The sequence below is a fragment of the Benincasa hispida genome, chromosome 3 (assembly GCF_009727055.1).
Source record: "Benincasa hispida cultivar B227 chromosome 3, ASM972705v1, whole genome shotgun sequence".
Classification (NCBI taxonomy): domain Eukaryota; kingdom Viridiplantae; phylum Streptophyta; class Magnoliopsida; order Cucurbitales; family Cucurbitaceae; genus Benincasa; species Benincasa hispida.
In genome coordinates, this window is record NC_052351.1 from 9484422 (window position 1) to 9556510 (window position 72089).

Below are 72089 nucleotides of genomic sequence, written 5' to 3' on the forward strand. Positions count from 1 at the left end.
ATTGGTAACTTTGATACCAAAAGAGTCAATTGAGACACATCATCACCGGTTAAGAAAAAATGAAGATCTTCATGATCACTAATCATAAAAGCAGATACATTCAGCCAAGTCGAGATGAATACTATATGATAGTGACAGGAAATTATTTGGCACTGAATCCGGGTATTCAGAAAGAATAGATTGTTCCAGCTCGATACCATCAAGAATTCGTGATTATTGAATGGGAACAGTTATCCCACTAATTTTATATATTTATTGTGAAACTACTTATACATTATTCCGACGTCTACAATCAAATATTTCAACCGAACGCCTACATATTCTTTCTCATCATCCTTCCATTCGCCCCCAAAACAAACAAATATACATGACATCCAGAAAAAATTCATAAAAAATTTACTAAAATCATACAAAATCTCGAGGAGAATATGTAATCTTGATGAAAAATATCAATATCTCATCTGAGAGTTTAATCCTAATGGAATAAACATGCATAAAGCAGAAGCAAACAGAATCATTAAGCACTCTAATAACACCAAATTTGAGTTACAAGCATGCTTAAACGGTTTTTCAAGGACAAGGGTTTCAGATGTATACCTTTGTAGAATTCCTCTCAATGCGTGTAAAACTCTACAAATTTGAGCTTCAAATCTTGAGTAGACCACCAAGAGAATCTTCTCTACTATTCTCAGTCTTAGATTTGAGTGGTGGAGCCTTGAATTGAGATGGATTTGGAGTGGAAAGGAGAGGGTTTGAGAGAGTATTAAAAAATTTCAGAATTTTCAAAAAAAAAATTCAGCATGCATCATCTTCAATTTCATAAATTGAAGTATTTATTTAACATAAACATGCAAGCACTAAATTCTTCAGCCATTTGACACTTCAAATGGCATTAACGTAATGGGCTAGGTGTTGATTTTGGGATTAATCCACTAAAAAGTCTAAAACTTGGAAAAATCCACTAAAACCTTATTTTCAAACTCAATTTAATTTCATTTTCAATTTTAATTAATTTAAACTAAAATTCAATTTCCAAAATTAAGTTTTATTAATTTGAAAAAAGTTTAATTTTAATAATTAATTAAACAAATTTAGTTAATTAATTAATTAATAATTCAATATAAATATTAAATTAATAAAATACCTAACCCAAACATAAATCTTATTCATGTAATCAATGTTAAATAAATATTTAAATATTTTAAACTCTCCAAATACGTTTAATTTCAAATAAATTTAAACGTTAATTATATCGAATATAATTGTCCAAACCTTAAATTGAAATTGAACACTTCAATATTCAAACTTTAAATTGAAATTTGAACACTTCAAACTGATCAAACCCTAAATTGAATTTGAACACTTCAAATTCACTCAATATTCTAATCCAAGGTTTAATCTTTTACGAGCTAGTAGAGGGACCTTATGGACCTACAGATCACGAGCTCCAACGATCTGAGATTAATCAGTTAAACTCTTTAATCCGAATTAATCAATATTCGTTAACCACCGAGACACACCACTATAACTCGATAATTGCACTCTTCTCACTATAGATATATTTTTGTCCACTTAATTTAATCATAATCAGTAAGTCAACCATTCACAGATTGTTCGTAATAACGGTTGGGTCTAAAGTTGTTTTACTCCCAAAATTACATCTTCCTCTTTAAGTCCCACTGATCCTCTAATGAACAATTGGTGTGTGATCCAATCACTAAACCGAGTCCCTCTCAGGCCAATGAAAGGATGAGGCCTCTTATTCAAGACCTGGAATCAGTACTTAAGAGAACAACCTTTCTACTATCCCTAAATCGGGTAAGGGCGAATTCCATCTTGCATCCTATGTCGCCAGTTATCTACCCGGTCTAACTCCTGAAATGGGAGGCTTATTGAGCCAGCGATGTTGAGTCAACCTTCACCTATGCAAATCTAAGAATAATCCTGAATAAACAAGAATTCATAATTAGCTCAGGATTCAGGTCGAGTTACCTAGGTCATCGATTTGAAACAGTCAGTCTTAAACAATGAATAGTGTTAATAAAGTAAGAGTGACTTATTTCTTGGTCCTGGTCTTATATAAACTTATTGCATAGGGCGTCCCCACTCGCAAGTCTCTAGATAAACGATTTAGTATCATATCTTTTGTGCTATCTACAAAGTGAGTCACATCCGATAGTGTTACCAAAATAAGGTACCCAAGCTTATTCATATAATATAGACTATTTTGGTTATTTACTCGAACTTGATCCATTTTTTATGTCTTTACATAAAGTTCAAGTATTCATGTAATAGTCATGGATCATAGTTTATTGGATTTAGTCCATACAAGTACAATTTACTTATTCAACAACAATTTTATTGAATAAATATCATTAACATCTTATTGATAATAGAAAATGTTTAATATTATAAACTGCGGGTTTTAGGACATAAACCCAACAAATCCCTACTGTAAATCTCGTGTAAATATAATAAATCTCGATCGAGAAGATTGAATTTCCACCAAGATTATGTAAACAACCATGAAAACAATAATTATTGGGCTCAACAACATGCAAATAACCATCCAAACACGTTTTATAAAAAGATAATATTGATATATATACCTTATTTTTCTTGATTTTTTGCAAAGATGTGAGCTATGAGAGTTTCAAGACTTCCAGACACTTGTGAAAATCTTTTAGAACCAATACTCGTAGAACACTCCAATCGTTGGGTTTCTCAAACATTGATATTTTAATAATATAATATTATTATTACAAAGAGCATATTCATAAAATTACTTTTCGATTATGATTACGTACACATGGACAATTGTTTGCTATCAAAATTCTAACTCAATTTCAAGGTTGATCTCACCCGATAAGGCTCGAAATCAACTCTTTTAACGATTTTTCAAAAAATGTGCTATTTTGTAATGTAAAAAATAGAAAGGGCTATTTTGGACAATCTCTCATTTATTTATTCATATATCACATCATCACTTTTCAAAATTACAAATTTAGTTTATAAAATTTTAATTTTTAAAAACTTCACATATCTACTAGATGCAAAATTGAAAGATTGGAGTTTCATTAAACATAAATTTATATTTATATCTAATAGATCAATTAATTATTTAAATTATTTATTTTTTTCAAGCATTTAACACAGAAAGTTCGTGGACCTATAGATACTTTGAAAGATTAGCCTTATTACATACTTTCAAAAGTTTGAAGAACAGACAGACACAAATTTTGCAGTTTAGAGGCTAAACTTGTTTACCCTAAAAATTGATAATACCCATTTGATTCTAACATTTTTCTATAGATTGATCTTTGCATCTAAAGAAGTTTATACACACGTTGTGCATAACCTTTTTCTATCTCTAATATTAAGTTTGTTAGGTTTTATCTCCTAAGACTCATGGTTTGTAAACAATAAACTTACTTTGTTAATCAATATAGATGTTATTGAAGTTTTAATTCAATAAAGTTGTTATTGAATGTATGAATTGCTCATTTCGTTTTAGAAAGAATCTAAATCAAATACACTGAGATCCATGGCTATTACATGAATACTTGGATTTTATGTGGAGACATAAGAGTGGATCAAGTTCGAGTAGACAGCCAAAATGGTCTATAGTATACGGATAAGGCTGGGTATCTTATTCTATGGACAATATCGGATGCGACCCACTTTGTACATGTTACAATTATTGTAAAGTGCTACAAACGATGTGATCCTGATTCGTTCATGTGGAGACATGTGAGTGGGGGTGTCCTATGCAAAGAGTTTTTATAAGACCGAACTAAGAAATAAGTCACTCTTACTTTATAACATTGTGTACTATTTAAGACTGACTATTTCAAAGCGATGACCTAGCTTGACCTTAATCCTAAGTTAACTATGAACTCCTATTTATTTGGGATTAGTTTTAGATTTGCATGAGTGAGGGTTGGCTCAACAACATTGGCTCAATAAGCCCCACGTTTCAGGGGTAAGACCGAGTAAATAATTGGGGACATAGGGTGCAAGACGGAATTCACTCCTACTCGCTTTTAGGGATAGTAGAGAAGTTGTTCCCTTAAGTGCTGACTCTGGGTCTTGAACAAGAGTCCCCACCCTCTCATTTTGGGCTCGCAGGACGGGGAACTCGATTTGGTGATTTTATCACAAACCAATTGTTCATTAAGAAGATCACGTGAGGACTTAAGGAGCAAGATGTAAACCTCGGGGGTTACAAACAACTTTTGACCCAGTCGTATTACGAACAACCTGTAAAGGTTGACTTACTGATTATGGTTACATCGACGTCGGACAGAAATATATCGGGAGTCGCAACTATTGGGCTTTAAGGGAGTGACCCGACAGTTAACGACATGTTGCATTAATTGGGTTTAAAAGAGTTTAGCCAATTAATCTCATATCGTGGAGCCCATGATCTGTAGATCTATTAGGTCCTCTACTAGCTTACAAACGGATTAAATCATTAGAATAACATGCATGAATGAATTTGAAACATTCAAAATCGAATTAAGGTAATCAATAATTATTATACAATATAGTTACACGTTTAGTTATCGAATAGACGAAATTAGAGAATTTAGATCAATATTTAAATATGATTTTAAATATATTAATTACATGAATAAAGATTTCATGTTTGTGGAATGTGGGTTATTAAATAATTAATATTGGATATTAACTTATTTTGATTAATTATTTAAATTTTATTTTTATTTATTATTTTAAATTAGAATTTTGAATTCAATTTTATTTTAATTTAAATTAGAAATTTGATATTCAATTTTATTTTAATTTAATTTTCTAAAAATTTAAATTAAAGAAAATTGAATTTTAATTTAAGAAAATCCATTTTTTAAATCAATTAAAGATTGATAGTGGATTATTCCCACTATAGACACTCAATCCCCACTAACACTTAACTTATTTGGTGTCAAGTTCATATGAAATTTGATTGCATGACTAAGATGATAAAAAACCAAAAAGGCTTCAACTGAACAAGAGAGAGGCAAGGCTGAATTTTCTGAGTTTTTAGGGTTGAGGAAGAGTTCTTCAACCTGAACACCAAAATCAATTTTTCTTCTAAAAATTCCCCTAAATTCAACTTTATCTTGGATCCCACCATCCAATCTAAGGTCCTAGAGGATACTAGGGTAGATCAAGTGGTGGTCTGCAACATTTTGGAGTGAAGATTCAAGCTTGAACTGAAGATTAAAGAGTTCTTCAAAGGTATAACTTCAAAAATTGCTTGTTTAGTTGATAAAATTGATTAAATTAGAGTGCTTAATGATTCTATTTGCTTCCACTAATTGCATGCTAACTCCAACAAAGTCAACACTTGACAAAGGTGTAAAAATTATGCTTTTAACCCTTTTAAATAGAATCCTAGATACTAAAGAAATTTGCTTTTAAAAATTGGCAGGTTTTAATTGATTTTAAAGGTTTTAAGTGGTATAACTTCAAATTTTTGGTTTATAATTTGACTTTTTCTTATGGTTTTTAAAATATTTTAAAACCAAATTAAAGCTCCCTTTTGTGAATTTGAGGAGTACAATGACGCACATCAAGAATACATATATGGAGAAAATATAATATGATAATAATATATAATAAAATAAATAACAAAGAATGGATTTCTCCACTTTCTCCAATCTTTTTAGATTGATCACCAATATGTGTGTATCTTTCAAAACCCACTAAATACAACTATTTATAGACAATTTGGCAAATAGGAAGTGGATAACATGGACACTAATAATGTGTAATCTTGAGACACATGGATAACACATAGAGTAATGGATAAGCGATACATGGCCAATGGACACTAATAATGGGCATCCATATTACATTTAATTTAACATATTTATATTACTCTCATTTAGATGTCCATCATATATGAAATATGTCTTGTTAAAACATAATTAAAAAATACTTACTGAGGAAAAAATCCTAGTGAAGGAAAAAAGTTTACATATTTCATATAATCGGATACTCTTAAAAAGTATATTTATTCCCCCTGATGGAAATGTTACATGAGATCTTTGAGTCGCCGCATTCCAATATTGTGCACTATTTTTCCAAATGTTGCAATAGATAATGCCTTTGCAAATAAGTCTACTAAGTTATCTTTCGAACAAATTTATTGTACAGTGATGTCGCCATTTTCTTCAAGATCATGAGTGTAGAAAAGCTCCGGTGAAATATGTTTTGTTCTCTCTCCTTTACTATATCCTCCTTTGATTTGGGATATGCATGGTGTGTTGTCTTCATATAATATCAATGGAAGATTTTTACTAGAAAACAAACTACATGTTCTACGAATGTGCTGAGTCATTGATCTCAACTATACACATTCTCGACTAGCCTCGTGAATTGCAAGAATTTCAGCATGATTTGAGGAAGTGGATGCTTAATTTCGTTCCAATGTCTTTTGTTGGAAAAGACCTATATGGTACTTCAGGATCAAGAAGTTTTTTCATTATCATCTCAAGGTCAAAATATATCTTTGTGAACGAACTTCCATTGGAATGTTCAATGGATGTGCTTGATAAACAAATATCTCATATGTTGAATGCTCAATTTGCAAGCCAAGGAAAAATTTTGTTTTTCCGAGATCTTTTGTAACGCCCCAGGCCCAGGATTCGGAATCCGGATTCTGCCCCTAATGGCCCCGGCATTCCCCTGCAACCTGGCTATGTCATCCTCCCTTGCCTTGAATGTTTTTTAGAAGTGAAAGTTGTCCCCACAAACCAACACCGGTCCTTTCTCCAAGCTAAGCACGCTTAACTTTGGAGTTCTTATGATTGAGCCACCGAAAAGAAAGGTGCACCTTGTTGGTATAGGTAGTAACTTTCAATTCTTTTAAGCCTTTCTTAACCATACTTTCATGTCCTCAGGATCCCTCTCATTCGGATGTGATATCGGTTCATTCATGTACCCCTCCTGAACTCGGGTCATTACATCTTTCATCTCAAATTCTTCCTTAAAATATTCTATTACCTTTGAAAGTTGTTCAGGAGTCCCGGTTATATTTAAGTCATCAACATATACAGTTATAACAACAAATCCTGACTGCGATTTCTTTATAAAAACACATGGACATATTGGATTGTTTTGATATCCTTCTTTCAACAAATATCTACTCAGGCGATTGTACCACATTCGTCCTAATTGTCTCATTCCATATAGGAACTTTGTAATTTTACTGAATGCAATTGTCGGGAATTTGATTTTTATGTTTTAGGTACCTTAAATATTTTTGGAATTCTCATATAAATATCATTATCAAGAGATCCATATAAATATGATGTGACTACATCCATAAGATGCACATATAGACTTTCATACACAGTCAAATCAATTAAATATCTTAGTGTAATTGTATCCATCACCGGAGACTACGTCTTCTCATAATCAATATAAGGTCTTTGTGAAAAATCTTGTGCAACTAGTCTTGCTTTATATCTTGTGACCTCATTATATTCATTGTTTTCCTTACAAATACTCATTTGTATCCCATGGGTTTAACACCTTCTGATGTTTGAACTACTGGTCCAAAAACTTGATGTTTTAAAAGTGAGTTTAATTTTGCCTTAATTGCTTCTTTCCACTGATGTCAATCTTTTCTATGTCGACATTCTTCAACAAATTTTGGTTTAGAATCCTCATTTCCATATATAATACCAGCAATATTATATGCAAAAATATTGTCAATAACTACATTAATTCGGTTCCATCTTTTTCCTATCGTGACATAGTTTATTGAAATCTCATTATTATTTTTATGTATTTCACCTTTGTCATTAGTCATGTCATGAATTTCTTCATGGGTATTTACATCCTCAACCAAGTCTTCTTGACTATTAATTATTTTTCTTTTTCAATGATTTTATCTTTAGAACCCACTGGTCCACCACGCTTCTGGCGTGTTTTAGACTCATTAGTGATAACTTACTCTATTGGGATATCAATTTTCGATGAAACATTTCCAATTGGTGTGTGTGACTTAGTTACTTTTTTTGCATCTATAAATGCATCTAGGAACTGATTTGCTATATTTTGCAAATGAATCATCTTCTGAACTTCAAGCTCACATTGATTTGTACGGTGATCTAAATGAGACAATAACGATGCATTCCATGTAATTTCTTTTTTCAACTTCTTAATTGATGACAGAACGCAAGCTTACGTATTGAAGTAATAAAATCCCAATTAAAATCAAGTATCGTCCTCAGAGACTAGCGTGAATAGTTTCTTCTAAGCGTAGCTATTGTAGTTCTTTATTGATTTTAGTTAGGCAAACAGAATATTGATTTGTGAACAAAATTAAAGTGCAACTAATAAAAAGAAATAGACAATCAAGAGGAGTTCGATTCCAGGGTGTTGTTTCATTAAGAATGTACAAATGGAAATTGACATACAATTTACTAATAAAGATTGGTTGAGGCTAGAAGTTCTAAATTCAGAAAATTCTTTTTCAAGCTTAATCCATTCTAACCCTAGTTTATCAAGTGTGAATTTCTTCCTATTTCTTAAACTAGTGTTGCATTTAGACCATTCAATTACACCTCTTATTATTCTTGAATCATTCTCATGCAATCTTGAATAACAATCTAAATAACCATGTCCAACAAATTAATCTATTTCTCAAGCAGAAGGATTAGTCCTAGATCAATTAATTAATGACCAGTTAACCAAAAGAATTTAGAAACCTAATCAAGAATTAATCTCATGTAATCAAGAATCCATTCAAGATACCCAATAATCAATAACACCCTAGAATTTAGAGTTTAGTTACATATGATTCTACTAATAATAATCCCTAGACAAAAAGAATTCATCATGGAGAAAGAATGAATTAAACAATTAAAGAAACGATCTCCCTTCACCGTAACTTGATCTCAAACACAATCTTCTTGACCTTCGCCAATGAATTCCAGATTGATCTCCTGCTCGGAATCACTTTCCAGATGAGTGCTCTCTGGCCTAAATTGAAATCTCTCCCAAGAACTCTTTTCTCAGACGGTGCTACTGCTCTTTAAGAAGAATTATCGCAATGTTACAACGCTGTAATTCAGCGTTGCAATGTTGATATTCGAAGCAATCGTAGCGTGCACTGCCATCTGAAGTGTCGCAACGCTGCAAAGCAGCATTGCAACATTGCCCCGTTCTCTGCTCTCGGATCTTCTACGTTGCAACGTAAGCTCAACGCTGACCCTCCAATTTTTCTTCTAAATTTTGTTCTTCAATTTTGGCCTCTAGCTTCCCTCCTAATTCCATAGTTGACCCATAGATACTCGTATTTGGACTTTTGCTCTGGGTTTTTATCATTTTTACACAATTTGCTCCAAATGTTCAGTTTTCTGAAATCACTCAACAAACCACATCAAACCATATAAAACTAGCAATAATAATTCTAGAATTGAAAGTAATTAAAGCATTTTTCAGGTGCTTTTCATTAATCCATCCCCCTAATGTTGGAGATCCATCTCATTAAAATGACAATCAGCAAATCGTGTACTAAATACATCACCCGTCAGGGGTTCAAGATATTTTATAATTGATGGAGAATCATATTCAATATATATTTCTAACCTCCTTTGAGGACCCATCTTAATACGTTGTGGTAGAGCAATTGGAACATATACTAGACATCTAAAAATTTTCAGATGGAAAATATTTGGCTCATGGCCATAAGCTAATTGTAATGGTGAGTATTTATCATAAGATAACGGCCTAATGCGTACAAGTGACGTTGTATGAAAAATAACATGTCCACATACAAATGTAGGAAGTTTAGCTCTCATAAGCAATGGTCTAGCAATAAACTACAAATGTTTTACGAATAATTCTGCTAAATCATTTTGTGTATGAACATGAGCTACAGGATGTTCAACACTTATCCCAATTGACATATAATAATTATCAAAAGCTTGGGATGTAAATTCACTGACATTATCAAAACGAATGGTCTTAATTGTATAATTAAGAAATTGTGCTCTTAATTTAATTATTTGAGTAAGTAATCTTGCAAATGCAAAATTTTGACTTGATAATAAGCACAAATGTGACCATCTGTTGGATGCGTCTATTAATACCATCAAATATCTAAATTGTCCACTTGGTGGGTTAATGGTTCACATATATCACCATGGATTCCTTCTAAAAATGCAGATGATTCAGTCCCCACTTTAACTGGTAATGGTCTAATGATTAATTTGCCTTGAAAGCAAGCATCACATGATAATTCATTAGATTGAAGAATTTTCTAGCTCTTCAATGGATGTCAATTTGAATTCTCAATAATTATTCTCATCATTATAAACTCTGAATGACCTAATTTGTCATGTAAAATTATAAATATGTCTGGATTTATGAACTTCGGGTTCATTATTGCATATGTTTCAATTACTCGTATATGAGTATAATATAATCCATAAGATAAAGTAGGAAACTCTTCTAGTATATGTTTTTCATATGAGACAGTAGATATGATATAAAGATACTCCATATTATTCTTTCTACCAGTCTCAATATGATAACCATCACAATGTATATCTTTAAAACTAAGTAGATTTCTCTTTAATTGACTAGAGAACAATGCATTATCAATTGTAAATTTCATTCCTCTAGGCAAAATAATATTTGTTTTTCCAAACTCTTCAATTAGGTTTGCAAAACCTGATATTGTAATGACTTTTGCTTCCAACACTGTCAGTTTGAAAAAATATTTTCTATTTGTAAATATTGTATATGTAGTTGCATTGTCTGCCAGATATAGATCTTCTTTACTCATTTTTTAGTCACCTAACATATGAAAATAATCCAAGTTTTTTCATTAAAAGAAAATAATTACAATAAGAAAAATAACATTTGGATTATTCGTGGTGGTCTCTAAGAGAAAAAAAATATGGAGATGAATAAAAAAATAACATTAAGTCTAGACATTTTTAAATTAAAAGAAACCCTTGATGTTCCATCAATATTTCATTATCCTGGTATGCAAGATTTGCTTCCACATTTTTCTCTTTTTTGGAGATCAACTAAGTATTTTGACGTACGACAGGTACGTGACTAATGCTCAATCATTTCACATTAGAAGCATTTATTTTCAACATGTTTTGAACTCTTATCTTGTGGAGTTTTTCCTTTGTAATCATCATTTTATGTGGTTCTTTTGAAATTTGAATTATTAGAGACCACCACGAAAATAGTAATTATTTCTTCCTCTGTCACGGTCACAACCTCGACCACAATTATTATTAAAATTCACAACATTCACTTCAGGAAATGGTGTCATCCTGGTTGGTCAAGATTCATGATTTTTCATTAATAATTTTTTTTTTTTTGCCGCAAGAAGACATGAAATTAATTTAGAATATTGTTTAAAACTTTTCTTTCGATATTGCTGTTGCAGGAGCATATACGAGACATGAAATGAAGAAAATGTCTTCTCTACCGTATCAACATCAGTAATCCTCTCTCTGCATAATAACAGTTTCGAACTGATTTTAAATAAGTGGAGTTGCAATCACTTATTGATTTGAAATCTTGTAGCTTCAAGTGCATCCACTCATAACGAGTTTTAGGAAGAATAACTGTTTTTTTTTTTTATAATCATACCTTTCTTTCAAAATTTTCCACAAGATATGAGAGTCTTTTATTATAAAATACTCCATTTTCAATCCTTTGTGGAGATGATAACGAAGGGAAATCATAGCTTTTTCTTTGTCCTGACTGGATGTCGTATTTCCTTCTTTAATACTCTCTCCAAGATTCATAACATCCAGGTGGATTTCGGCATCAAGTGTCCATAAAAAATAATTACTACCGTTAATATCAAGGGCGAAAAATTCTAATTTTGTGAGATTTGTCATGGTAACACTATCTTAAAAAATTGTATTTATATTCAAAATTTGATAGATATTAAATATGCAAAATAACGTTAAATTTACTAATTATAATGAAGATGACAAAATTGGCATACCTTTGGGACCTACTTTGAGCGAGGAAAACACAATAAGCTCGGATAACATGTTGTGAATTTGAGGAGCACAATGAAAACACAAATATGGAGAAAATATAATCTAATAATAATATATAATAAAATAAATAAATATTAAAATAAATAATATATACATATATACATATATAAAATAAATAAAATAATAAATTATGGATTTTTCCACTTTCTTCAATCTTTTTGGATTGATATCTAATATATGTCTTTCAAAACTCACTACATGCCACTATTTATATGCAGACAAGTATGAAGTGAATTACATAGACTGAGACACATGAACAATACATAATGTAATAGATAAGTGACACGGCCTACATCTACATTTCACCTAATTTAATATAATTATAATATTCCCAAAGTAATGTAAAAAATATATATTGTTAAAAAAATAAAAAAAAAAAAAAAAAAAAAAAAAAAAAAAAACCTTCATCGTAAAGCTCGGAAATAGTTTTTTTTAATTAATTTTATTTTGTCTTGTCTGACACGTGAATGATTAGAAATTTTGAAGTGAATGAAATTACAATTTTTGTATGGATGCTTACAAGAAAGGGAAAGAAAATATAATAACAAAAAAGTTTACTAACATGGTCTTCCAATCAATGATTTATTACTATATATTTAATATGCCAAAGCTAAGTTAACAATTCATCTTTAAATTCTGTGAAATGCTACAATTTTAGTACGAAAATTTATTTAGTTAAAAAGAATTCATGAAAATATTCAACCAGAAGAGAGTATATAATGAAAATGGTTCATTTTTTTTCTAAAAAATTTTCAAGCTAACATATGTGAGATATGAATATTTCAACTCCTAAATTCAAGAGAACGAATATAATATGTACTATTGAAATTTGAACTATACTCGAGACTTCAAACTTAATAATTAAAAATATGAATATCACCATAAAAATCCTTGTTCAACTAAAATAATGTTTTTTTTTTCTTTTTTTCTTTTTTTCTTTTTTTTCCTTCGTTAGAAGGATAGTTTTATATTTAAATTACGAGGAAGCAATGAGGAAAAGTTGAGTTTAAGTAATCTTTACTTCCAAGTATTACATACTAGAAAAACAAATGTTGCGGTTGGCAACTAAAAAAAAGTAATGACACGTCCTTTCCATTTTGTTCAATAAATCTAATGAACTATTTTAATGGTCAAGTTAATTAAGGTTTCTTTAGAATAATTAATGATTGCACCAATAGAATTGCGCCCATTTAATTTTTATAACTATAAAATTATATGGTTAAAGTGAGTATAATTTATCTGCTATAAAATATATGTTGTCAATTTTGATGTCAAATGTTTAAACTCTCTATTTATGTTGAACTAAAAAAGGTATTTATTTATTTAGTATAAAAATTTCATAAAATATTATTGAACTTTTAATTTAAATTGTTGTCGCTAATTTCATCGAGTTAGAACCATTCCTAGTATTTGAAAGTATAGAGCTTAAATAGAAATATTGTAAAAATTTTATAAATGTAAATATAAAAAGAATCAACCACATAAGGAAATAACTAAATTAGCCTAAAATTTTACTTATTTTACAACTCAAATAATATAAATATCATAACAATATGGAAATTGTCAAATAACCTCTTCAAGTTTTCACTTTTCAAAACTAGCATTTTTTTAAAACTTGTTAGAATGGTTTTTTCAATACTAGATCAGCCACCAAAATTTAATTAAAAAATCATTTTTTTTCTAAACTTATATGGGCTACATCTCGGCCATTAATTCTGTTGATCTTTTCAAATACTATATATTAATCTTCCCAAATCTTAAATATTATATCGAATGTTTACGTAATTTCTGTTAACAATTATATTGAATTTCAAATTATCTAAATGGTTTTCAAATAATTGACTTGTGATTTTTACCATTTGAGAAAAAAAAACAAAAATTTCAAAATATTAAGGTAAAATATGATAAATATATAGAATCTCAGTGCAAAATTGACTGAGAATTCACCGAGAAAACTCAAATATATAAAATCTCAATGTTAACCTGCCCAAGATTAATATTGAGATTTTATATATTTTCAATATCTTACTTTTTTTTTTTTCAAAATTTAACTTTTCCTAAATTTTAAAAATTAAAATGCAATTACTTGAAATCCAATAATTGGTATATTCATTTGAAAGTTTGTAAATTCATATAATTGTAGAAACATAAATTGAGTTAAATATTTGAGAAATTATGTTATAATCTTTGGTAAAGATAAGTTAATTACGAGAAAAATTGAAAATTTATAAGATTTGGTATAAAATTTGGGAGGATTACGTAATATTTGAAAAAAATTAACCGAATCTAAGTGGTTAATGGCCGAGTGTATCCCATCAATCGACAAAATAGAAAATTTTGTTTTTTTTAGAATTTTGTTTGTCGGGTCAAAAAATTTTTGCTTTATACTTGAGAACTAAATCTAGGTGGTGGATCTTGTTTGAGATAGATTAAGAAAAATGGAACAATTTTCAAATAGCGTGCTGATTTTGTAGAGTGAAAATTGAATAGACTATTCCTAAAAAATTTCCACAAAAAACTAAAGGATGAAAAATAAGAATTAAGAATAGCATAATGGTGAAGTGGATAAAAGGAACTCTCAATAGCATTTTTTTTTTTTTTTTTTTTTTTTAACAAACGATTGGATTTACAATTGTTAGATGTAGATGTTGCAATTTCAATTATCTTAAATTAAACCCTAAAACCAATTATGAACCTGAGAATAGCTAGCCTTTAAAATATCTAATTATTCGTGCCAATCTTTCACACATTCACAATCTAAAGTTTTCCCTAAATAATAATAATAACAAAATAGGTTCAATTTATGATGACCACTTACTTAGGGAGTTTAGTAACATTTGGTTTTTATTTTTGTTTTTGAAAATTAAACATATTTCATCCACATTTCTTATAATGATTTGCATATTTATTAAGTACAATGGTTAAATTCTTAACCAAATTCCAAAACAAACTCAAAGCTTATTTTTTTTTAATTTTCAAATTTTGCTTTTGATTTTTTAAACCATTGGTTTGGTGAAAAATAGTGAAAAATAGATAACAAATGAAGACTTTTGAAAAAAAAAAAAAAAAAAAAAAAAAAAAAAAAAAAAAAAAAAAAAAAAAAAAAAAAAAAAAGTTACCAAATGGGTCTTAGAAATAAATTTGTAAATGTTGACTCGGACACTCGAGAAATAAACAAAATAATAATAAATAAGGAAATAAATAAGGAAAAAGAATGAATAGAATATATAATGAATGAAATGAAATAGCTATGTTGAGTGCAATAGGTCCGTCCGTAGCATTTATCCTGATTCCTATGCAGCAAACTTGCACGCTTGAAATGAATTTATACCAAAAAGTTGGAAATTATCTTCTTTCTAGACTCCATTCCACATCACATTATCCTTCACTTTTGCCACAGCAATTATTGAGACTTTGGGCAGCAGCTCACAGCCATAGTATCTACCCCCCATTTTTTCTTCTTTTTTTTCCTACCACCCAGATTCCTCAATTTCCCCACATAAATCCCACTTAGTAATTAAGACATTTACTGCCCCATCATTCTTATGCCATATGCTAATTCATTGTTTGGGTAAAAATATTGTCCATTTACATGATAACATAGGATTCCAATTTTGTGGTGTGATACCTAATCCAGATTAAACCCATCATCAAATCTAATGTAGTCCAACAACCAAGTAGCCAACTAGGTGGCCACATGTAACTATTCAAGTGTCTTTATGAAGAAATTGAGTGTTTGAAACAAATTCTGATTACTCTTCTCCTATGAATCAATGTTAACCACAAATTTATAGCTCAAATCAATCAAATCCAACCCAACCAAATTAGGTCACAGCCATTGTCATAATGTCATCTATCATACAGTCTTTGTTAGGAATGATGTGAAGTATGAGGTTACCAAATAGCCATTTTTAAAATTCAAATGTTGTTATCAAACTCTAATTAATTTTAGGGCAAATAGTAAAACTATCATTAAAGTATGATAATAGTTGTAATTATATCCTTCAATAGTAATAATTAGACCTTTGAATTTTTAGAGTATTAAAATTAGATCCCTCAAACTTACAATAATAGTAGAAATTAAACCTCTAAATGATAAAAATTGAATCCTCAATTGTTAATTTTAATATTTGTACGAGTTTGAGAATTCAATTTTTATCCAGGAAAGTTTGAGGGTTACCACCATACTCTGAGTGGTTTTTGTAATATGCTCTTAATTCTGTTACAATATAAATTAAACCTGCAACATGAGAAGATGCCTAAACGTAATCCCAAAAGATAATGGGTGTAGGAACTTTGAAGGTTTGCCATTGTCCATAAGAAAAATTGTATGTACTAGACATCAAAATTTCCTTTGAACTCCTAGTTGAAGGTCATGGATTAAGGGAATAATAAAAGCGGTCCCCAAGGCCAAGATTGTCACTAGATGCTTGGCCGTGACTTAGATTGACATGCTTTTATTAATAAGAAAACTCAGCATAGAGGACAAAAGAATTGAAAAAGTTAGAGGAAATGAGGCAGGTTTCTGATAAAGAACTGTAACAATGAACCCATGAGTTCTGGAACTGAAAGCACAAACGTCACAAAATCCAACCCCACATTACCCCAAAAGTATCCAAAAAAGGATTTGTAGATCAGATGTAGATGGCATAGCAGAATCTGGTTCAAAAGCAAAAAAATTTCTTACAACAATCAGAATATCACATGCATAATTCAGTACCAGTTTCCAAATAACAATTTGGTGAAATGAACAATGAAGTAGGTTTCTCAATAAAGCACTCTACAAAAACCCATCAGTTTGAAAGTGAGAGCCTAATAGAAGAACAAAGCTAACAATGCTCACAAAACCATGGGCCCAGGCCATCAAGCCAAGCCTAACCCATAAAAATCCCAATTCCCTCAAGTTCCAAAGCACTTTTTTTTCTCACATAATTAGAATTACAAACACAATTCAAACAATCTAAGCCAATGGAAATTCAAGAGCCCTTTTAAACTGGATATGAGAATTTGAAGAAGAAAAAGGTTTGTCTCCATCAACAGGCATTCCATATTTAATAGGAAAATGGAGCACAACCCATCCGGATTTATGAAGAAAGTGAACTTATGCAGTACGACAAAATCAATAAGCTCTTATATCTATATACACACAAGATTACCATTAACATTCAAGTACCAGCAGTAGGCAAAGCCGCCATGAATGAATTATATGAAGATTCAAGATCAAAGTGAAGCTGACGAGCCTGCTGCTCTGTTAACTCATCCGCCGCGCCCATTTTCGAAAGTCGTCCAAGCCACTCCTTCATCTTCGTCTTGCCTTCAAAATCCGGCGGCAGAATGGTCAATTTGTTCAGTGAAGCAGAGAGATCCGAGAGCAGGGGATGCACCTGATCAACCGCCACCATATTCAGTTTCAACGAATCCATAGCCGTAATGAAGTTCTGCACACACTCCGCAACAATGGCCGCGGATGTGGTTGCGGAGGCAGCGGCGGCCGCCCTGTGCTCCACCGTGGCAGGCACCCCAGTTATCACAAGACGGTTAATCGCCGCCGGACAGTCCATTTTGTAAGTGTCTGCAAATCGTTCAATGCTCGGGACTGTGTCTTTGAGCGTCGAGGCCAGGGTTTTGAAATGTGCGATGAGTTTGAAGCATTCAGTCTCGTAATCGGAGGAGGAGATAATGTCACGGATGTAAGCCTTTTCGAGCTTTTCGGTGGCCTTGATAATGGCGTATAGCTCTGCGAAATTGTCGTACATTTCTCTCTCGCGCTTGTCGTTCCAAAGCTTGACCTCCATAGAAGCAATCTTCGGGTGCGAATGGTGAAGAGAAATTGGGGGTTTTATGATCTGTGGAGGATTGGAGAAGAGAACGGGACACGCGCAAAGAGAAAGACCTTCTTCACTGAAGAAAACACAGAGATAGAGTAAACATAAATCCAGAAAGGTTGAATTTCACAGATCAACACTGCAAACCCACAAAACAAAACCACAATCCATTCAGTCTAGAGTCGTGAAGAAGGAAAAAGAAAACACGGGTTCTTAATTGGGGGAAAAACACATTCGAAAACACAATAAACCCTTCTTAATATCAACCAAATTCAATCGAATCTGATCTATGAAAAGAGAAGACAAATCCTTTCGTAGAACAAGAGACAAACAACAACCAAAAACTTATTATTCATGATTTTCCTCCGATTTCTCGGCGGCCAAACAGGATGATCAGTAACAACAAAAGGGGAAAAGTAAAACAATCGCGAGATCAAATGGAAACAATCAAGAAGAACAATCTGAGTAGAAGGGGAAAAAAAAAGGAAAGGGAAGATGTTAACCCTGATGAGAGAAAGAGAGGCGATTCGTGAATGGTGAGAGACAAAGGTCGTGTCGGGGGAGAGGATGAAGAAATCTGGAGAGAGAGGGGAAAGATTGCGTGTGGGCTCGCACATATTATTATTGCTGCTTACGGCATCTGCGTGTGGCAGTTGCAAAGCAAAATACCAACAAAAAATAAAAGAAAAGGAAAAGAAATTCATCTTCTGTTACGGTGGGGCGGCGGCACAGTGAAGTTGATGTAGTCTCCGTTCTTTAGTTACATGATTACAGTTGGGCCTTTTTAGTTGATCGGCCCCATCATGAGGTTGGAGATACGAACTTCCATGGGCTTGACAAAAATCTATCTCGGCCCACTGTCTAGGGTTATGGAGAAATTTGTTTTTACTTTTTTTAGTAGGAGATAGCAATTTTTCAAACTTTCGTTTTAGAAAATAGCAATATGTGTTAGATCTATGAAGTACAGACACGGATACAAATATGAATACGATGATACTAATTTTTAAAATATTAAGATACTAATATGTTGAAGATCCGCTTTTTTCCTTATAAAATCTAGGATATAGATACATTTGACAAAAAGATACTAAATGTAATCCACTAAATCTACCAAAAATTATAAAATATCAAGTTGATGACAATAGCACAAAATATAAAACATTGAATACAATACAAAAAGTAATCTCGGAGATATTGAAGTATAATAGTCAATAGAATGAAACAAAAAATGGACTTGGACTTAATCGAAGAAAAATAAGATTAGAGGGAGAGGGAGAAGTTTAAAGATATTCATGTGGGTTATATTTGAGGAGACTTTTTAGATACTCAAACATGTTGATGAAGACTATATGTGATTTTAGGATTTGATCTTTTATTATTTTTTCCCTTTTAATTTTGGACCGGAGGGGAAAATTGACTTGGATTTAATCGGAGAAGAAAAATAAGATTAGAGAGAGAAGTTTTAAGATATTCAAGTGGGTTATATTTGGGGGCTTCGTAAAGACTCAAACGTGAAGATGAAAACTAGATGATTATAGGGTTTGATCTTTTATTGTTTCTTTCCCTTTTAGTTTTGGACCGAAGAGCTTTTTTCAATAGGCTGTTTTGGTTGGAGTTGGAAAAGATTTGATTAATTGCTTATCTTTTTGTCAAATCGTGTGTCATATAGATATCTGAGAAGTATTTAAGAGTATTGATATTTTAGTTTATGTTAGAAAAATAGCAAAACGACTTTGAATTTAATTGGTCACTAATTATTGGATTACAAAAATACTCAAATACTATCTACAATTAGTTTATTCCAAAAATACTTTTTTTTAACAACATTTTATTGGTATTTAAAATATATTCTATTTAAAGAAAATAGGATTTGATTCAACCTTCTAAAAACTAATGTATGATCCAACTTCCTAAAAAACTAAAACATGACATGAATTTTACAATAAATGATTGACCTATTCTTAAAGATTAAAACACAAAAACCCCACTAAAACTCCAAAATTAAAGAAATCCTCCATTGCAAATTAAGATTAATTGGCAAGAAAAAAATTACAATGTGAACCTTAGGGTCTTGATTTTCCTCTGCCATGCCTGAGACTGTGCTTTGCAACACAACAAAAGTCGATGAAAAGGTGAGAACTGGTACATAAGTTGGAGAATTGGATGGTTACGAGAGAAAAAGGGAAAGAAACTCAGACAATCAGTAGCAATTCGACAATGGCTTGAAGATGGAGCTAGAGACATAGATTGGGAGATATGAGATTTTTAAAATCGAAACGAGATAAAAAAAAATGGAACAAGATGAAGATATGAGTTTTTCTTTTTTTTAAGGTGAGATTCGATTTTTAGATGAAGATGTGTGATTTTAACCTTTTTCTTTAACAAGATTTAAAAAGATTTTTAGATTCAAAATATTGGAGGTTGCTTCAAATATTTGAATATCAATATTCAATTACATCGAAATTAAATATAATGTTGAGGCATTTTAGGATAAAAGAAGTCATCATCAGGTGCAAATGAGTTATTTTGCAAAGATTATGAATTCGAATGGAATGTAAAAAGATGTCATGTAGTCCAATTTTTCTTTTCTCTAATAAACATTATTAAAATTGTGTTACACTCTAATTGATATGATTGTTTGAAAATCGTGTCATGTTCATTGGTTAATTAAATTGCCATTTTAATATGTTGTTGAAGAAAAATTAGTCCACAACAAAAGAAATAAGCAAATAATGACAACTTACTGCATAGTTGATAATTCTGTAAATTAAGGGACTGAAATTGCTGAGAATAAAAAATTAATTATTCGTTAATTATTTATCTTCTTCTTCATCTTCCGAATTCGAATGTACAATCTCTATTTCACCTCATCAAGCCTATTGGATTTTATGTCCTAAAACTCGTTGTTTGTAAACAATAAACTTATTCTGTTATCAATAAAGATATTATTGAAATTTTATTTTATTTATAAAGTTGTTATTGAATGTATGAATTGCTCATTTCATTTTAGAAAGAACCTGAATCCAATAAACTAAAGATCCATGGTTGTTATATGAATACTTGAACTTTATGTGACGATATGAAAATGGATCAAGTTCGAGTAAATAGCTAAAATGGTCTATAGTATATGAATGAGGTTGGGTGCCTTATTCTGGTAACACTATCGGATGTGACCCATTCTGTAGTTGGTACAATTTGTTGTAAAGTTCTACAAACGAAGTGATCCTGATTCGTTCATGTAGTGATATGAGGAGTGGGGGTGTTCTATGCAATGGGTTTGTATAAGATCGGACCAAAAAATAAGTCAATCTTACTCTATAACACTGATTACTAATTAAGACTGACTATTTCAAAGCGATGATCTAGGTAACCTGACTTTAATCCTGAGTTAACTACGAACTCTTGTTTATTCGGGATTATCCTTAGATTTGCATGAGTGAGGGTTGACTCAACAATGCCGACTCAATAAGCCTCCAATTTCAGGGGTAAGATCGAGTAAATAGCTGGGGACATAGGGTGCAAGACGGAATTCACTCCTACCCGCTTTTAGAGATAGTAGAGAGGTTGTTCCCTTAAGTGTTGACTCCGAGCCTTGAACAAGAGGCCCCACCCTCTCATTGGCCCAAGAGGGACTCGGTTTAATGATTAGATAACAAACAAATTGTCTATTAGAGGATCAATGAGACTTAAGGAGCAAGATGTAATCTCGGAAGTAAAACAACTTTTGACCTAACTGTTATTACGAACAACCTGAGAAAGGTCAACTTACTAATCATGGTTATATCGAGTGGACACAATATATCGACTGTGAGGGGAGTGCAACTACTGAACCTTAGTGGAGTGACTCGATAGTTAATGAATGATGGTTAATTAGGTCAAAGAGTTTTGTCGATTAATCTCAGATCATTGGAGCCCATGATTTGTAGGTCCATGAGGTCCCCTACTAACTCATATCAGACTAAACCTTAGAACAATATGATGAACAAATTTAAAGTGTTCAAATTCGATTTTTGGAGCAAAGCATTAACTATATACGATATATTTAACCTAATGTTTAATCGTGAGTTGAATATAAAAAGAGAGAAAATAGGAGATATTTAAATAAGATTTAAATATCAAGATTATGAATACAGATTCATATTATTTGGGATTAGTATTGGATTTAATATTAAATTAAATTAATTAAATTATTTAATTAACTATTTAATATTAAAATTAATTATTAGAATTAATTTTGAAATTAAATGAAATTGGTCAAAATCATATTAACCATCAAAATTGTTGACTAGGTAAAAAATGCAATAAAAGTCACTTTTGATTTTGAAAGTCAAAAAGTCAAAATTGTCGACTTTGGACTTTGAGAGTCAAACTTTGACTTTCGACCAAGTTATTGAAAAGATCCAACCATTGTGAGTGAGAAATGCCAACATTTGCATTGCTAAATGTTGGCTTCAATTGAAGATACTTGCCCTACTAATTTCACTTTGATTTAGTGGATTTTTTAGTGTCAAATTCTCATCAAACTCAAAGTTGAATGTTTTGCATGAAATGACTTTTAAAATGAAGAGTTCAATGAATTTGAAAAACTCTTGGCCAAGTGGGATTTTATGAGATTATTTGATAATCTCAACCCTTATTTTCTCTCAAAGACTTAGCCTTTTCCTCTCCGAATTAGTCACTCACCGGATCCCACCATCCCGTTCTAAGGCTGGAGAATAGTCGAGAAGACTCTCGTGATGGTTTACGAACCGTTCATGAGGAGATTTGAGCTGATTTGGAGAAGACTTGAGTTTACAAAGGTTGTATTTCTTCTGTCCCTTCGTAGTTTATTTAATTGCATGTTTATTCTTTGAAATTAACCTAATTAGAGTACTTTACATCCATTATTTCTTTCATTGTGCATGTGTTCGTTCCATCAAAACCTCCATCATGCTATGTCCCGCCAATGACTAGCATTTGAATATTCATCATTTGATTGGAATCTTACCATTTTGAATAGGATAAAAGAGAGTTACTGACTAAATGAGAGAGACGATAAGGGAGAAAGAGACCAGATATGAGAAAAAGGAGAGGGACAACAATACCTATCTATAGTGGAGTACAAGGAACGACAAAGGGGAAATCGAGGCTGGCGAACAAGAAAACCAATGATAGATTGCAATTCGACGGTACTGTTATGCAACCAATGATAAACTATTGGTTGGGCGACGAGATCGATGGTGAGTAGCTGAACGCGTAGACGAGTGGCTGAGCAACACGTGAACAACATTGGCGTGCGACTGAGTCGAGTCAAGACGCCGGTGCGGTGGAGGAGATAGGCGGCTGGAGAACTAACAAAGAAGGAGAATGAGATGAGAATGGGGGAGGGTTTAGTGCAGGCTTCCCAAGAATTTAAGTGAGAATATACAAAATTAAAAAAAAAAAAAAAAAAAACAAAAACAAAAAAAAAAACAAAACAAAACAAATCTGTTAATGAAAAATTCTAATTACATTAAACTTAAATATGCTGAGGGACAATTTAGGATAAACAAAAAGTAGAAGCACGTGCATCTTAGACGTTTGCCATAATTCAAAATCCAAATTCATTTTACCAAAATCCCAAATAAAAGTCCAAATATTCCTGCAATTTGGAGGAAGTTAGGAACTTAGGATTGAGTGCCTCTCGTTTTAAAATTAGTATTTAGTCCTTATGTTTAATAAAATCTCATAAATAGTTAGAACGAATAATGATTAAATTATAAATATCTATCTAAAATATAAAAGGATGTGCAAGAGAAACTTTTGATTTTTCCTTTTACCCTTTCTAGTGGATGATTGTGAGGATATATGTGGTAATTCCACATGTAAATCACTAGATAAATGTTTTTACAACTTTAAAAAAATCACATTTTATCTCTAACCCATTATTTACCATGATCGAAATAAAATCTTGATTTTAACCTACCTTTCACGTTTAAAGCATCATCAAGATAAAATCTTGATTTTTCTTCCTATATATTTCAAAATAACAATACTGTTGTATTTTTTTTAATTTAAAAGGAATATATTTCAAACTAATAACATTATCACGTTTTTTTAAAGAATAACATTACCGCATTTTAAAAAAGAGAAAAAAAAACATCATCACTATAAAATAAAAATAAATTTCGGTTTTTGATTTTTTCCTTTCGATATTTGATTTAAGATTCAAGTTTATCATTATCACATTCTAAAAAGGAAAAAAAGCATCATCACGATAAACAAAAAAAAAAGAAAAAGAAAAATAGTCTTGATTTTTTCAAAGATTTGATTTAAGATAAGACGAATTTAATTTTAAATCTAAATTTGCGTTATAGGACTGAGTTATGCTTTCAAATTTTCTAAAATATCTTTTTATTTTAAATTTTTTAATTTTTATCTTTTTTTATTTTTTTATGTAGCTCCGATTTGTTTATATTGTCCAATATTTGTTTTTCAACGATAAACATCCCCAATTTTATTTTACTTCCAATCACCTATTTTTCTTCGTTCTCTTTAAAGCTTTTAGGTTTTTGTTCTAACCTTGGACAGGTTATCTCTACCCATTTCTTTTATCTATTTCAAGAATTTGAAATCTAATTTGTCTTCTAAGCTAAATTAAATTCCCAATTCTCTATTAGATTTTTCTTTTATAATTTCATCAAACAACTTTTCTTAAGTTGATCTCTTGTTTTTCTTAAGTTGATCTCTTTAAAGCTTTTACTTTATATATATATAAGATAATTTTTTTCAACAAATTTTACTTTTTAGGTACTTTCTTCAACGTTCATTTTTTTCAAATTGTCTATCAATTTCCTTTAGCAGTTTCCATAAGCTCTTCAATGCTTTTGGTTTTTTTGTATAGGATTATTTTTATAGCCATTTTTATTTTATAGATTTTTTCTTTCTTTCTAATTTTTTATCCTTCTTTCAAAGTGAATATAAATGGTTAGAAATTTAGTTTTTTTTTTCTTTGAGCGTGATTGCCTAAAAATAGGAGGAATTTTTTTAATTAAATGATTTAAAGTGATAATGTGTGTATATATATATATACTATCACTTTAATATATATATATATACTATCTATTTATATTAAAGTATACTCCTAATATTTTAAGGTTCTTATCTATCTTTCTCTCTCTCTTTCTTTTTGGATAATAGGTTAGTCCATTTGTTGCTTTTTTGTTTTTTTTTTTGGACTTTTTCCCATTAGTTTTATATACATCATGAGTTTTCTTTGATTGGTTGCTCAACTAATTATTGCCAACATAAGAGGGGAGAGACATATGAATTCTCTCCATATTTATTTTTTATTTAGTGTAAATATATTTATTATTCTCTTTACATATAGAGATTTTGTTATTTTTCATTTCATGTAAATATTTTTGTTATTTTTATGCCACATACAACGATTTTGTATTTTATTAACTCATCGATGTTCTCTTTGACTAGGGTGTTCAAATGACTCGACAATCCAAACCATTTGGACTACCCAATCAAAATTATAAGGATTGGGTTGGATTAGTTTTAATTTTGGGTTGGGTTGGATTGGCTTTTTTATTTTATTTTTTTTTGGATTGCACTTTTAAAAATTCGGGTTGACACAACTCAACCCAAATTTCTAATATTATTAAATATATATATATATATATATTATAACTCATATATATCTTTATGATGTTTGTAATAGATATCTTGGATTTTGATATTTAACATTTGTGTTTTATGAAATTTTAATGATTAGTATGTATACAAATTTAATTATTGTACGTTAGTAAAAAAAATGTAATAAAAAGAAAAGAAAAGAAATAAATAACCTAACAACGCAACCCTTAAAATTTGGGTTGGGTTGGGTTGGGATGAGTTGGAGACCTTATTCGGGTCATTCGGGTTGGTCCAAAAAATTCCCCAAATCCAACCCAACTTGATCCATGTACACCTTTATCTTTGTTTATCGATATATATTATGGAAGTTCGATTCAATAAAATTGTTATTGAATACATGAATTGCCTATTTTATTTTAGAAATAATCAAAATCCAATAAACTAAGGTTCATGGCTATTACATGAATACTTGAACTTTATGTGGCATAAGAGTGGATCGGATTTGAGTAAAAAGTCAAAATGGTTTATAGTATATGAATAAGGCTAGGTGCATTATTCTAGGGACACTATCGGATGCGGCTTACTTTGTTGATGTTACAAATGTTGTAAAGTGCTACAAACGAAGTAATCATGATTTATTTATAGAGACATGAGGAATGAGGGCATTCTATGTAAAGAGTTTACATAAGATCGGATCAAGAAATAAGTCATTCTTACTTTATAACGATGTTTACTGTTTAAAACTGACTATTTCGAAGCAATGACCTAGGTAACTTGACATTTGAGCTAACTATGAACTCCTATTTATTCGGGATTGTCCTTAGTTTTGCATGGGTGAGGGTTGACTCAACAACACCAACTCAATAAGCCTCACATTTTAGGGATAATACTGGATAGATAGTTGGAAACATAGGGTGCAAGATGAAATTCACTCATACCCGCTTTTAGGGATAGTAGAAACGTTGTCCCCTTAAGTGCTGACTTTGAGTCTTGAACAAACACTCTCATTGGCCCGATAGGGACTCGGTTTGGTGATTGGAACTCAAACTAATTGTTCATTAGAGGATTAGTGGGACTTAAAGAACAATAGGTAATCTCGGGGGTAAAACAGTTATTAATCCAACCATTATTACGAAATCCTGTAAAGGGTTAACTTACTAATGAGGGTTATATCGAGTGGTCACAATATATCTACAGTGAGGGGAGTGCAATTACTTGGGCTTTAGTGGAGTGACCTGGTAGTTAACGAATAGTGGTTAATTAGGTTAAAGAGTTTAGTTGGTTAATCTCAGATCGCTAACGCTCATGATCTGTAGGTCAATTAGGTCCCCTACTAGGTCACAAATGGATTAAACCTTAGAATACTGTGATGAGAAAATTTGAAATGTTCAAATCCAAAATAAGGGAATTAGTAATTATATATGATATAATTACACGTTTAATTATCGAATTAAACGAAATTGGAGAATTGAATAATATTTAAATGTGATTTAAATATTAATTACGTGAATAGTGATTTAGGTTTGTGGAACTGGTGTTTTAATAATTTAATATTGGATATTTAATTATTTTAATTAATTAAATTATTTAATTTTATTTAAAAGTAATAATTTGAATTAATTTTATTTAAAATTAAAAAATTAAATTATATGAAAATTAAAATAATAAAAATTAATTTTGATTTAATTTGAGTTTTAGAATTTTAAATTAAATTTTGAAACAGTAATTTTAAATTAAAATTTGATTTTAATTTAGGAAATTGGAAAAATCAAAATTAAGTGGATTTTTCCCACTCTCACTCATAGTTCCACTAAAATTATTCAAGTAGGAGCTATCTTATTGTTGTACAATCTGATCGCATGAGGTTCTTATACAAAACTCAGTATTTTGAGCTGAGATAAAGACCTGCAAGATTGAAATTTTCTGAGATTGAAAGGTTGATGAAGTGTTCTTCATATAGTTCTCAAAACCATCTTTTCTCCTAAAAAAACTCTTCCTCAATTTAGCTCATTTTGATTCCCACAAATTAATTTAAGACCCAAGAAAATAGTAGGGAAAATCTGTTGGTGGTCTCTACACATTTGGACAGGAAATTGGAGCTAAATTTGTGGATCAAAGAAAATCTTCAAAGGTATTTATGAAACCCTATTGGTATTCTACGAATAAGCATATTTTTATACTAAAATTGATGAATTAGAGTGCTTAATGATTCTGAATTCTTCCGCTGATTGCTTGCTAACTCCAACAAAATCTTTATCATAAATAGAAAATATTTTTTTTTTCGATATTTAATTTAAGAATTCTTTTTGGTGGGAAAGACATTATGTGATAGTTTTCAGCACATTTTTACTCATTCAATACACATTTTTATTTTATTACGTTTAGACTCTTATTTCAACCTACATAACTTTATTTTCCATTAAACACGTACAACACACGTAGTTTCAACTAGTAAACTATAGGGAGTAAATTATAACTTTTCTCCAACTATTAGGGACCAAATTTAGAATCTAACCAACAATCAATTGATTCTAATGTTAAACTTATGATTTTGACGGGAAAGCTCTAAAGTTTAGCGATACTGTTGAGCTCGTCGAGGTTACTGCTTTCTTAGATGAAATTATTACAGGCGAAGAAGTATGGATTTATCCTTTTTGTAGATTGTAACGGTTTTATGGAACTTACTTGAAAAGGTTGGGATTGTTTCATCAAGCATTTTTTTCTATGACATTCAAGCTTTTAATCAACAAAATATTATTTTATGCTTCTCTTTTTTTCCACGGATCTGTAATACCATTGTTCACATTTTGGCATGTTATGCACGACAAGCCAAAATCTTTAATGTATGGCTTGAAGATAACCCCATAAATTGATGCCATTACCTCTTGTGATTTGACATCTCATTAGTTTTATTCTTTTTTTATATTACTAAAAAAAATAGGAGTAGGGAGATTTGACATCTAGTTAGTTTTGTTCTTTTTTATATTACTGAAAAAAAAAAAAAAAAAAGGAGCAGGGAGGTTTAAATGGAGTAGAAGAATATCAAGAAAAACATAAAAGGTTAAAAGTTATTTTTGTGAAGTCCTTTGATTATATATTAAACATAGAAGCTACCGTTCCACTTACAAAATATTCTTATGATAGGATTTGTTCCTGGTCAGAAATATAATAAAATCGCCTTTCATATTCTCCGAACATGGATTTCTACATTTTTAAGAAAGCAACAAGTTAATTTTTAAATTTTATTTTTCATTATTTAATAACGTAGTCTATATAATTTTAATTTTGTAATAATTTAATATTTGAACTATGGTATGTAACAATGTAGTTTTTGTAGTTTAAAATTTGTAGTAATTTAGTTCATGTCGTGAAAATTAGAATTAAAATTTAATGAGATTTCTCACATGATTAGATTTATAATTTTATTAGGTATCAATATGTTTGTAAACTATTAAAACTACGTCAATATATAGTTGTCTAAAAGAAGTCTACATTGGTAAATAATAAAACCTAACATTTAAGCCCATTTGGTAACTATTTGATTTTTTGTTTTTGAAAATTAAACCTATTTCATCACATTTCTTACAATGATTTACATTTTCTTAAGTATAATGGTTGAATTATTTGCTAAATTCCAAAGACAAAAACAACTTTTTGAAAACTATTTTTTTAGTTCTCAAAATTTAGCTTTGTTTTTTTAAACCATCAGTGAAAAGTAGATAACACAATAAGAAATTTGAAGACAGAAGTAGTGTTTATAGCTAAATTTTCTAGAACAAAAATAAAAAATAAAATGGTTATCATGCCTTAGTTTTATGAAATTCTTTAACCATAAGATTGAAAATGCAATGCTTAAAATCACAAAGACTAAATTAGTATATACTAAAGTTTGAATATGAGTGTTACAAAATTAAAAGTACTAAATGAAATAGTTATAAATTAAAATTAAATTTGTCAAAGAGTAATTTATTAGGAACAATGGCAAATATAACAACCAAATTCAAAATAAATATAATAAAATATAAAAGAATTTGTAGATAATAATAAAATTTAGAGCTTTCGAAATTGATAGACTATATGGAATTTAGGGTTAAATGCTATCCATTGCAATTAACTCAACATAATTTCACTCCTCATATCATTTTTTTTAGTTAGTTTGAACAAATTTCCAGCAATTTTCCACAAATAAATTCCCACCCTCTTTCCTCTCACTTTCAGCATGTTCCTATCGGCTTCTCCTCACTGATCTGAAGGGTTTTAGGGTTCAGATATTCTTATTATTCAAGAGGCAGCCATTAAAGCAAGTGCCCTCTGCTTCGGTGTTTTGAGTTCATCGTACACAATCCAACTTTGCTTTCTCTCTAACCTCAGACCTAAAACTTTCAGACAATTGTTTATCCTCTCAATGCCTTTGTGCAATTTAAGTCGGGAAGCACTTCAGAGCTTTTGATTGTGGGAGGATTGGTCGAATTAGGACCGTTAGGTTTCTTTCATGTCGATTTCCCAAGATTTATATCCATCACAAGATGACCTTCTCTACGAAGAAGAGCTCCTTCGAAATCCTTTTAGTTTGAAGTTGTGGTGGCGCTACCTCATAGCACGAGCAGAAGCACCATTCAAGAAGCGATTCATTATCTACGAGCGGGCTCTCAAGGCCCTCCCCGGAAGCTATAAGTTATGGTATGCATATCTGCGCGAACGCCTCGATCTGGTACGAAATCTTCCCATTACTCATTCTCAATACGAAACTCTTAACAACACGTTTGAACGAGCGCTTGTGACTATGCATAAAATGCCAAGAATATGGATAATGTACCTACAGACTTTGACTAACCAGAAATTAGTGACCCGAACGCGTCGGACGTTCGACCGAGCCCTTTGTGCTCTTCCAGTTACACAGCACGATCGCATTTGGGAGCCATACCTTGTTTTTGTTAGCCAAAAGGGTATTCCAATTGAGACCTCACTTAGAGTTTATCGAAGGTATTTAAAATACGACCCTACACACATTGAAGACTTGATTGAATTTTTGGTTAATTCAAATCTGTGGCAAGAAGCTGCAGAGAATTTGGCTTCCGTGTTGAATGACGATCAATTTTATTCTATAAAGGGGAAGACCAAGCATCGGTTGTGGTTGGAGCTGTGTGATTTGCTTACTAGACATGCTACTGAAGTTTCAGGGTTGAATGTTGATGCCATAATAAGGGGCGGCATTAGGAAGTTCACCGATGAAGTAGGGCGCTTGTGGACATCACTCGCAGAATATTACATCAGAAGGAATTTACACGAGAAGGCAAGAGATATATTTGAAGAAGGGATGACTACTGTTGTTACTGTAAGAGATTTTAGTGTGATATTTGATTCGTACTCTCAATTCGAGGAGAGTATGCTAGCTCATAAAATGGAAAATATAGATTTGAGTGATGAGGAAGATGAAGTACAGGTAAATGGCCTGGAGGAGGAGGAGGAAGAGGACATCCGATTAGATATTGATTTATCAGTTTCTAAGTTTGAGAAGAAAATACTTCAAGGGTTTTGGCTGTATGATGATAATGACATTGATCTGAGACTAGCTAGGTTAGACCATCTTATGGACAGAAGACCAGAATTAGCTAATAGTGTTCTTCTACGACAAAATCCTCATAATGTTGAACAATGGCATCGGAGGATTAAATTATTTGAGGGCAATCCCACAAGACAAATATTGACGTATACCGAGGCTGTGAGAACAGTGGATCCCATGAAAGCAGTAGGTAAGCCTCATACCTTATGGGTTGCTTTTGCTAAGTTGTATGAAGCACACAAAGATCTTCCAAATGCAAGAGTTATTTTTGACAAAGCTGTACAAGTTAACTATAAGACAGTGGATAACTTGGCTAGCATTTGGTGTGAATGGGCGGAAATGGAATTGAGACATAAAAACTTCAAAGGGGCTTTGGAGCTGATGCGTCGTGCTACAGCAGAGCCATCTGTTGAAGTCAAACGAAAAGGTAACTCCATAAAGCTTTCTCATTAGTAATTGCACTCGTGTTTAATTATGTTGCTGATTATCTCATTTAGAGTTAACAGTACTCTTGGTTTTTCTTGTGTTAAAGCATCTTACTTGGGGTTTAGTCGCAAGTATTTTGGTTGTATAGCAGACATGGAACTAAATTAGAGGTTATTTAGTAGGATATTTTGAACAGTAAATTAAATAGTTTGTTTCTCAACAGAAGAATACTGATTTCAACAAACCTATATTTGTCATTGTGAATCTAAAATGAACTCAAGGTATATGGAGCAACAGTAATAGTTACATTGGTTTATGCTTATAATTGCAGTGGCTGCTGATGGGAATGAACCAGTCCAGATGAAGGTGCACAAGTCCCTAAGACTTTGGACCTTTTATGTGGATCTGGAAGAAAGTCTTGGAACCTTGGAGTCTACCCGTGCAGTTTATGAGCGAATACTGGACTTAAGAATCGCTACCCCACAAATAATAATCAACTATGCCTTGCTTCTTGAGGTATGCTAAATTTGGCTTGTGTCGTTTTATATTACCTTTATTCCGTGGATGGATTAAGATTTACTCATGATTTTGACATGTTCAGGAACATAAGTACTTTGAAGATGCATTCAAGGTATATGAAAGGGGCGTGAAGATTTTCAAATATCCTCATGTCAAAGATATATGGGTCACATATCTATCCAAGTTTGTGAAAAGATATGGGAAGACAAAATTGGAGCGGGCAAGAGAACTATTTGAGCATGCGGTTGAAACAGTATGTAAAATTGATCTCTTCTCCATCTCTTGCATTTCTTTGAATTAATAGAATTGGTTCTTATGGAAAAAAAGGCTTCTTGTAATTATGCTGAAATGCAATTATCTAAAACTATCTGATAGCAATCGAGTCTTCCATGAAAATTGGATATCTATGAAGCTATTTTACTTTGGCTTAGTTTGAAGAAAGCACAAGAGTTTCAAGATGCATACGAAGTTGTAGTAACAGTTCTGGAAGGACGGATGCCTGTAGTTTATATTTGAAACAAAATAGTGGAGGTGCTTTTTTTTAATAAATAATTTTTACAGTGGGAAAGTTAAACGGTCTACTATCAATCAATTTTTTGTATGAAATCAAAATTCCCCAATTCCCAAATACCGCATCAGTTCTGCTTTCGTCTATGCACCAAACCCTACGAAGCGAGGAAGAAGAAGAAGAAGAGAACATAGGGATCTCTAACCTCTTATATGAGGAATATTGTCGTAAAAGAGTTGAAAACAAGAAGAGAATGGAAGCCCTAATTTTCCCTTGCCTTCTCAATCTCTCATCAACTCTTCCCATTTCAAGTCCTTCCATAGTAAGCCCACAAAGCCTCACATGACTCAGAAACAACTTATGGTGGTGAGGAGGTCCAGTCGCATAGTGAAACAGCCAGCCCCTGCTTACGCTGAAGTTCTTGTTGATTGCATGGTGATTCCTAGAAGGATCTCCAGAGCAAGAGAATTTTCAGACCAGTTTTATGCTTTGGATGAAGCAAGAAAGAATGCCTTTGAAAGAGCTCAGGAATTACAGCAGGATTGGAGCCAAATTATCCCATCTGTATAAAGTCGATGGTCCAGTCTCATGTTAGTAGTTGTTTCCGGCTGGGCCTTTCTGCTCATTTCTGCAAGACGCACCTTCCAAAGAATGATGGAGTAATGATGTTAATAGATGAAGATGGTGATATGAGTATCCAAAAATAAATTTGGCACGAAAAACAGGATTTAGTGGGGTGATGGAAGGTTTTCTCAATTGCTCATAAGTTAGCAGATGGAGATGCTGTGGTTTTTTGATGCATTAAACCTACAGCCTGCAAGGTACTTTAGGGCGGATGGTTCCAAAGAAGATAGTGATTCTAATAGTAGCTAAATGATTTACTTTCTTATTCCAAATCAGTTCATTTCAGGTGAGAATTGACGAGGTCTGGGGAAGTGCACATAATGCAACAAGTTTTCTCAGAATTGGTTTTGGAGTAAAAGGCAACCTGTGCCTTGTACAATCTTGTGTCAGCTGAATATGACTATTATATTGGGGGTGGGGGGTGGTGTGTATTCAAGTATCCCCTCTCCCTAACATTTCTTCTCTCTTTTTTTAAATCCTTTTCTTTGTTTTAGCTTAGACTGCTTGTTAACTGATAGATTTTGCTGATTTTTGGAGAGCCTTTAGGGTTTCTAGTGGGATGAGCCACTGTGTAAGCTATTGTATTGTACTAGAATTTCTACTGGGATCCCTATGTTAGCTGATAGATTTTGCTGATTTTGATTGGGAGAGCCTTGAGGATGAGTCCCTGTGTAAGCCAATGTACTAGAGTTTCCAAAACAAGTCTGATTTCTTAATTAATAATTTGTTCTGTTTCTCTCTAAAAAAAAGAAAAAAAAGAAATAGTGGAGTGTTTTTTAGAAAGAAAAAAAAAATTAAAAAAGGAAATCAAAGTTAAAACACAAATTTAAATTACCTCTCTTTTAGTAGATATATATTCTTTTTTCCATTCCAAGTGGTTGTCATATTCTCCTGTGCTTCTGCATATATTTTAGATTAATAATTTTCTTTGTTTCTGTTTATGGAGATAACGAAAATGGTTGTTAGAATTTATGTTTGGGTAGTTCTTAAGTTGACCATTCAGGATCTTAAAATCCAGCGATTCCCCACCTTTATTCCCTTCAAGGGCTTGATATAGACTTTTGAGTAGTTCTTGTTTCATTATAACATTCTTTTTCATTAAGTAGATTCAAGGTCTTGCCTTTGTTTCCGAGTTGAATGATATTGAAATTCTTCCTTATCACATTTACCGAATACAATGGTTATGATGATGCTAATGGTTTTATATTTTGATTGTGCATTCAGGCACCTGCTGATTCTGTTAGGCCTTTGTATCTTCAATACGCGAAGCTTGAGGAAGACCATGGTTTGGCAAAGCGAGCTATGAAGGTCTATGATCAGGCAACTAAAGCTGTTCCGAACAATGAGAAATTGAGCATGTATGAAATATACATTGCCCGTGCAGCCGAGATATTTGGTGTTCCTAAAACTAGAGAAATCTATGAACAAGCAATAGAATCTGGTCTTCCCGATCAAGATGTGAAGACTATGTGCTTGAAGTATGCTGAGCTGGAGAAGAGTTTGGGAGAAATTGATCGTTCTCGTGGAATATATGTATTTGCTTCACAGTTTGCAGATCCTAGATCAGATTTGAACTTTTGGAATAAGTGGCACGAGTTTGAGGTGCAACATGGAAATGAAGATACTTTTAGAGAGATGCTTCGTATCAAAAGGAGTGTTTCTGCTAGCTATAGCCAGGTATGTTCTTATTCAACACTTCTAGTGTATCCTCCCATTATTTAGTGGAACTTTTGTTAATGAAGACAAGAAATCAGTCCTCCTTTATGGAATCAAACCAAAGAAATTTGAAAGAAGAGGGGGAAGCAAAGGATAGGGAAGAGATAGTTAATGAAAGTGCAGGAGGAAACTGAATTTTTAACAGAGGGACTAAATTGTTACCATTTAAAATTTTTGGGACATGATTGTTACTTTTTGAATGTTCAATGACTAAAATGTTACTTTGATGAGATTTTTAGCCACGTTTTTACTTCTTGCATGAACACATGGTTAATTATTTTATGTAAATGTTTGGAATACTTATCTTACACATTCTTACCTTCTTTATGTTCGTCAGACACATTTTATTCTTCCCGAGTATCTAATGCAAAAGGATCAGACACTGAACCTCGATGAGGCGAAAGACAAATTGAAGCAGGCTGGGGTTACAGAAGACGAAATGGCTGCTCTAGAGAGGCAGTTGGCCCCTGCAATTGAAGACACGGCCAAAGATAACAGCCGTAAAGTTGGTTTTGTGAGTGCTGGAGTGGAATCACAGGCTGATGGAGGATTAAAGGTTACTGCTCATCAAGAAGACATTGAATTGCCAGATGAAAGCGACTCGGAAGAAGACGAGAACGTCGAAATTGCTCAGAAAGAAGTCCCATCTGCAGTTTTCGGAGGTCTTGCTCGAAAGAAGGAAGATTCCGATGAGGTGGATGGAGAAAAGGATGATGACAGCCACCTAGGTGCGCTTGAGAGAATAAAAAGGCAAAAGAAAGCCTAACAGTGTTTTGTAATGTAAATTAGAGTTGTTTTAAAATCAATGAGTTTTTGAAGGAAATAGTAAAAACACCCCGTCCGCATTTCTTGGGGTTTTATGGTAGAAAATAGCATCTTTTTAGATTATGAGTTATAGTTAATCGATTATTGCTGTGGGTTGCTAATTGTTTAGAAAATTGAGATTGATTTATTTCATTTCTGTTTAATTTGATTAATTTTCTCGTACTGTTGTAGTTGGATCAACATGCGTTTTAAAAGAAGACAGATAAACCCATAAATGAAGTCGCATTAATACTTGAAACTTTGGATCAACTAGATGTTGCTTTATGAATAGCGTTTTAATCAGGATTGATGTAGCATGACTCTGATTTGAACACTTCTAACTTATCTTAATTCATTATTTTGTATAAATATCAAAAGATTTTAGGTAAAAAAAAATCCACGTTTGGAACTATATGATTTTCATTGTCATAGGCTAATTATCAATTATCAATTAATAAAACAGAACTAAAAGTCTATATTAGTATTTTTTTAAAAAAACTATATCAATAATCTTTTGAACTTTACTTTCTTTTCCAGGCACCATCTAGACAAAGATTTAAATATATTCATTTCAATTTTTTTTTTCTAAGCGAAATAAAAAAAATTTAAAATCCTTGAAGTTTCTTGAATCCAAATGGGGCGGTAACGTTTCTAATTAAATTTGTACCATCATTGGAAACAAGACCGGTAAGAGAAGTAAAAGTAACTAACAAAGTACATTTTATTACTGCCAAATTTGGAGGGCCTACGACAAAACCAGAACCCGACCAGATAAAACTAAACTTCATCCACAACTTAATCAGCAATCATGTCTTCACCTGGGTCCATTGACGATCCATGTGCATCATGGTGTTAGTAGTATCTTTCCAATATGCTTGCTACTCTCCATTAGCTGGTGAGCTTCTGCTGCACCAGACAATGGAAGATACTTGAAGATCACAGGCTTCACCTTGCCTCCTGCAATGGCTGGCCAAACTATCTTCTCAACTTCACTTACAATGACAGCTTTGTTTTCAGGAGATCGGTTTCGCAAGCCAGCCGCTGCATTCACGATGCATGATATTTTGTCATTGAAAGATTATGCACCGAAAAAGATGGGGGATATGAGAAAAAGACCAATGCTTTGAAAATGGAGAAATTATTTCCTTGTAATGACCAGATGTGAAGCATTCAAAGTAAAAAAGATTATCATTAGGTCTCTCGTGTGCAGTGTCGAAATTGGACCAAATGTGGAAACTTTCAAATTCAAGGGGATTTTTTTTTTGGGTCATGTATCAATTTCATTTTAATATAACCTCAAAAGTTAAACATTAAAAAAAGATTATCAGTGTGGTCACAGAAGTTGATGGCTCGGTGAAGGGGAAATTGGTAAGAATGTGTATAGATAATCAATGAAACTTGAAATATTCTGAGAACAAATCTGATAGGAATGCTATTAGAATAGAAATAGGGACATTAGTAGGCATTAAGGATATGCCGGTATCTAGCTAAGGGGTTTAATAGGGAAATTTTGTTACAAATACAGTGAGTGAGATTCAAGGAGGTAGACAATATTCTAGTGAGTGATAGACTTAAGAGTCTCTCTCAAAAGAAGGAGGGTCAAAGTAACGGAGACACTTGGTTTATTTTATAGTCAAGTTATCTTATATCTTTTAGTACATTTAGGATAAGGAGTTGGTTATTATAGTCCTAAATTATTATAGTTGGGTTATAATAGTTTGTGCTTGGAGTGTAGATTATTTTAGTTCAGGTTATAATAATATGTGTTTGAGGTGTAAACTATTTTAGTTTAAGAATGAAATAGTAAACACTAGAGCAAATAATAAAAAAACGATGAATGTAAAAATAGTAAAAATTGTAGTAAATGGGGGTTTTGAAATAGTGTTAACGGTAGTTAATTGGGGAATACAAAATAATATTTACTGTAGCAAGAAGTGGTTATTATCTCTTAAGATAATCCTGCTCCAAGCACACACTTGGTCTATCAAAATCTTGATTCCTCATTCCACACAACCACTACTAAGGCGCATTTAGAGAGAAATATCTTTCTAATATCCTAAAATGTGCTTGACTACGTATCAAAAAGAATTTCTAAAAGTTTGAAAAAAAGTCTTTTAGAGAAACATGTATTTATCAATGTTTTTCTAAAATTAATGGTATGATTGGTCTTTCACTCAATAGCACTTAACCCGCTCTTAAGTTTTTTCAGGTATACTTCCATTTGAAGCATATAATACATGCTTGCATCGTATGGGAAACACTTCCCTGCACACGGATGCTTATTTAAGTAGTATCAGAAGCACACACATGTACAAAAAGGATAATGATATATTGATTGGTATAACATTCTCGATATGTATTTGACATTTGCATACTTTTAACTCATTTGAACTCTAAATTTCTAATCAGTATGCATCAAAAAAAAAAAAAAATGTAATGAATAGAATGAGTTTCTGATTTGGGTGGAATGAATTAAAGCTTCTTTGAATAGACGTTCAGACTGCAATTTATATCAACAAACCTCATTTAAAATGATCTTACCCTGCACAGTGAGGCGTTTCGCAAACAAACTGCGAAAATCTAGCTGCGTTACTGCTCCCCCCATGGTTCCAATAATAAAAAGCCTACCATCTAAGTTTAAGCTTTCAAGATTCCGCTGAAAGTAAGGAGCTCCAATACTATCAAGAATAACATCCACACCTGTCACGGTATAGAATATCACATAAATTTTCAGTGCTACAATCTTAGAAAGGAACAAGCATTTTCAGGAAATGGAACCTTGAAACATTGAAGAGTTATAGATATGCTAAAGACTAACCTTTTCCATCTGTTTCTTCTTTCACTCGTGCAACAAAATCTTCAGTTTTATAATTGATGCAAACATCTGCTCCAAGGTCTTTGCAGACAGCTAATTTCTCTTCACTACCTGGCGAAGATTCAGAAACATCAGAACAAATTCATGAACCCATAAAAGACCAAAGTAATCGCTAGACCTGCAGTAATGAATACTCTCGCTCCTTGGTATTTAGCTATCTGAATGGAAAAAGTACCAATTCCACTTGAGCCTCCATGAACCTGAAATTTGAATACTCTTTCACTCATGATGGTAATCAACGAGTAAAATTCTTCTCTCTTTCTCTCTCTCATTTTCCTTTTCAGTCTTTTTCTAGCTCACCCGAGTAGAGTAATACCAACATGAAGTTTTCCAAAATCATACCAACAATGTCTCTCCTCTCGATAGTCGACTTGCCATAAACACAGTCGACCAAACGGTGCACGCCACCTCCGGAAGACTAGCAGCATCCTTCAAGGAAACACCAGGTGGAATGGGAAGTACTTGCCCAGCTGGGACAGCCACTTTCTCAGCATATCCGCCTCCAGAAAGAAGAGCACATACCTGTGCTTGCAGCAGTATGTTAAATGATCAGATGCTAATTATTTCAATTCCCAAAAGCATATAGTATATGATAAATTGTTGCTTACCCATAAAAGATCACTAAAGAACGTTTAGAATATTCAAACAAGAAGAGTAAAATCATCTCTGATGATAAAAGGGTTGTGATCACAGCATTGAGCATTCATTTCCATAAGAAACAGGCTTTGCAAACTTACACATAGCTTATTAAAAATTGTTAGATGCCTTGAATCTGTTTGTTGGTGCTTCGAACAACCAAGTTTATGACCCTAGGGTTTAGAGTAGTGCGCTATATGAACTCTCAAACCCTAGAGACGCCGTTTTGATGTAATTTTTGAAAACATTCTCTCAAATAGTATTATTCTCTCTCTACTCGTGGATGTAGCTAACACACTGTTAGTGAACCACGTATATTTGTATGTCGATCTTCTCTATCTCTACGTTCCTTTTTGTGTTATTTAATTGTCGTTTTAACAATAATAATCGCATGTAATATCTCTCGCACCCCATTAAAACATAAAAAGCCTTTAAAAGATATTAAAAATGTTGATATAAGATTAAATTCATCGTTATTTTTCAAGTTTCAACTCAAACTTTTGCTTTTAGTACTAATTTATCGATAAATCAGAGCAAAAAGTCATGTGATAAAATGTAAAGTTTACACGGTAACCCATCAGCTTTTAGATCAAATCACCGCGCTGAAAAGACTTGAAGAAAAGAAAAGAAAAAAGAACAGAACTCAAAGTAATTCGATGAACCAGAAGTGAAGTTCCATGAATTCCATAAATGACCTGATCGCCGATTTTCCAGCGGGAGACTTTTTTGCCGACAGCTTCGATGATCCCAGAGCATTCGAGGCCGAGGTAGGGACTGGCACCCTTAGGCGGGGGATAGAAGCCTTTCCTCTGTATCGTGTCGGCCCGGTTCAAGGCAGTGGCTTCCACCTTGATCAGAACCTCATCCTCCTTGATTATTGGGTCCTCAACCTCCTGCAATTGAAGAACTTCGGCCTCGCCGGGCTCGCTAATCACAACAGCCTTCATTGTTTGTTTGTCCGCTCTGTCCAGACTGTCCCAAGCAATTCAAAAGAAGATATTATTACACATTTTTTTTTTTAAAATTTTATTAAGTAAATTACATGTTTGTCCCTCGGTTATGGTTGTGTGATTTTTTTTGGACTCGCGTGTCAAATTAGAGAAATTATTTCAAACCGTTAGAAAAATATTTATAAGATATTGTAAAATTGTGTCCTATATTTTATTTCATTTTTTATATTTAAAAATAACTCATCAAATAATTAATAAGAATTCTTTTTATTGAAACTCTAAATTTGTTTAATGTTAAATTTATGAAATTAAGTATTACAATTTTATATATTATAATAAATAAAAATTAATATCAGTGTATTGATAAAAGTTAACTAATTAAAATAGTTGTTTTTAAATATAGAAAATTGAACTAAAATATTTACAAAATATAGCAAAATTTTAGAACTATCAATGATAGACGCTGATATAGATATTGATAGACACTCATTGATAGTTTTAAAATTTTGCTATATCATTTGAAATAATTTCTTTAATTAAAAATCAATAATAACTTGAAAATTGAGTAATATATATAGTTAAACTAACCCATTAATATATTTAATGAAAGTCGTATTAATTATAATTTAATATTTAATTATTTTTTTAATTAATTTAGTTCAACATTAATAATTTTAATTTTAATATATTTTAATAAATAGAGAAGAAATTGAAGAAATGGGTGTAGAAAATAACAGATGACGAGGAAATGAAAAATAACAAATTTAAAAAAGAAATTAAGAAAACAATAAAGAAAAAGAGGAGGAGAAACCAAATGATGTAACAAAAGCTTCTATTTTTTTTTCTTCTTCTTTTCAAGGGGATAGAAAAGGCCTCCCTTATTAAGTGAAATGGGAAAATTCTTTTCCTAAAAATAAATTTCATTATTTTCAAACAAACATGAGCAAATCTTCAATGCCCTCAAACCAAATGGGCTGTTAGTGGGTAGCTTTATTAGGACATCATAACCTTTGACCAATTTATAAAATAAATCCTAAGCAATGGAGATTTAATTGAAAAAAAAAAGAAAAGAAAAGAAAAAAACCTATATTTGACTCTCAGTATTAATTTAGATCCTAAATTTTCAATTTTGATTAAATTAAACCATAAAATTAAATAATTGATGTAATTTTTATCTGCATTTCAATTTCAGTTAATTCACCTATTAAATTTAACATAAAACCATTTAAAAATCTCTATATATTCATTAATTTCAACCAACTAAGTTTTACACAAAAATGAATTGAAAAAACATACAAATTAAATAAGTATTTACAAATTTACCAAATATCATAACTTGCTCTAATGTCGTTTTTCTCTAAAATTTTGTCAATTTCATATCATACTTATGTTTTATAATTTATTGAATGCATAATAAAACTTTTTTTTAAACGATATTTGGAGCAAAAATTTTTAAAAGTTAAAATTGAAGATTACAAGTGTAACACAGATATAAGTTTGATGTGTAATTAAATAAAATTAATTTTTTTAGATTAAAATTGATACAAATTGATATGTTTAGGGTAAAAAATATTGCAAAAAAGGTAAGAAGTAAAACATATATTTATGCATTAAATAATAGAAAAATCAGTTGTTAACTCTACTTGGCCATTGTTTATATGAGAAAAGCTTGCAAACTGGGGGAAATTTCTAGTATTATGAATCCACTAATATTTACATATTTACAAAGATAAATGTATAGTGTAAAAAAAGAGAGAAATTTTTCTTAAAGGAGATTGTAACTATCCTTTGGAGCCAAGCCATATGGAACAACATGGTTGTGTCTCGTTACAAACTTTACTTATTTTAAACTTAGTACTTTGCTAGTTGCGTTCGAATCTTCTCACTAGTTTTGAACTTTTTCTGAAACTTCTTAAACTGAATTATGAACTAACCTTCACGGTTCAAATTAGTCTTCTCCCTCATCCCATCGCCTTACCGGTGCAGTCCTCCGCCCACCGATCGGAGATGTAAAAGTAACTACAAAGTCACAAAACAATATACAATTTATTACTGCCAAATTTGGAAGGCCTATGTTAGGTATCCAGTTGAATAACCTTGCAAATGACAAGAAAACACACCCACACAACACAATATATTGCCAAAGCACTGTCCATCATGGAATCGGCAGTATCTTTCCAATATGCTTTCTGCTCTCCATTAGCTTGCGGGCTTCTGCTGCTCCTGACAATGGAGGATACTTAAAGATCACAAGCTTTACCTTGCCTGCTGCAATGACTGGCCAAACTATCTTCTCAACCTCACTTACAAATGACTGTTTTGTTTTCAGGAGACCGGTTTTGCAAGCCAGCTGCTGCGTACATGATACATGTGGTGGGTATATAAGTAAGTATAATTATCTTCATTGGTACAAGACCTTTTAAGTGAAACCAAAAGCAAGACCATGAGGATTTATGTCCAAAGTGGACAACATCGTACTATTGTGGATGGTTGCATCGGAAGGAAAACACTTCCGTGTATACGGATGCTTATTTAAGTAGTATCTTAATCATGTTAGAAGCACAGACATGGTATAAAATCTTAGAAGCACAGACATAGTACAACAAAGATAATGATATATTGATTGCTATAACATCTTCAATATATGTATTTGACATTTGTATACTTTTAACTAATTTGAACTCCTAAAATTTCTAAACGGTAGAATGAGTTTCTGATTTGGGTGGAATGAATCAGATCATCTTTGAATGGACGTTCAGACTGCAATTTATATCAACAAACCTCATTTAAAATGATCATACCCTGCACAGTAAGGCGTTTCGCAAACAAACTTTGAAAATCTAGCAGCGGGACAGCTAATTTCTCTTCACTACCTGGCGACGAAGATTCAAAAACATCAGGACAAACTCAGGAACCAATAAAAGACCAAAGTAATTGCTTGCCCCTTGGTATTTAGCTATCTGAATGGCAAAAGTACCAATTCCACTTGAGCGTCCATGAACCTGAAATTTGAATACCTTTTCATTCATGATGGCAATACATAAATGAATTCAATTGTGATTATAACTAACTCCAAGTTTGTCAACATATCTCCTAGAGTAACATTCTTCCCTTTGTCTCATCACCCTTTTCAGTCTTCTTGTATCTCCCCCAGTAAATTAATACTAATCCATACCAACAATGTCTCTCCTCTCGATAATCGACTTGTCATAAACACAGCCGACCAAACGGTGCAAGCCACCTCCGGAAGACTAGCAGCATCCTTCAATGAAACACCAGGTGGAATGGGGAAGTAATTGCCCAGCTGGGGTAGCCATATCCGCCTCCAGCAAGAATAGCACATGCCTGTGCTGCAGATGCTAGTAATGTAATTTCCTTAATGCATATAGTATATTAGGAATTGTTCCCTACCCGAAAAAGATCATTAAAGAACGTTAAATCATCTTTGATAAAAGGGTTTTGAACATTTACAGAAGAAACAGGCTTTACAAAATTACACAAAGCTTATTCAAAACAATTCCCATGCATTATGCAATACCTCTCGCCCCACTAAAAAATAGTATCCTTAACAAGATATTAAAAGTGTTGATATCTCAACTTAAACTTTGGCCTTACAGTAATAATTTAACAATGAATCAAGCAAGAAGTTTTGTGATAAAAGGTCCAAAATAATTCGAGAACAGTGCAAGAAGATGAGTATCCTCTATTCTATTTCTATTTGTGGAACTTCTTTGTATCTAATTTGTTATTGGTTAATTTAATTTCTTTTTTAAAAAGATATATTTTTTTTGAAAAAAAAATACAAGGAAATTAGCAAGATTTGAAAGACTATAAATATTATGAACAAGTTGAGAGATACACTTCACTAGTCATCTCTCAATGATTGCATATTTACTAAAGAAGCTACCCACAAAATCTCCATTATAATAATCTTCCATTATAATAATCTTCACATCAGTTGGTTTTCATTAATTTGATTTAATCCCTAAACAATGAGATTCAATGAAGATAGAAGAATCGATGGAATCAATCGATCTCAAACTCATCTCGATCACCTTTGTTTTTAATAAGATAATAGAGAAATGTTGATTATTGATTGATTGTCGTAATGATATTGACATGATGTTCCTCACCACTTAATCGAATCCTCTTGTGTCAATAGTCTATAACCATGCAACATCCCAAATAAATGACATCACTGATTTTTGAGGAGGAACTTGCTCGACAATGATTGGCACTGATAGAACCTAACGTGAAGAGGATCCATCACCATAGCTCTCTTTAAACTTGTCCACATATAAAAGAGACTTAGAGGTGACTCTACTTTTAGTTTTATATATTTTTAAACTCTATAATATCTAATAAATCAGGACTTTTTTTTTTTTTTTTTTTTGACATAAATCTGATTATATGTCAACACAAGCATAGTTTATCTAGATATATATCTTTAACCAAGTCAAAAGTCTGAGTTTCTACCCTATCCACACATGTTAATTTTGTATGCACGTAACATAGTTTAATGGATAAGACATACAAGACTAAAATAAATTCTTACCCATAAAGATTAAGAATTAGTTCAGATTGACTATAGAATCTTTTTTAAAAGTTATTTTTGTTTAAACTCTTTTGATAAAAAAAAATAGTTTAAAATAACACTTGGATAGTATTTTCAATTTGGGGGGGGGGGGGGGGGGTGGACCCTATTTGACTTAAACTTGTTTGGTTATATCAATTTGGGTCTTTAGCTTTCAATTTTTTTAAGAAAAAAGTATAGTGAGGATATAATATTCAATTTATAAATAGCATTGACGGAAAATTTTTAACCAATTGAGTAATATGATGAATACGTTGGTCGAATATTTGGTTGAAGACATGAAGTAAATTGAAAAAAAAAATCGAAGCAAAAAGACATGCTGTTGGGGCATTTGTCCTATGTGTGTAGATCTTGACTCGGAGTAGAGCATAAACCTAAAAGAATTGAAGAAGACCATTTGGGAACAAGAAAATGACATCGCAAATTAAATTTGATCTCGATGAAAAAAATACATCAATGAAAAGTTAGTTCGATGAATAGAAAATTTAATGAATTGATTTTTTTATTTATTAAAATTTATAGTATAGATAAACGATCGTGGGCCAAAAGACAAAACTCATCCAATTTTTAAAATGAAAGGTAAGAAAAAGCCATACATATATATATATCTATATCTATATATATACATATTTCAAATCATAAGAATAGAGAGATTTAAAACACAGGACATTTCCAATTCTATGCCATTATACTTTAAACCTAAATAAGAAATTTTTATACTGACGACTTTTTTACAAGCACCTTTTATGATTAATGACCCGCCTCTAAAAAACGTATGAAATCTGATCTTTTGTTAATGTTATAGACACTATCACAAACATATCGCATTAGGAATGACTATGTCTATCGTAGGCTCAACGCGATGGTCATATCTATCACGATTAAAAAAAAAAATTCTTGGAAAAACACTGAGAAAAATGGGGAAAACACAACAAATTGTACACATTTAATATAAGGTATCGCATTGGAGATGGTCATGTGTAGTCCTATCACGATGACTATCTCTATCATGATACAAGTTCACCCAAAAACACAATAAAGAAATATGAGGAAAAGACGACTGAAAATTTTTATCCCAATTGTGATGGACATCGCGTTAGGATTCCGATAAACAAATTCGACAATACGTTATGCAGAATGTTAGATTTCATACGTTTGTAAAAGTCGGATCATTAATCATAAAAATCTTTGTGAATTGATCATTCGTAATTTTTTTTTTTAAAAAAAGAATCTCTACAAATAATAATAATAAAAAATGATGGGAAAATCAGTTGTTAATTTAACTGTCTTTTTTTTTTTTTTTTTTTTTATTCTAACGTTCGTAACCTCTGATTGGGTGAGAGGCAAGCGTCGAAAAACGAGAAGCGAAGCTGGTTTAATTTTGCAGACAAGCTTCAGAGCCGGCGGTCAAGTAGGTGAAGTCGGAGCTGCTATCGCTGCGAAGAGTTGATTTCTAGTTCCATTGTGTTCACTATCTTATTTTGTTGTTAGGAGCAGACATGGGCCAGTCTCAACTTTGCTGGACTGCGAATGCTTTCGTTTTTCTGCTACTTTTACCTGGAATCCTCGGCTGGGGAAAGGAAGGTCACTATGTAATTTGCAAGATAGCGGAGGTAAGCATATTCGAGTCATTTTAAGCATCAATTGCGTTTAATTTTGTCCAGCTTTTCGGTGTAATGAAAGGTTAATACGGAAGGATTATAATTGATGGGATTTGGATCTTGAGTTCTTGAAAGTGTTCCTCTCGTAGTTGTGATACCATAGGCCAGGATTCAATTTTAAACAAACATGGCAAAGGAGAGAGGGGTCCTGTGAGATTTGGTTTGCTATTAGAAAAACATTTGGACCCATTTGGATTTTTTGCATAAAAACTGAAAAAATTGAGCATCTCAGTAAGCTAGAACTTTCTTGCGGTCAGTTATTTTGCAGCTGATTATGACATATCACTCTATGATTATGATTTCAACCATTATATCCTGTACAAATTTTGTTGAAGCCAAAATCTGATATCACTTCCTTTGGTTTAGGGATATTTCACTGAAGATACTCTATCCACGGTCAAAGAATTGCTTCCAGCTTCTGCTGAGGGTGATCTTGCGGCTGTATGCTCCTGGCCTGATGAAATTCAACGAAAAGCTCATTATCGCTGGAGTAGCGCCTTACACTACGTTGACACGCCCGATTTCTTTTGTAATTATAATTGCTCGAGTAAGCTTAAGCTTTATGGTATTTTCAATTTCTCTTGTAGTCTATCATGCCGTATAACTCTTTGATGTAATGCTTGTTGTCATTGTGTTCATGAGCTTTAAAATCAAATTCATTGTTGAACCAGAAGAACACGTCTGAGACTGAGAAATTTCATAGTTCATGTCCTCTAATGTTATATGGTTAATGTCACCATGATCTATCTGATTTGGATATATAGTACTGTAAAATCAATGTCTTCCTACTCTAAGATTTTGACTGAAACAAACTCATTCTGCAATTCGGTTGAGTTTAATGAAAGTGTGTCATTTTGGATATGTCATATATGACTGTTATTAAATTCAACTGGGTTTTGATTCCATTCGTTCAACAAGGTACCAATATTTAGCTCTAATAACTAATTTTCAATACTTGAAACTTGAAAGTTATATTTTGATGATGTTTGCTTGTGTAACAGTATTCTCTGCTTCTTGATAGGAGACTGTCATGACACTCATGGACATAAGGGTAGATGTGTGACTGCAGCAATTTACAACTATACTATGCAACTCGAATCAGCTTACAAAGAGATGACTTCAGAAATTAGATGTAAGCATCTTAGATGACTAATCTTGTGTCTATACACTTTTTGAACAAATGTCATTTTTATTCACATGATATTTTCAGATAACTTAACAGAGGCTCTTATGTTCTTGTCCCATTTTATCGGAGATGTCCATCAGGTTTGCTTCTACAGATTTACACTAAAAGGCAGAGATAAATGAAAAATGTGAAGTGCTAGATTCATGAAATTGGTGTAACTGCAAAATTTAGTGCTCTGAATGTTGTTGAAAGTTCATTTTCATCAATGGGCTGTTCATGCCCCTCATCCTTTTTAAATAAGATTTCTTAAGCAGGTTTGTGTATTGATTACATGCATACATTATAGCCTCCATTAATGGACTTTCACCTTTTCCTTTTACAGCACTAAAATTCCATAATATAATGCTTTTTGAAATTCTTCAATGGTGCTGGTTGCTTGTGCCTGGATATTGTTCTTTGCACCCTTAAATAGATGCAAAATTTACCCCTAACCACATATTACTAATAATAATGTCTCCTTTATTTTATTTTTCGAAAAAGAGTGGGATAATCAATGATTTTATCTCTTTGCATCTGACTTTACCGTTATTCAATGGCAGCCTCTGCATGTCGGTTTTGTTGGAGATCTAGGAGGTAATTCAATAACAGTCCGTTGGTACCGTAGAAAGACTAATCTCCATCATGTAAGTGTCACCTAGAGATTTCAAATCCCTCCCACACCACGAGTACCCTGCCAAGCTTGGAAATCCCATGACATTCTGCAGAATGTTGTGGTTTTTTATTCATCTGGTATTGGAATAGTTTTGTCTATAAAAAATAAATAGTTTTGCTTTAGGTCTGGGATAACATGATCATCGAGTCTGCCTTGAAGACATTCTACCATTCAAACCTTACGCTAATGATTCAAGCGATTCAAAACAACATTTCGGTATTATATGCCTCCTCTTTCTACTTTTATGTCCTTGTGTACCATTTACGATAGGAGTGGAACAGCTTGTTTTTTGTAGTTTTTACTTGTAGTTATTTTTCCTTATGGCATCATCTTTTTAAATTTCTGAAGGACGAATGGTATAATGATGTCTCAGCTTGGAGAAATTGCACACTGAACCACACAGCTTGTCCTAACCCGTGAGTGTTTATATTCTTCTCCCTTATCCATGTCTGGTGAGATGCTAATGTTAAATCATATATTTGAATTGTTCCTCTGCTATGATTCGAACATCTCTGATCAGTATACGAAAGTGAGATGATGCTTGTGATAAAGATGGACTTGCCTTGTTATGTCTTCAAGACTCCAAGCAGTGGAGTATAACATGTTGCTCAAGACTTATGATGTCCTTTTCTGAATTTGGAAGGGGAGAAAAACATTTAGAGGATGAATAGTAACCTTCATTTGCCTACCATAAAGTTCTAGGCATAACAAAAATTTATTGTGGTGCCTCTTAATTTTCAGGTATGCTTCTGAAAGTATTAGCTTGGCATGTAAATATGCATACAAGAACGCCACTCCAGGAAGCACACTAGAAGGTATGGTCACAATCACGTTAACTTTTCAATGCTGTGGTAATAAGTAGGTGGGATCTGATCTTTTTAATGGGGATTGGTGGAGGTGGGTATGAGCATAATGCAGAATTTGAGACCTTGATATCCTGGTGATAAGAAAGAAAGAAAAGGGTGTAGCCCTATGGGAATTGGTTCTATATGTCAAAATCGGTTAGGTGGTACTTGGTTTGTTGTTGCACTTGCAATCCTTCCTTGCCATAAAAAGATACACATTTGCCTGTCATAAAGATCAGATGAGTTGATTGTGTTAAATCTTCCAGTTTCTATATTCTGCTCGAGAAATTTTAAAACCCATCTCTCTATCCGTAGGAATGTCTCCAATACAAGTACATTCGTAAATCTTCCTTTCTGTTCTTTCAATATGATGCAAAAATCTGAACTCTTAATCTGTTAATAGTTGCTCCTGCTCAAAAGACATTCCAGAAATTCAACTCTTCAGTTTTTTCTTCATTGTCGAGGCATATGAACATGCTAGAATAGTTCGTTTTTTTCTCTGTGCTCTTTACACCTTGGATCTATAGAATTTAGAGTCAGTGGTGCACAAATAAGCAAAAAAATTCCTGTTTGTTGCAGACAGTTATTTTCTTAGCCGGTTGCCAGTCGTCGAGAAGAGGTTAGCACAAAGTGGCATAAGATTGGCTTCTACCCTCAACCGTATCTTTGCTTCTGAAGTGAAAGTGGCTGAAGTTTGAAGACAATGAGCGGGAGAAATCAGATCAACTTCAATAAGATATTAAAATGGTTGAAGAACATGAATTGATTTATGGTATTTGCTATTACTCCAAAAGAACCCTAAATGAGGAGAGTCAGTTGTAACTAGAGCAGTCACTGTAAAAGAACATGATATTCAGGAATGATATGATTGTTGCTTTACTGCTTTTAGAGATCAAAAAGCTCAAGATTGCAATTAAGGCAAATTTCTCATATGTTAAGAATCTGTCCTTAAATTTTAAACAATATCTGTCTACAGGCCAAGTAGAGCATCGTTGAGTTCAACAATATGAAATTGTTTGAGGCCGATACAACTTGACTACTTCAAAAGCATCTTGAATTTGTATCTTACATTGAATAGTGCAAAATTGTTAACCACATTGTTTCCTCGTTATTTCTTGTCGGGTGCTCATTTACTTTTGTGCATTGCAGCTTCTACTTAAAACAAGAGTGCAAGTATGGTTCATTTTGAAGCTCTAAGAGTGTTGTCACTTCAAGACAAACCCATACCATCACACATTCAATCTAGAAACCCAGTTTTATGAGAGATTCATAGGAGATAACAAAGTGTCAAACTCAAAGATCTGAGTCTAACATCCTGGACAGCGCACTCTATGGCGATTATGATTTTCAAGCAGTCTTAATGGAATTAATTGCTTTTGAATTTGAAAATTGAAGGTCAAAAGACCAGTCCACCAATAATCAAATTTTAGTCTATTTAATGTAGTTAAAACAGTGGTGTGTAATTGTAAAGATGGCATCTTTGAATTGCTACTTTGCAAGAAGCTGACATATGCGCATTATTCTTGCATTATCAAACGTTGGGAAAGAAGAATACTCATTTAACACGCAAGTTCTTGTTGATTTTTTGAATTTTATATCTTCTCGAAGAGCCAAGTTAACCCAATTTACCCATAATTATGAGACCAACAAATGCCAAGTTTTCTTTATGTTACATGCTTTTCAGTATTTTCCCACTTCGCCTTTCTTCCAATTTTAATTCACTACATTTTTAATGAAAAATGTCTAATAAGAGTCTTCTGAGCTATTAGACTAAGTATTTTCTCACTTCATCTTTCCTCCAATTTTAATTCGCTAATAAGAGTTTTTTTTAGATCAACAAATTTATTAGACATCAAATCTAAATTTATATGTCTAGCCACTTTTTAGTAGATAACATTCTATAAATTGAAAGTACAAATATTTGTTAAACACTTAAATTTTATTAATATATATAATTTTGAAATTTAAGATTTAAATTGAAATCAAGATGTAGAAAATTAAAAATTTAAGATTTTGAAACTTAAAATTCATATAAAAACTAGACCCGAAATTTAGAGATTAAAAGAAAAGGAGATTGTATTTTCTATGTTCTGTCAATAAATTCTTAGCAATAGCATGGAAATAGGACGCAGGACAATGACAGAACACATCTTAAACATTCTCCTGGTCAACGACCACGACCTACAAAGTCAAACTACCCTCGTGTCTCGTGTGTAAAGTATTACGTATATGAGAAATAAATTCAAACAAAGATTAAATTTTGTTTTGCCATTTGTAAGTTTGTTTGTATTTGTATTTGTATTTTTCTTTTTCTTTTTTGTGTTTCTATTTAAAAATCCTAGAAAAAAGTGTATAGTTTGAATTCTATATCCTTATAGTTTGTGATATTTGTTCTACTGACTTTTTGGATGTCTTAGAAAAAAGAAGAAAAAGAAAATATATTAACGCTTCCATCAATGCATAATTTTGTTTGAAGTAAAAAAAAAAAAAAAAAACCCTAAAAACTTTCAAATCCATCCAACATATCTTTTGAACTTTTAATTTTTGTATCACACTATTTTATTTTGTTTAAATAAAAATTTTCAAAAATAGAAAAATAAGAAAAATTATTTATACAAAATAGTAAAATTTTAATGTTTTTGATAGAAAATTATAGAAGTCTATAAATATCAAAACTGAATAGACGCCGATAGAAGTTTATTAATAAGTGTGAAAATTTTTCTTATTTTTAAATAGCTGAATTAATTCTTAAGAAACTATGAGAAATAAGAGTAACTTATTACAAATTTACTAAACACATTTGAAGTCCTATTTTAAAGAAAATGAACGGTTTTGACAACATGAAACCGTGAAAGAAGCAGCCGGAGGTGCCAGGTGGCGGCTGCCGGTCTTTTTGTTAAGTATACTTTCCAGGAAAGTCCTTAAACTTGTCTTCCCATTCACCCAAATTTCAATTTATAGAACAATAATGTAAAAAAATGAAGGAATATTCGGAGACAAAGCAAATCAATTTATTAAAAAAAAAAAAAAAAAAAAAAAAAAAAAAAAAATTTTCCCCCCACAAGAATTGCTTACTTGCACCCCAAGTACTCGGAATTTTGACCTTCGGTTCCTATCCCTCCTTGTCTTTTGCATCCATTTAACACATGGCCTTGAATACTTTCCTTTACATATATGAAGAGTAAAAAAAAAAAAAACCCAAATCAGTTTCTTCTTGAAAAGGATCTCCACGTTTCTGGGATTTGCTCGCCGCCTTGCTCAAGCTCCCATCACAACACCATCAGAAGTAAAAGGAGAAAAAAAAGTGATCTTGTTTGTGTTCTTCCTGCCTTTGCTTTCCTGTTTATTTTATTTGCATTTAACTGAGTAACCCATTATTTTTTTTTCTCGATACTTTTTTCACCATTGATTGTCCTGTTCTTCCACGGTTTACAGATTACATGTTATTTTTTGCCCCTTCTTTTTTGTGTCGTTATAGAATGATTTCATTATGGAAATGTATAAGTATGAAAGGGTTACGTTTCTTTTGTAGATCTGTTGTAATGTGGTTGCATGTGTTTGTCATAATGCTTCTCACATTTTTGTCCTTTTCTTTTCTTTTCTTTATGTCCTTCCAATGTCAAGGGTTGTTATTGCTGCCCATAAGTTTCTCTCGTGGGTTTAGAAATTTGTAGAACATCTAACGAGTAGAAATCAATTTTAATGGGGAAGTAGTTTGAATACAGGATCTTGACAAGGGTCCAAATCTATGTTTTTAATGATGTTTGAAGATGCTTCCATTGCATATACAGATTTCATTGGATGCATATATGTTTCATTATTGTCCAGGGAATAGCGATGGCCTCAAGAAAATCTTTCCCCTTTTCCCTAGACGTATAGTATTAATAAATAAGAAATGCTCTTTAGTTGGTTGCGGTCTATTACTTCTGCTGCTAGAGATTTGATTGCCCTTGCTGAATAAAATAGTCAATTCTTTAATTGTATACGTGTATATCATTATTGTAATCCTAATGTCTAAGATTAAAGATTCCATAAATCATCCTTAAATGCACAAGTGTCAGTTCTCTAACATGTAGTGACGCTAAGAATTATACATTTATGAAGTAGAAAAACAAGACATTTAAAATGGTTAAAATCACTTCCCGTGCCTTTGATCATTCAAAATCAATTTTAGTTTTATCAAAATCACGATTAAAAATGTAAAATCAAACATTAAACTGATTTTATACGTATTTGAGAGGTTGATGTTGAATATTTCAAAAGCATTTTAAAACTACTCCCAAACATGCTACCTACCAAGAGAAAGAGGGAGTTAAATTGGTCTTTGCGCTAATGGTGGTTACAATCGTTAGGAGTTTTGTTTCCCAAAGGAAAAATAAATGTAAGCAGTTCGTTACTGATGATGCTTGAAATGATGGGAGTTTTTGTTGTCTTTTTCCTTGGTTATTTAGACATGTAAGAAACTGCCCTTTGTATCTGCCACCATTTGATGAGCAGAGTAAAGTTGTCTTTTGTTTTCTTGTCATGTCGTGGTGAAATCTACTTTCTATAAATTAGACAAAGGGACTCTCATGATATTTGCTCATTCTTATTTATTTTCAATTGCAACAGACTAGAATTACAGAATTTGGCTTCCAATAGAACAGGAAAAAGCATTATCAAATCTTGTTGTCAAGATGGCTTTATCAAGAATTGCCAAGAATGGACTGAGAAGATCAGGAAGCACATTCAATAAGCAACCACTCCATCCATTTTCCCAAGGATCATCAACATATAAAAGCTTCATCCAATCATTCAACACTGCCACTACAAATGGCTATGTCTTGAACCTTCCTCACATTGAAAGAGTGAATCACATGACTTTTTGGAGCAGGGGAATAAGTATAACGCCACAGCGCCAATTTCCATCAGCTGAAAGGGTTGTAGAGGAGTCTGATTTAGAGTGTGATGAGCCATCTTTTTGGCCTGGACTGGAAGCAACCAAGCCAGGGGAAAAGCCAAGGGTGGTTGTCCTTGGCACTGGCTGGGCTGCATGCCGTTTCCTCAAGGGACTTGATACAAAGGTTTATGATGTTGTTTGCATATCACCTAGAAATCATATGGTATTTACTCCTCTTTTGGCTTCAACTTGTGTTGGAACCTTGGAATTTCGCTCTGTAGCTGAGCCTGTCAGTAGAATACAAACTGCATTGGCAAAGGATCCCAATTCTTACTTTTATCTGGCTTCATGCACTGGCGTTGATACAGATAAACATGAGGTTAGTGAATCATGTAGACACTTCATTTTCTTTTCCTATCAGTTTATATGCCTTCCTATTATTTTATTAATTACAAACTATCCTAAAGTATAGTGGTAATTGCAATTATACCTTCAAACTTTCAATTATAAAATTTGATCCCTCAAACTCAAGTGTTAAAATTGAACTCTCAAACTTATATAATGATAGAAATTGTAATTATTGTACAAGTTTGAGGGTTTAATTTTTATCACTTGAGGGTCTAATTTCTATGTATATTGTAAGTTTACGGATCTGATTTTAACACATGGATAAGTTTGTGGACTCAATTTTTACCGTTGAAAGTTTGAGAGTGTAATTGCAACTACCACTCTATTTTAGAAGTTGTGTTTGCAATTTTCCCTTTACGAATATCTATTGTACTTGAAAACCTTTCTAATTTGTTTGAACTCTGAACAAAATATCTGTTTTACTGAGTTATGGATAATCAACCCGCTTAAAGAACTAAAATGGATTCCCTACCAGAAATAGTTGCTTCTAGGAAGGGCACATGACTTCTATTCCAATTCAGGAGTGGGAAACTATGTATTTTCAAAATTAAAATAAAAGTAGAAAGCAGTTCACTTGATGCTGAATTCATCTGTGTTGTCATCTTTCGTCTCCGAAAAGACATAATCGTTTCTTTCATTCATTAACCAGGTGTTCTGTGAGACTGTTAACTATGGTGAAGGCCCTCATGAGCCTTACCAATTTAGAGTTGCTTATGATAAGCTTGTGATTGCTGTTGGAGCTGAGCCTTTGACTTTCGGTATCAAGGGAGTGAAAGAACACGCCTCTTTCCTCCGTGAAGTAAATCATGCTCAAGAAATAAGGAAAAAGCTTCTTTTGAATCTAATGCTCTCTGAAAAACCAGGTTAGCTCGGCCATGCTGACACTCTAAGCAATCAGCAAAGAAAGATGGAAAATCTGTTTGGCAATGGAATTTGATCATTCATACATCTGATGATTTATAACTTTAGATGCTGCTGTATCCTGCAGGTATATCAGAAGAAGAAAAGAAACGTCTTCTTCACTGCGTGGTGATCGGAGGTGGACCGACCGGCGTTGAGTTTAGCGGTGAATTGAGCGACTTCATTATGAGAGATGTTCGAGATCGATATGCTCATATTAAAGACGACATTAAAGTTACACTAATTGAGGTGCCATTCATTTCCAACTTCAGACCACTCAACATTGCTAAGAAGATATGCAACTTTAACATTTGTGTTGGTTTTGACACTTCCCTTTTTAAACAGGCTAATGAGATTCTGTCCTCTTTTGACTTCGGGCTGCGAACGTATGCAACAAAGCACTTGACCAAGGTAGTACAGCCTGCATCAAACACTTTGACAAGTTTTCTGCTTAGAATCTGTGTGTTAAAGAAAATTTTCTGTTTTGCTAATCAGTGTGGCGTTCGCCTGATGCGGGGTGTTGTAAAGGAAGTGCTTCCCGAGAGGATAGTTCTCAGTGATGGTACTGATGTTCCATACGGCCTCTTGGTCTGGTCTACGGGCGTTGGGCCCTCTGAATTTGTGAGATCAGTCGATCTTCCAAAGGCCCCTGGTGGAAGGTATATTTAGAATAAGCTGACATTCCTACCAGCTCTAAAGAAGCATGGCCACTCTATCTAAGAAGCATGCACACAGTAGTTTGCATATAAATGAATAAATGTATATATGTATCCTTGTCGAGGACACGTGCTTATATGTGGATGTTAGAGCACTATTCTCTTCAAGGCCTACTATCTACAATGGTTTTCAGTCAAAGCTTATAATGTTGAGTGAAACAGGATTGGTGTGGATGGATGGATGCGAGTTCCTTCCGTGGAAGATGTTTTTGCACTTGGGGATTGCGCTGGTTTTCTTGAACAAACAGGAAAACCTGTTCTTCCCGCTCTAGCTCAGGTATGCAGCAAGGAGCTGCAATATTCATAACAGTTGTTTCATACCTAACTTAATGGGATTTCTGAGTTAAAACAACCATACCATACCAATATCTTCAAAAACCGTTTGAAACAGGTTGCAGAAAGGGAAGGAAAGTATCTTGTTGAAATGTTCAATAGGATTGGAAAACAGAACGGAGGCAAGGCTTTGAGTGCAAAAGACATTCCTTTGGGTGACCCTTTTGTGTATAAACATCTGGGAAGCATGGCATCAGTCGGTCGTTACAAGGCTCTTGTCGATCTACGCCAGTCCAAGGTAAAAACAAATGAAAACCATTCTTGATGGATTCAAATATCATCAACTTCACACAAAAATGAACGTAGAAATTGAATTTCTTGGGGGTTAATGCTTTGTTGATGATGATTTGATTTGTGGGTGCTTGGGTATTAACAGGATGCAAGAGGCATATCACTTGCGGGCTTCTTGAGTTGGGTCATATGGCGATCTGCATATCTGACTCGTGTAATCAGCTGGAGAAACAGGTTTTATGTGGCTGTCAATTGGGCTACCACTCTTGTTTTCGGCAGAGACAACTCCCGGATTGGTTAAACTCACCAATAACCACGAAATTTTTTTATTTTTGCTTTTTCTTATTATTTTTTTGTTGCACATTTCTTAGAATTAGACAAGTTTGATTCTTTGATTTTTGGTGTTTTTCTCCAAATTCATGTAGAAAAGTTGGAAAGAATTGCAAGAAATAGTTGAAAAGCAACAAATTGATATTGATATCACTACAAATTTACAACCTTAATCTCTTCAACAACCTCAAAATTACATCGAAGCTATCCATGTTTGTGTCTATGTAGATGTACAATGTTGTTGCCGAGTACTGTGACTGTGAGAGAAGATGGAAGTGACAGTTTGAGCCAACCCCACCATGATTCCCATCTTCACTTGCCCTCTCTTTGGGATCAGACGCCCAGAAACTCTCCTTCCTAATCTGTGACCGTCGATGTTGTTCATCATCTTAGCTTCTTCACCCATTTTCTAGAGAGATGACTTAAGTGCAAGTAAAAGAAAACTCCTTTTTTTGTTGTTGAAGTTTTGGATGCTTGAAATGGACTAGATGGGGTGGATTTATATAGATAGCCAATTCAAAATTTATAATTTAATAATTATTGGAAGAGAAAGATAAGCACCTACTCTTTAATTTGGTGAAGAAGTTACTTGGTGCTATACACTACTTGTGGACTTTACTTTAAAATTGCTTATGGACTTAATTTAAGGTGGTCTTGGCTTTTGCACAACAGCTGTCTTTTGTATTTTATATTATATTTTGTGAAATTACCAATTTCTCCACCTTAGGGGCTCTGGCTTATAATTTTGAGGAGTTTTTCTTTTTTTAAAGGAGAAGGGTGTTTTTGATTTTTGGGAAAAGAGAATGGGATTCTATTCGACCGTGGGGAACAAGATAAAGGCAAAGACAAATCATGTAATTAAAAAAAAAAAAAAAAATGAAAGTGGACTTCGATGCTTTTGAATCCATTGACGAAATTAAAATGAAAAACGTGTTCAAAATCAAGTTGCTTCTAATAAAAAAATGAAAAATAAAGAAAGTGGCCAGGTGGCAGTTCTCCTGACCCACACCTACTGGGCCACGGTGGCTTTTTATTCGGTTCAGCTGAACCACATGGCACCTCTTCTGGCAATAACCAGCCGGCGGTTTTATTTATAATATAATATTTAAATTCTGAATTATCCTATTTATAATATAATATTTTTTTTTTAAAAAAAAATTTATCCTTTATTTTATTTTTAGTGATAATACAGTGACTGATTGTAACAACTGAGGCCCCGCCGCCGGGGTATTGTGGTTGCGGAATTGGAGTGGGGGAGGTTCATGTATTTTATTTATTGAATATACTCTTTTTTAATTTGTAATCTTTAATATAATATTTTACTGTAGGTCCCATTCATTTATTGATATAAAATATGTGGATCATGCTTCAACTTCAAGAAATTACTTCTAGAAGTTTTATTATTAATAATTTAGAAAATTCAGATCAAGCTATTTTGTGGGAGATGAGGTTCAAGATTTTATTCACTCTCAATATTTTTTAATGGATATGCATTTTAATTTGATCATTATAATTTCTCGATGTGTGATTTCAAAATTTTATAATAATTTAGGAAAGAGTAAGTTTTTGTTTTCTTTGTTTTGTTTTTTTTCGTGTGATTTCAAAAAGTGATATTTTATGCTACGAAGTTTGAGAAATGGATAAATTTTGTTCATTGAATTTATTGAACAAATTGCAATCTAGCGTGAATGATCAACATCAACTCGTTGCTAGAGACAGAGTTTGATGCATTGGAATCTATTAATAGCTCCTGTTTTCATCAAATTCATAGATAGGAGAATAAAATTGTTCATACTCTTGCAGCTTTGGCATCCTCTTAAGATTGTTCGTTGTCTTGAAAGATGTCATTTATACTTGTATTCTCCCTCTTGTCCATGATGAGAGATGAGGATGTAATTTTTGGTTGGTTGTTTCTCGATTTCTTTCATTAAAAAAAAAAAAACAATTATTGAACAACCTTTCATAATAATGTAATTTAGTAGTTGATGTTTTATGATGGACAATGGGATGAAGACAAGATTCTAGGAATTTTTGTCAGAGATACTGATTTGATTTTGGCTTCTAAGAGTATCGAGTTAGAAATTTGGTGTCTCTTGTGCTCAAGCGAAGCGAAGACGATAACCCATTTGTTTTGAAAATGTCATATAATTAAGGTTATTTGGCACTACTTTATAATTATTACAATAGTTGTAGAGTGTTATAAATGATTTGATCTTAATCATTCATATGGAGACATGTGAGTGAGGTATCCTATGCAAAGAGTTTTTACAAGATCAGACCACAAAATGATTAGTCTCTTTTTATAATGTTGTCACCTGATTAACATTTCAATTGGATGACCATAGGTGACTCGACCTTAATCAGAATGAGTTGTGAGCTTCTGTCTATGAGGGCAATCCTTTGATTTGTATGAGTGAAAGTAGCCAGATTCGCCAACTCAATATACCTCCATTTTGGAGATTTGTCCAAGTAGGGAACTGAGAACATTACTATATAAGATGAAATCCACTCTTTCCCATCTTGAGGGTAGGGTAAGTACATGAATTGCTCCCTTAATAGCTGATTCCGAGTCTTGAACAATGAGGTCTCTCTCTCACTAGGAGGTAGTTGGACTATGAACTATTTGTTCATTAGAGAAATTAGTGGTCCTTAAGAAGTTAAATGTAACTATAGGGGTAAAACAGTAATTTGACTCAACTGTAGTTATAGACAATTCATGAAGGATCGAGTAATTGTTGATTGGTTATATTCATGGACATAGAAATATATCTACAGTACGAATAGTATAGCTGTGGATTTTTATTGAAGTGATATGTAGTTAATGAATGTTGATTACTTTAATTAATTAATCTCATATCATTGAAGCTTCTAATGTGTAGATCTATAAGATCTCCTTGTTTTGGTAGGGACGAATGAATTTTTTAGAGAACAATTCTTAAGAGATAAAATTTTGCTCTATGTAAAGGTTATCTCTACTCTCCTCTTTTTTCTGGGTATAAACATGACGAGATGAAAGGACTCCCTCCACCACTATACTAGGAGTTGTTCTCTATTTTATATATATATCATATATCTATATATATATATATATATATATATATATATATAATTTTAATTATCTAACATTTAGTTGATCAACTATTAAATATCAGAATTTAATATTTTTTAATCATATTCAAATCAATCCCCTCATATAACCTATAGGTTTAATATGAATCTCATTTATATTAATGATATTTGAATCTTATTCAAATATTTCTCTCTCATATTATAATTATAGAGTATAATTTTGAATCTTCTCCAAACTTAACTTTATAATATAATGTATCTATATACATTATATTAATTGTATCTTACACAATTAATTCTTTATTTAATTTGAATAATTCAAACTAAACTACCCACCCCCACTCTTCCTTTCTCTTTTCCTTCCCCACCCGGACTCTTCCTTCCCCCCCCACCGCCTACTCTTCCTTTCCTTATTAGTTCCCCTTTCCCCTCCATTTTTTACACAAACGGCCACCATTCCAACACCCAACGCCGTCACACACTACCACCACACGCTTTGGTTGGTTCTCCTTCTATTTACTTTTTTCTAATAAATGTTATTCATGGGTTGTGTTAGTGTTATTATTCTGATAAAGGGTTTTGTTTCATATTAGAATTAGGATATTCATTTGTTTATGAATGAAATCATTCTTCTATCTTTGGTTTGTATATTGATGGATACAATGAAGGATGAATTATTTGTGTATTTTGGTTTAATTTTGTATATGAGATTCATTTGTTAATATTATAGTCTAATCTTTCTTTTTTATGAAAATAATATGCTTTAAGTTGAAACCAATTGGTGTGTTGCGACATCCAGTTGATGCTAAAGGGTAGAAATGTTTTGATAGAGAGTTTCTTGAATTTGCTTCAGATCTAAGGAATGTTCGGTTAGCCATATTGAAGTCAATAGTTTCGGGCTTTCAAGATTAATTGACTGAAATCACAAGACAGTTAGCTGCACAACAAAAACAAGGAAATTGACCTTCGAATAACTAGGTACGTTATGATAACTTTCATTTCTTAGTTAGTGGATTTAGAAACTTAATTTGGTTGTTGTGTGGCTATCCTGCAGTTATGGTAGGCACTTCAAATATGAGTATTTTAGCGGATTTAGGAACTTCATTTGTTTGTTTTATGGTTATCCTGCAGTTATGGTAGTCACTTTAAATATGTGTGTTTTAGTGTACTTGTTGCCAATTTGTGGTTTAAATGGCGTTTCGGTAGAACTAGAACACGTTCATAGCTTGAGGGGAGGGGAGGATGTATATATTGTAATTGTTTTTTAGATTATCTAGAATCCTAATTGTGCACTTTAAAGGAACTTTATTCTTGGATTTATTCATTGGGATCCGAGAGTTGAGTTATATGCTTTTAGGACTATAAAATGACGGGTTTTGCCTTGAAAGAAATTTAGTGGATTTTTTTTTTTTTTTTTTTTTGGGGGGATTCACTTTGATGATTTTTATGCATTTGTTGCTACTTTGTGGTTTAAATGGTGTTTAGGTAAAACTATGACATATTCGTAGCTTGGGAGGGGAGGGGATGTATATGTTGTAATTATGTTTTAGATTATCTTGAAGCCTAATTGTGGATTTAAAGAAACAAGTTCCTGGCTTATTTGTAAGGATCTGATAGTTATGGAGGTTTAAAGAGTGTTTATCTATTTGTTTAAGTGGATTTACGACATGCTTGTAGCATGGGGGAGGGGTTCACGTCTTAATTATAACCATTTTAATCACTTTTTAGATAGTTAAATGGTTGTTTGCGGTGTCCATGTTTTAATTATGAACATTGACGATGTGTTTGTAACTTGAGAGAGAGATCATTCCTCGTAACCATTTTAAACATTTTGTTTAAGTCTTTGTGTGATTGTTAAGATCTTTTTGTGCATTTTTCTTCGTTGATTTTAATAAATCTTTAATAATATTTGTTTTTCTATTTCAGGTTGTTCATGTAAATTCTTAAAGATCATTTTTTTTTTAAGATTGTGAGAAGATTTTATGAGATGATTACTTAGTTTGGTTAGTAGATTTTATGAGATAATTACTTAGTTTGGTTTAGTATCTCACTTATTTTGGTTTAGGGTATTTGTAAGAAGCTAGAAAACCTCAAATTTATTTGTATACACAGTTTTTATTTGTAGAATTTTATAGCTTGTATATTGAATATTAGTCTTATTTTTAAATATATAAGCTTACTTTTGTTATATTTATCCCAAATTGATTTATTTGAAGATTATTTTTTGTTTATGCATAATTAGGTATTAAGGAAGTAAAAAATTGGTTATGTAATTGTTACAAAAAAAAAAAAATATAAAATTATAAACAACTTATGCGGATACAAATAAACATTGGTAGAAATCTATCTATTGAACTGAAATTGTTTGTTGTTTAGGAATATGCTTTTCCCGATGTAAATTGTATTTTATTGGGAAAAACATATGCCGACGCAAACAATTGCGTCTCAAAAAATGGTACTAATGTCGATAAAAATAGTTTTCGTCAGGTGAAACTTTTCCAATACGATGACGATTATGTCGACATAAAAAAATGAGTTGGCATAACCTATCTCGATGTTTTTAATACTTTATCCGACGTCGTTTTACGTGAGGAAAGGTGAAAGTTACGTTTGATTCAAGTTAGGTTTAATTTATGATGCACACAACATCATCCTTATCTATTTGTATTGCATTTCATGTCAATTTATGAATTCTTAATACCACCAAGTGCATATTTTTACATTTGTCTGTATGCCCAATTTTAAATAACCAAAAATTTATTAGTTTCATTTTATGACTTTTATTTGTTTAACTACCTCTTTCATTTCTTTTAAACAAACATACCCCTTTCTTTTTAAATATTTTTAAATAGAAAAATTAAATTACAAGTTTACTAACAGATTATTTTCTATTAAATTTTAAAAATGACTAATAAACTTTTAAATTTTTAATTTTGTATCTAATCCATTAGATTTAGAAAGGTCCTTATAAATTTTTAAACTTTCAATTTTATGTTTAATAGATCATTGAATATTCAATTATCTTTTAAAAAATTAATTGATCCATTAAAAATATAAAATTTGAATGTTAGATCAAATAAAACTCTGAATTTTTAATTTTATGCTATGAATTTAAAAGATATCAAATAGGTTAAGAATCCATTAAACACAAAATCAAAACTTTAAAATTCTATTAGTCATTTTAAAGTTCTAGAAGCTGTAAACAAAATTGAAAGTTTTGAAACATATTAAAGGTTTTTAAAAGTTAAGGAACATGAATAAACACAAACTTCAAAATTTATGGAGATTTAATCTTTAGAAACTATAAAATTATTATATTTGGAGAAAAATATTTTTTTTAGTCTTTAGACTTTTTGTCTATTTTTCATTTGTACACTAAATTTCAAAACGTTACACTTCTAGACTTTAAATTTTGAATCTGATTTCAATTTAGTCATAGGTTTCAAAATGTTATCATTTTACTATCAGATTTGAGTTTTATTTCAATTTAGTCTATAGGTTTCTAAATCAAATATTTATCAAAATTTTTACGTAATGCTCGCTTTCAAATATTTAATATTAATATCTATTAATTAATTTAAAATAATTATGAAATAAAATTTTTTATTCTCTTTTAATAGTGATAGAAAATAGTGAAACTTACTTAAAAAATTTTAAAGAAGTGTAACAAAACTCAAATGTTAATAGTAAAATTATAATCCCCTTGTTTTTGTAATATAAATAGAGGGTAAAATTGTAATTTGGAATAGTGGAGACATTGAATTTGAAAATGGCATGACTGAATTGAATCCAATGCACTGAGCCTGAGCCTACCCAACACACACCTTTCAAAACTATTATTATTATATTATCAATATTATTATTAAAATTTATTTGACAGAGTGTTGGATTGTGTTAAAAGGCCAAAAAGATTCGCATCCATCTTCTGAGATTTTGTCCTTTTCTCTTTTCTGGGATTTTGACATTTTGTTACCATTTTTCTTATCTGGTGACGGCTTTTTATTTATTTATTTATTTTGAGTGTTTTCTGAGTAATATTGTCACTGTTAACTTTATATTCTCTATAACAATAACTTTACATTGATTTTTGTTGCTTCAAAGGTATAACTGATGGATGATCCAAAAATTAAATAAAAATATAAATTATTTTAGTTTTTAACAAAATGTACTCTTTGTTGACGTCAAATTGGAATAAAATTACTAAAATATGTTCATGTACAAACAGAAAAGTAGTCTCGTTCTCCTTATTGCTCGCATGTATAAAAGATCCATTTTTTCCCCTCGTCTATCTCGCTCTTCTTTTCCTCACAATTTCGCTCTTTTTTTTCCTCATAGGATTTTATCAAATACCTGACATTAACAATCGCTCTTTTCAAAACTACTCGTGTGAACTTACTGTACTGGAAAAAAAGAAGACACATCAAAAAAGAAGTCGAAAAAGACGAGGCAACGAAAGAAGTCGAAAGAAAGGAAGAGGAAAAAGAAAAAGAGAAAAAAGGAAAAAAAATAGAGAGAAAAAAATAAGAAAACAATGACAACATTATAATTTCACGTGACATTTTCAATCTTTAAAAGGAGTTTTTGGACCATTATCTAGATTAAAATATCATTTTTAGTGCATTTTGATTCTTTGTTTAAACTAAAGTTTTACCCATCAAAGTCTATATTTGATAATTTTATCTTGAATTTTAGTCCGTCCTATTGGTAAAATTTAGGTTCTACCGCATGACAATTTTATATCTTTTTAAAAACCATATGGAGAGTTAAAAATCATGTGGGAACCATTTATTTACGATGTTCTTATGACTTTTTCTAATTTCAATTCTCAACTAAATTTAATGAATTTGCGCCAAAATAGCATTTATATACTTAGTTTGAAAAAACTAAAAACTAATAGTTTATTAAACCACCTTAAAACTTTTAATCAAATATTTAATTTAACCAGTTACCCTGCTCAATTCAATAATCAAAAGAAAAAAGAAAAACGAGAATTGCACATTTCTTTTTTCTACTTGAACACTAAAACCAAATAAGAATTTAATTACCAACCTAATCAAAATTCAATTAGTCTATAATTTATAGCCTCGACCAACATCTTCCCCCCCCCCTCCTTTATTTTGAGTAGAATTTTCCTTCACTTCTATGTGGTCAAAAAAACAATATAATCATGAGTTCATAACTCCGTATGATCATTATCTCTTTCAATTAAATAGTTGAACTAAAATTTCAATTGGAATCAGAAAAAATAAAACATTTATATAATTCAACAGAAGCGATGAGTACAAAATCAACAAGAAGAATATTAATATTTTACAGTAAATTAAGCAATTCTGCTAATTTACAGACACCTCACATAATAAATCCTCTAATTAACAACTTCTTTAAAAATTAAAAAGAAAATAAGAAAGAAAATCTCACACACACACAAATTGCTCGACGCCATGGAAAAAAAAAAGGCCATCTCAGTTTCTTCCTTATCTTTCAATTAACAATTCGGAAGATCTCAGCGTCTATCTGTGACGTTCGATAAAATTTGAACCGCTCACACCGGATAATCAGGACCGTCGATTTTTTTTAAAAAAACCAACTCAACGCTCCCGATTAACTCGTTCGCTCTCTCGGTACCATAGTCATTTCCGGCCGCCGTGAGAGAAGATCGAAGTCACAGAATGGGCAATACCCACTATGATCGCCATTTTCACCTGACCCCGTTTTGGAATCAGACGGTCAGAATATTTCCTCGACAAATTTCCACCGTTGATCGCGTTGATCCTGTTGCCGGCCATCTCTGTGCAGCTGAAAGTTCTGATTTAGTGAGAGAGAGGAAGAAGAAGAAGAAGAAGCTTTGCTATGCTTTGAACTAGTTCGGAATTCCTATATATATAAAGAAAAAAACTCACAAAACTAGAATGCAAGATGACGGAAATGCCCTTGTAGGAGTTGACGATTTTGACCCTGCCTAACTGGCGATGGCGTCTTGGTTTTCGTTTCGCCGTTGCTTTTGTGATGAATGAGCTTTTGAGTTTTGACCCCACCGCTCTCTGGTCAATTTTTCCAAATCAAAATCAATCGAACTTTACCTAATTACAAATTTGACCTTTTCTCTTTAGTAGAGCCAGTGACGTCATCTGCCAAATCTATGGATAAGGTCAGTTTGAATTCAGCTTCAAATTCAAATTACTTGATGCGAAAGCAAGCTGAATTATGAAGAATAATTCAAACGTAAGAGTTTAGTAGAAAATCAATGAGTTAATTATGTTAGGGTGAATTTAGACGGGACGAAATACGTGAAATATCATTAAAAAAATAAATAAGTTTAAGATAAAACAGATTTTTTATTTAAATAAGTCAAAATGTCAAATAGTGATTGAGCTACTCAGATTTAATCACAACTTATTTAGAATTATGAAAAAGAATTATATCCTAATCCTTCTAGGATAAGATGAACTTTTAATCAACCCTCCAATAAATATATTGTCACAGCTCCAAATAATTTAGAGAACATTTAGGCCAGGAGTTGATATTATAGTCCTAGGTTATTTTAGTTGGATTATTATAGTTTGTATTTAAGGTGTAAATTAGGGTTATAATAGTATGTGTGTTGAAATAATGTTGACCGTAACTAATGAAAAACTACAAAATAGTATTTATTATAACAATGAATGGTTATTTAATTTTCGGATAATCCATCCCCTTAAATTTCTCTATTCTAGAGTTGTTATCTTTGATTTTGGCATGATAGTTTTTTTTTCCTTAAAGTTATTATTGTTTTTCAAATTTTCTCTACTCCAAATTATAAATTTATGTTTTTGTCATGTGAAAAAAAAAGAGTTAAATATCACATTCTTTTTAAATCATTGGAATGCAAGGAAAATGAAATTTTGAATCGAATAATAAAAGGAAAAGGTGAGAATTGAAAGTTTAATAATGGTGGGAGTAGTGACGTGGCATCAGGTGACTTGTAAGAACCGAAGGGTAATTTTGAGTTTTCAAATTGAAATCGTCGATCTCACGAAAAATGAAATAAAAAAAAACTAAAATGAAATCGTCGATCACACGAAAAATCTACTACCAAAAAGAAAAAAGAAAAAAAAAACGTGCTCATATGGCTTCCACTAGAAAAAGGATAGGAATTAATAATGATAATGATAATGGGGTATCTGAAGCTAAAGTTAAAGGCTGCCCCGCCACTAACGGTGGCTTTTTGTCCATTAATGTGGTGCTCCCATTCACTTAACCTTAACCAAATCATATACCTATCTATTAATGCCCCAAAATCACTTTTTTTTTTTTTTTTCTTCTTTAAAGGAAGTTTATTCCACCTATTTGGAAACATTTGGAGACTATTTGGGACGTTGGGATGATATAGGATATCTGGAGTTCTGATGTTTGGAGAGTTACGATGTTTGTATTTAGGTGTGCAAAGTTGTTATATTTGAGTTCATATGTCTGTGTTTGGATATGCAGAGTTGTTATGTCTGAATTCATATGTTTGTGTTTAGGTGTGCAGAGTTCATATGTCAGTGTTATTTGGTTTAGTTTTTGTACTCTATAATAATTTGCGTGTATGAACACTATATTTTTTTTTTATAAAAAAATCTTATAATCTAATTATTGTATCCATCCTATTTGGAATAAAACATTGATTGCATTTTTTTTCTTCTTTCCAATCTCGAGATATGGTATAAAGTTCAATTTTATATTATTCATTTCAAACTTCTCATTGAAGAAAGCCAAATGGTTTTACAAAACAGCATTAATTTAGACTGGATATGAAATTCATTAAATTCATTCCACCGAAAAAAAAAATAGATCGGATATGAAATTCATTAAATTCATTCCCCTCAAAAGATTTTACATAATTTAATGACCTTATACTTAGACCATTTTACAACTTGCTTAGAAAATTTTGCATCCATCATGGGTAGATGAACTCAAATTCAATTAATAAATATGTCGAGTCATTAATAAAGTGGTTGAATAGGTAATGCAAATATGCAAGTGGAATAAAATTAGCAAACAATCAGAATGGTCATTAATAAATTTGGTGAACAGTTTAATAAATGAAGTAACTAATAATGCATAATATTGAAAACGTTCAAAAAATTAATAAATAGGACTAGCACAATTCAAAATTCACGGGGGCATTAGTATTAGAACATCACATAACAATATTAAAAACGTAACAATGCATTACATGTTTAGAAAAATTTGAAATTAAACATGGCTGGAAAATCAAAACATGGCGGGATTAAAAATGAAATTGAAAATTTGAAGAGAAAGACACAGAACAAGACACAATATTAAAAACGAAACAAGAAACAGAACAGTCTCATCAATAGGTTGCATGTTTAGAAAAATTAAACATGGCTGGTATTATATATAAAACTGATTAGTTAGATATTAGTTATACCATTCTGTTATTGAAGTTTCTATTATGCCCTTTATGGTCTTTTTACATTATTATATGATGTATAAATATATCTTCATCAAGGAATAAAAAACATCGAATTCAATTCAGCTATGATCGAGTATGAACAAATATGATCGAGTATGATCAAGTATGAACGATCGAGTATGTTCAAGCATGATCGAGTATGAACGATCGAGTATGATCTAGTATGATTAAGCATGATCGAGTATGATAGAGTATGATCAAGTATAAACAATCGAATATGATCAAGTATGAACGATCAAGTATAATCGAGTATGAACGATCAAGTATATTCAAGCACATGATCGAGTATGATCAAGTATGGACGATCGAGTATGATTAAGTATGAACAATGAGTATGATAGAGTATGTTCAAGCATGATTGAGTATGAACGAAACATGGAGGAAAATGAAATGGTGAGATACGAAACACGGAAGGAAAATGGGCCCACAAATAATTCAAATTGGTGAGATAGGATAATGGGCCCCCAAACACTGAGATGATATATCGACCCATATTATACCATCTCATGTTGGACCCCCAAACATCCCCTCAGTTCCTTTTCTTCACGTTAAATTGGTGCAAATATAATTAAGTCTCAACCCGATAAATATATATTTGTCGTAAAATTGGGAATCACAACGAAACAAGGATATGAAGAAAATATAATATAATAATAACATATAAAATAAATAGATAACAAAAGTAAATAAAATAACAAAAGAAAATTTTCTCCAATTTCTCTACTTTTTTAGATTCATCACCCATGTATGTGTATCTACATAATCCATAAATAACCATTAATTTATAGAGATGATTTTTGGCAAGTAGGAAATGACACACTTAGAGACTATGGATAGGTGGTTAAATGACACATGGGCAACATATGTGATAATAGAAAAATGACATTTGGCATTGGACACTAAGCATGAACATTGATAACTGGTAGAAATACAATTTATTAAAGCTCAAATTATTAAAACAATGGGAGAAAGCGATGTTGAAATAGGCAATATTACGATTGAATATGCCAAACTAAAAGAAAAATTGCAATCGCTAACGCTCATCGCATAAAAGCAGTTAAATTGCGTTATTTTGTGCAGGCACAATACGATGGAGCGTTTCGAGTTTGCGACCCAAGGGTACCTCAAAGATGATCGCAAGATGACTTTACATAAAGGCGGTAGCCTAATGTAATGAAACACGATGGGACGTAAAGCTGATAACGGTCAAATCGAAAATGCAGTTGGCGGCCGTTGAAGACCATACCGTTGCAAATATATTGAATTTTCGTTGACTATCAAACGACGCAACAGGGTATGGAAATTAATGTTGCCCATCCACGCAATCATTAGTGAGAAGAACTACTTTGTCTAGAAGTCTATAAATACCCAATGCTACCAAACCAAAAAAAACGTGCGAGGAGGCGAGGCGAAGTCGAGGGAAGGGAATTCTTGAGAGGAAATTAATTTTTGGAAAGGTCGAGAGACTGCCGGAAACAGCACAGAGGAGAGACACCTAACCCTTGTGAGAGCAAGAGTCTACAATTCGGGAAGGAATTGAAGTGACAAGAGTGGTGTAAAAAGCCAGAAGAAGCAAGACATTGCTTACCTGGCTTGATACTTCTTACACCATTTATTGTTTTGTACTCAAACACTTTATTTGCAAGAATGGAAACTTCATTTCAACTTATGATCAGTCCCTCCACACCATGCATGAGTAACTAAATTTGTGAATGGTTTGGGTTGAGAAGTACTTAGCTAGCATGACTTAAGCTATGCACTTTATACTATCATCTTGTCTTATGTATGCTTGATTCACCATTTGGAGTACTTGAGAGAGTAGTCCAAAGACAGAATCTAGGATTGAAAGAGTCAGATTAGATCGTATAAGCAAGATTAGAGACTTAGAAATAAGTTTTATTTGCTACATTCCATACACATTGCATGCATCCTAGAAATAGGAAATGTGGCATTATGCATTGAGAAATGTAGTGCTTAGTATTTGTGTATAGCATGATTGCATGACTTGTACAATATCTTAAGAAATGCTAACTAAATCTCTTCTCAACCCCTTCATCGCATACTTATTACAACACCACCCTTTCTTCGCTCCGCATTTAATTCCATTTCCTTAGAGAATCTAAGTTAAATCACCATCCATTTCTTAATCACCATCACAATAGGATCAGAGAGTCCGTCGCATATCTATTTAGTAATCCCTGCGTTCAACCCTGGACTTACCAGGTCCCTAAGAAAGCGTGCCTTTGTTAGGAAAACTTCCATGATCATCACATCCACACATTCTTTCATCGCATGATAAATCAGCGCATCAACCATCTAACACATATTTATAATATTTATAAGACTCTCCCTTAGATGTCTATTATATATGTGTGAAATATGTCTCATTAAAACCTTACTAGGAAAAAATCCAATGGGAAAAAATCCGAATGAAGGAAAAAGGGTATATATTTCATATAATCTAATAATCCTAAAAGAATATAATATATTCGCTCCTCCTCATGGAAACATCACTTGAGATCTCTAAATCGCTACATTCCAATGTTGCTTACTGATAACGGGCAGAAATGCACGTTATCTTAGTGCTAAGTTCTTAAACAATGTTGGATTGCGTTGATGAAATGTGTTAAATTGCGTCCATTAAGCATAAATTCTATAATATTGCGGTCGCATGCGTTTAGCGCATTAAAATAGTTGGTCTTTGTATTTTTGTGCAGAACATGCGTTAACGCAATGCAAGATTGCGATCATAGGAAATCATTGGTCGAGCGCAACTTCACCACAAGGCTTTGCGTTGATCATGCTTGTAAACATTCGCCCAAGAAGGATCGCCGCAACTTGGTCAATGCAACATGGTGGGCGCATCCGGGTGAAAGGATAATTAAGAGCGATGGGACAAAAAGCTGATGGTAGTCGAATCCAAATTAAGTTGACAGTCGATAACGATCACAAAGTACATTCAACTTTATCGGTGACAATTATCCGATGCATCAGTCAGGAATTAAAGTTGTCCCATCTGTACAACTAGGAGAGAGAAGCCGCCTTTCACCATGGATGCTCTATAAATATCAAGGGCATTCTTCAAAGAATGGGTTAAGTAGTTAGAGATTTCATACTTTAATTCACACGCTTTCGTTCTTAGTTTTCTTTCATTTTAAGGCGGATGCGAGAAAGAAAGTTGTGCCGATAGATCGTTCCGATAAGCTTAGGAGAGCGCCAGAAGCTTCAAGGATAGAAAGAGGGCCGACGCCTGCGGAAGCGGGAACATCTTTAGAACATAATAGAGATTTTAGTGTAAAAAGCCTCGGTCAGTAAAGAATTGCTACCAAGCTCTCTACCTCTACTTTCCATTGTCATTTTGTACTCAACCTGTCTCTTATACACATCTAGATGTGTATAAGAGACAGCGTCAGAAGCTTCAAGGACAGAGAGAGGGCCGACGCCTGCGGAAGCGGGAACATCTTTAGAACATAATAGAGATTTTAGTGTAAAAAGCCTCGGTCAGTAAAGAATTGCTACCAAGCTCTCTACCTCTACTTTCCATTGTCATTTTGTACTCAACTCATATAAGAAATGAAATTTCCTTCTCTATATTTATTCACTCTCTGTTATTCATGCATGAGTAGCTAAATCAGTTGAATGAATTGAGAAGCATTTAGCTAGCACAACTAGGGAATCTTCATTCTTTGCGATCATCTTGTTTATGTATGCTTCATTCGTTCATTA

General features: G+C 32.3%; 5 protein-coding genes and 1 pseudogene across 14 annotated transcripts; 4 read left to right on the forward strand and 2 right to left on the reverse strand.

The window, feature by feature from the left end:
- Nucleotides 1-16815: 16815 nt before the first annotated feature.
- Nucleotides 16816-18539, reverse strand: LOC120074314 (vacuolar protein sorting-associated protein 28 homolog 2). Of its 2 annotated transcripts, none has more exons than XM_039027401.1 (2): nucleotides 18382-18539; nucleotides 16816-17954 (listed from the first exon to the last, which is right to left on the reverse strand). In XM_039027401.1, the coding sequence occupies exon 2, from the start codon at nucleotides 17846-17848 to the stop codon at nucleotides 17219-17221; it is 630 nt and encodes a 209-aa protein (XP_038883329.1). In that variant the 5' UTR covers nucleotides 17849-17954; nucleotides 18382-18539; the 3' UTR covers nucleotides 16816-17218. The 2 variants fall into 2 exon arrangements, with proteins under 2 accessions (XP_038883329.1, XP_038883330.1); XM_039027402.1 differs by having other exon boundaries at nucleotides 16816-18017; nucleotides 18382-18529.
- Nucleotides 18540-29622: 11083 nt separating this feature from the next.
- Nucleotides 29623-35813, forward strand: LOC120073284 (pre-mRNA-splicing factor SYF1). The gene is made up of 5 exons (XM_039026032.1): nucleotides 29623-31470; nucleotides 31801-31985; nucleotides 32071-32241; nucleotides 34345-34797; nucleotides 35174-35813. The coding sequence occupies exons 1-5, from the start codon at nucleotides 29973-29975 to the stop codon at nucleotides 35600-35602; spliced, it is 2736 nt and encodes a 911-aa protein (XP_038881960.1). The 5' UTR covers nucleotides 29623-29972; the 3' UTR covers nucleotides 35603-35813.
- On the forward strand, nucleotides 32252-34338 carry LOC120073285 (annotated as a pseudogene).
- Nucleotides 35814-36260: 447 nt separating the features above from the next.
- On the reverse strand, nucleotides 36261-40131 carry LOC120074746 (quinone oxidoreductase PIG3). The gene is made up of 6 exons (XM_039027975.1): nucleotides 39847-40131; nucleotides 38858-39037; nucleotides 38634-38715; nucleotides 38459-38566; nucleotides 38182-38340; nucleotides 36261-36681 (listed from the first exon to the last, which is right to left on the reverse strand). The coding sequence occupies exons 1-6, from the start codon at nucleotides 40096-40098 to the stop codon at nucleotides 36485-36487; spliced, it is 978 nt and encodes a 325-aa protein (XP_038883903.1). The 5' UTR covers nucleotides 40099-40131; the 3' UTR covers nucleotides 36261-36484.
- Nucleotides 40132-45986: 5855 nt separating this feature from the next.
- Nucleotides 45987-49971, forward strand: LOC120074257 (endonuclease 4-like). Of its 6 annotated transcripts, none has more exons than XR_005480928.1 (10): nucleotides 45987-46110; nucleotides 46193-46308; nucleotides 46723-46921; nucleotides 47378-47488; nucleotides 47567-47622; nucleotides 48082-48165; nucleotides 48318-48410; nucleotides 48543-48610; nucleotides 48715-49009; nucleotides 49619-49693. XR_005480928.1 is itself a non-coding variant. In XM_039027320.1 (10 exons), the coding sequence occupies exons 2-10, from the start codon at nucleotides 46195-46197 to the stop codon at nucleotides 49735-49737; spliced, it is 918 nt and encodes a 305-aa protein (XP_038883248.1). In that variant the 5' UTR covers nucleotides 45987-46110; nucleotides 46193-46194; the 3' UTR covers nucleotides 49738-49971. The 6 variants fall into 6 exon arrangements, 5 of the variants coding, with proteins under 5 accessions (XP_038883248.1, XP_038883252.1, XP_038883249.1 ...); XM_039027320.1 differs by having other exon boundaries at nucleotides 48936-49009; nucleotides 49619-49971; XM_039027324.1 differs by having other exon boundaries at nucleotides 46723-46903; nucleotides 48936-49009; nucleotides 49619-49971.
- Nucleotides 49972-52188: 2217 nt separating this feature from the next.
- Nucleotides 52189-56996, forward strand: LOC120072702 (internal alternative NAD(P)H-ubiquinone oxidoreductase A1, mitochondrial-like). 4 transcript variants are annotated; one of them, XM_039025157.1, is made up of 9 exons: nucleotides 52189-52351; nucleotides 53651-54297; nucleotides 54976-55189; nucleotides 55315-55475; nucleotides 55572-55637; nucleotides 55722-55885; nucleotides 56105-56219; nucleotides 56334-56513; nucleotides 56652-56996. In XM_039025157.1, the coding sequence occupies exons 2-9, from the start codon at nucleotides 53716-53718 to the stop codon at nucleotides 56805-56807; spliced, it is 1638 nt and encodes a 545-aa protein (XP_038881085.1). In that variant the 5' UTR covers nucleotides 52189-52351; nucleotides 53651-53715; the 3' UTR covers nucleotides 56808-56996. The 4 variants fall into 4 exon arrangements, with proteins under 4 accessions (XP_038881085.1, XP_038881087.1, XP_038881088.1 ...); XM_039025159.1 differs by having other exon boundaries at nucleotides 52190-52343; XM_039025160.1 differs by having other exon boundaries at nucleotides 52207-52325.
- The last annotated feature ends 15093 nt before the right edge of the window (nucleotides 56997-72089 follow it).

Bases quoted from the DNA above. Each gene is read 5' to 3' on its own strand.
- LOC120074314 (XM_039027401.1), bottom strand. From the start codon at position 17,848: ATGGAGGTCAAGCTTTGGAACGACAAGCGCGAGAGAGAAATGTACGAC.
- LOC120073284 (XM_039026032.1), top strand. From the start codon at position 29,973: ATGTCGATTTCCCAAGATTTATATCCATCACAAGATGACCTTCTCTAC. The intron at 31,986-32,070 runs GTATGCTAAATT...TGACATGTTCAG, and splicing joins ACTATGCCTTGCTTCTTGAG to GAACATAAGTACTTTGAAGA. The intron at 34,798-35,173 runs GTATGTTCTTAT...TATGTTCGTCAG, and splicing joins TTTCTGCTAGCTATAGCCAG to ACACATTTTATTCTTCCCGA.
- LOC120074746 (XM_039027975.1), bottom strand. From the start codon at position 40,098: ATGAAGGCTGTTGTGATTAGCGAGCCCGGCGAGGCCGAAGTTCTTCAA. The intron at 39,038-39,846 runs GTCATTTATGGA...CTGCAAGCACAG, and splicing joins GCTGGAAAATCGGCGATCAG to GTATGTGCTCTTCTTTCTGG. The intron at 38,716-38,857 runs GTATGATTTTGG...TTCAAATTTCAG, and splicing joins CGAGAGGAGAGACATTGTTG to GTTCATGGAGGCTCAAGTGG.
- LOC120074257 (XM_039027320.1), top strand. From the start codon at position 46,195: ATGGGCCAGTCTCAACTTTGCTGGACTGCGAATGCTTTCGTTTTTCTG. The intron at 47,489-47,566 runs GTAAGCATCTTA...TGATATTTTCAG, and splicing joins GATGACTTCAGAAATTAGAT to ATAACTTAACAGAGGCTCTT. The intron at 48,166-48,317 runs GTAAGTGTCACC...GTTTTGCTTTAG, and splicing joins GAAAGACTAATCTCCATCAT to GTCTGGGATAACATGATCAT.
- LOC120072702 (XM_039025157.1), top strand. From the start codon at position 53,716: ATGGCTTTATCAAGAATTGCCAAGAATGGACTGAGAAGATCAGGAAGC. The intron at 54,298-54,975 runs GTTAGTGAATCA...TTCATTAACCAG, and splicing joins TTGATACAGATAAACATGAG to GTGTTCTGTGAGACTGTTAA. The intron at 56,514-56,651 runs GTAAAAACAAAT...GGGTATTAACAG, and splicing joins TCGATCTACGCCAGTCCAAG to GATGCAAGAGGCATATCACT.